The 72,089-nt window shown below is 45.3% G+C and overlaps 4 pseudogenes across 4 annotated transcripts; 2 read left to right on the top strand and 2 right to left on the bottom strand.

The window, feature by feature from the left end:
* The first annotated feature begins 16,640 nt into the window (after window positions 1-16,640).
* On the top strand, window positions 16,641-17,858 carry LOC310776332 (alpha-1,3-mannosyl-glycoprotein 2-beta-N-acetylglucosaminyltransferase pseudogene; annotated as a pseudogene). Its single transcript has one exon. The product of its transcript is annotated as an alpha-1,3-mannosyl-glycoprotein 2-beta-N-acetylglucosaminyltransferase pseudogene (transcript).
* Window positions 17,859-25,699: 7,841 nt separating this feature from the next.
* Window positions 25,700-27,952, bottom strand: LOC310776851 (mitofusin-2 pseudogene; annotated as a pseudogene). The gene has a single exon. The product of its transcript is annotated as a mitofusin-2 pseudogene (transcript).
* Window positions 27,953-38,111: 10,159 nt separating this feature from the next.
* LOC310776333 (Golgi-specific brefeldin A-resistance guanine nucleotide exchange factor 1 pseudogene) lies at window positions 38,112-43,623 on the bottom strand (annotated as a pseudogene). Its single transcript has one exon. The product of its transcript is annotated as a Golgi-specific brefeldin A-resistance guanine nucleotide exchange factor 1 pseudogene (transcript).
* A 7,036-nt stretch (window positions 43,624-50,659) lies between these two features.
* LOC310776334 (protein EFR3 homolog B pseudogene) lies at window positions 50,660-53,095 on the top strand (annotated as a pseudogene). Its single transcript has one exon. The product of its transcript is annotated as a protein EFR3 homolog B pseudogene (transcript).
* The last annotated feature ends 18,994 nt before the right edge of the window (window positions 53,096-72,089 follow it).

Here is a 72,089-nt window from a genome sequence, read left to right on the forward strand (position 1 = left end):
GTGTTGTCAATTTCGATGACATGATTTTGAGTAGAGTTGACTAAATGGTGCAACCTGTTTTTGATAAATGTCACTCAATTTTGTAGTACAAAGTGGAGTACAAAGATACTTTTGATATCACCAGAAAGCTTACATTTCCAATGCTGTATAAAACTCAAAATGTGTTCTTGGGTCAATGTGACTCATTTTGATGGAGCAGGTCACATTTGTTCATTAGAAAGTTTAGGGATGCACCGATATTAACTCATTCACCGCCAAAGACGTCTTTGACGTGTTATCAGCAATGGCCTTCCCCGCCAAGGACGTGTTTGACGTGTTTTTGTTTTTATTGGTGCAGCGCCTGCAGCAAACACTTGCCCAGCCTGTCACACAGACACAGGTCCCTGACTTCAAAGGGTAGCCGACAGCACGCGATCAAACACATACCGCAGCTGTTGTTTTGAAATTGAGCGAGAGGAAAAGCAGCAAAACGGGTAACGCTTCCTTGTGCAGACAGGAGAAACTACATTGAAACGCCCTCGGCGCGCTGCACGAGCTGGAGTCGCCTTCCTCTGTGCCAGCCATGAGAAAACGGGAGAAAGTAATCAAGAGATGTGTTTGATCATCGGAGGAATGAGGAAATGATCGATCAGTTTGCGAGGGCGGTGAGGACGTGTTGAATAGCCGAGGGGAAAACGGGAACGATCAAATAGCAGAGTTGATATGACAGGGACGAGGACGAGGACCAGAACAAATCAAAAATAAACACAGGAACAGCTAGGCAGCAGCGGGCAGAAGGCACTCACAGCAGCCCGCTGTCCTTCTCAAGAGCTCTTCAGTTGGTTCATGAAATCGCTGGGCTGCGTGCCCTCCAGTGTTGCTCCTGGCCAATCCCAGCGCCACAGGGCGTGGTTATTGCTTATCCTATGTTGGGTTAGAAATCTAAAAGGGGGATCGTGTGTGTGTGTGTGTGTGTGTGTGTGTGTGTGTGTGTGTGTGTGTGTGTCTGTCTGTCTGTCTGTCTGTCTGTCTGTCTGTCTGTCGGTGTGTCTGTCTGTCTGTCTGTCTGTCTGCACACTCACACCGAGTAAACTGTATTGTTGAATGTAAAAAAAAAGCACTTCATGTGTGTATATATATATATATATATTATTTTTTTTGTCATTTGTGTCCTAACGAATAATATTTACATGTCTGATGTCAATACAGTTCAAAATAAAATAATTGAGAGTGAGTTATGCCTGAGATTGTGCCCTTTTACAAAAATGCTTTTTTCTCCCTTTTCTCTTCCCAGACAGGCTTTTTTGGTGAACATGGGGTGTATAAAAAGGGTTATAAGTAGAGTACAGAACATGCTAAAAGCTAACTTTCTTTTTGGGGATGAAAGTAGAGACTTAGATCTTCATTTCGAGGTATTGGACATCACTGTAGTCCTAGTACAGAATTTACTGTGGGTCTTGAAAGATGACCAAACATTATGGAAATACTTGGCCTGTGCCAAAAATGCCAGTCAGATATTGGCAGTGAATGAGTTAACATTTTGGCAGATTATTTTGGCAATTAGAAATTTTGGCACTGTTATGCAATATTTACACGTCATTCAACCTTATGCCACCACACCTGCTGCCACCACCCTCATCCACCTGCACTCCCCCTACACACCCCATGAACCCTAACTCTCTACGACCTTCCTATCTCTAGAGTAACTCTATGACCTTCCTATCCCTAGAGTAACTCTCTATGACCTTCCTATCTCTAGAGTAACTCTCTATGACCTTCCTATCCCTAGAGTAACTCTCTATGACCTTCCTATCCCTAGAGTAACTCTCTATGACCTTCCTATCTCTAGAGTAACTCTCTGTGACCTTCCTATCTCTAGAGTAACTCTCTATGACCTTCCTATCCCTAGAGTAACTCTCTATGACCTTCCTATCTCTAGAGTAACTCTATGACCTTCCTATCCCCAGAGTAACTCTCTATGACCTTCCTATCTCTAGAGTAACTCTCTATGACCTTCCTATCTCTAGAGTAACTCTATGACCTTCCTATCTCTAGAGTAACTCTCTATGACCTTCCTATCTCTAGAGTAACTCTCTATGACCTTCCTATCTCTAGAGTAACTCTCTATGACCTTCCTATCTCTAGAGTAACTCTCTATGACCTTCCTATCTCTAGAGTAACTCTATGACCTTCCTATCTCTAGAGTAACTATCTATGACCTTCCTATCTCTAGAGTAACTCTCTATGACCTTCCTATCTCTAGAGTAACTCTCTATGACCTTCCTATCCCTAGAGTAACTCTCTATGACCTTCCTATCCCTAGAGTAACTCTCTATGACCTTCCTATCCCTAGAGTAACTCTCTATGACCTTCCTATCTCTAGAGTAACTCTATGACCTTCCTATCTCTAGAGTAACTCTCTATGACCTTCCTATCCCCAGAGTAACTCTCTATGACCTTCCTATCCCCAGAGTAACTCTCTATGACCTTCCTATCTCTAGAGTAACTCTCTATGACCTTCCTATCCCTAGAGTAACTCTCTATGACCTTCCTATCTCTAGAGTAACTCTCTATGACCTTCCTATCTCTAGAGTAACTCTCTATGACCTTCCTATCTCTAGAGTAACTCTCTATGACCTTCCTATCCCTAGAGTAACTCTCTATGACCTTCCTATCCCTAGAGTAACTCTCTATGACCTTCCTATCTCTAGAGTAACTCTCTATGACCTTCCTATCCCTAGAGTAACTCTCTATGACCTTCCTATCCCTAGCCACAGCCCCCTTTCCCTAGCCGCCGCCCACGCTCCCACCACCCACATCCACCTAGCCACTCCCCCTACCCTATGTAAACACTGTGAATTTGAAAAAGGAAAAATCTTTCTTTATAAAAAAAAAAATACCATAAATATTAGATTTAACAGTTTATTCTGAAAATGAAAAAATTGGCTGATATGATAACACATTGCTCATTGCTATTATTTGATTTGATTTGATTTGATTATTTAAATGACTGAGGGGCAAAAAACCAGCACTCAAAATAATTCCTTTTGGTTGTTTTATTTACCTTCAAGCAAGTTTGACAATGTACGTTTCGGCGTGGAGCCTTCCTCAGCATTGTGCTGACAGAAGACGGACATGACGCATAAATAGTGTCAAACCGGAAATACAATCAATTACATTATCAAGTACTAGGAAATATCTCACAACATAAAATAACAATGAATATAATATCAAAAACATCAGAGAATATCAAAAAAGAGATAAAGGTACAATTTTAAACAGTATACTTGTATATAAGTCTGTATATATTACACAGCAGGAATGCAATAATGTTTTGCAGACGAGAAGAATGAGGCTGGATGGCCACACTTGTGTTAAATAAGCACAGATGAAAAGTCAACATATTAGAATAACAAAAAATCAGTAAGAAAATATTTAAAATAGAATTAGAAAAATACATAATAAAATGCATATAAGTGCATGCATCGGATAGAGATACTGCAGGTCCACACATGACGCTCCCACACTGCCTTACAGTGCAAGAGCATCATGCGTGAACCCACAGCACATCCACCCGACGCACCCCCTAAAGAAAACAACCTAGCAAAAGTTCTTCATTCAAGCCTTTGGGGTGTTCTGTCTGTAAGGTATGTATCCAAAATGCCTCTCTTTGTAACAAGGCCTTGTCTCTGTCACCCCCCCTCTTCAGTGGACTGACCTGTTCTATACCCTGGAACCTGAGAGAACACACGTCGTGACCAAACTCATTAAAATGCCTGGCGACAGAGGATTTTATATCTCTGTTTCTAATGCTACTCTTGTGTTCTGAAATGCGAGTTTTCAACTCTCTGATAGTTTTTCCAATGTATACTAGCCCACATGGACACTTCAATAGATACACAACAAATTTAGTTTTACACGAGATCCTACTCTTAATTGAGTACTTTCTTCCAGAGTGAGGATGGAAGAATGTCTCTCCTCTGATCATAGCATTGCATTGAATACAGTTAAAGCAAGGAAAATTACCATTCTGTACATCAGACAAAAAATGGGAGGGGCCAGGGGGGCGTGTGTAGCAGTCAGCTCTAACGATCATATCTCGTACATTTCTTGCCCGTTTTTGAGCAAACAAGGGAGGCTCGCCAAATAAATGGCCCACTTGGGGGTCACTTTGTAAGATATTCCAGTGACTTAAAACACATTTTTTTATTTCCTGAGAAGCAGGTGAAAAAGTAGCAGCACACACTATTCTAGACCCTCGGGCAGGGGTGGACTTCGGGACCAACAGGTCCTCACGTTTCAACCCCCTAACTCTCTGTAGGCTGTTCTCAAGGATTGTGTTGTTAAAACCTTTTACCCTGAACCTTGTACATAGTTCAGCAGCCTGCTCTTCAAACATGTGGTCAGAACTACAAATCCTCCTAATCCTCAAAAGTTGACTGTATGGTAAACCTCTTTTGAGGCTGGGGGGATGATAGCTAGAGTAGTCCAAGAAACTATTCCTGTCTGTCTGTTTTCTATACACCTTTGTCAGTAGTTGTTCAGATTTGTTTACAGAAACATCAAGGAAGGAGACAGTGTCTTCACTGTATTCTAGAGAGAATTTAATAGATGGTAGTCTGGAATTAATATAAATATTGAACTCCTCTAGTTGAGAGTGTGTCCCAGAAAACAGAAAAAATACATCATCAATATATCTGAACCAACACTTCAAAAAAATGGAGAAGGGGTTGTTATTATATACAAAGTCTTCTTCAAACTTTCCCATAAAGAGGTTTGCATAATTAGGGGAACATGGGCTACCCATAGAAACTCCCTGGCATTGAAGATAGTAAGAATTCTCAAATTTAAAATAATTGCTATTAAGGATCAATCTTGACAAATCAACCAAAAAGTCAGTCGGGGGCTGAAGCGTCGATCTTCTATTCAAAAAATGTGTTAGAGCTTGTAAGCCCTCCACATGAGGAACATTAGTGTATAGACTGTTGACATCCATGGTACATAAGAATACATTCTCATCAGTGAGCTGTACAGCACCTAACCTATTCAAAAAGTCAGTGGTGTCTTTCAAATAAGAAGGAAGATCAGATACCAACACTTTAATGTGTCTGTCAAGATATTGAGAAATAGGCTCAGTAAGAGATTGTGTGCCAGCCACAATAGGCCTACCAGGCACTGGCTCAACACAGCTCTTATGGATTTTAGGTAAAGTATAGAACACAGGTCGCACAGGGTGCTTCTGTAACAAGAATTTGAATTCGTTTTGGCTGATAAGAGAATTAGCAAGGGCTGTACTAAGAAAATGCTCAACATTCTGAAAAAATTTAAGTGTGGGGTCACCCATTAGGGGAGTATAAAAATCTGTATTACCAAGTTGTCTCAAGATCTCTGTTGTGTACGCTTCTTTAGTCTGGATGACAACAGCGCCCCCTTTGTCGGCATGTTTTATAACAATAGTCGAATCAGTAGAAAGTGCACGTAATGCTTTCTTTTCTTGCAACTCTATATTAGAATAGAGTCTCATTTTATTTTTGTACAAGTGTACCTTTGTAGCTACATCCTCTTCAACCAGTCGGCAAAAGGTGGCCACGGAGGGGTTCAGGGCAGGCGGAACAAAAGTACTTTTAGCCCTCAGGCCTGGTTCAGACGTGGAAATAGGAACAGTCTGTGAAGGATTCAAACAAGGACGTGAGTGGGGGGCTCCCTTATCAAAGAAAGCACGTAGTTTAATGTTTCTCAAAAATTTAAACATTTCAATCCTAGTTCTAAAAGAATCAGCTTTAGCAGAGGGAATAAAGGATAAACCTTTTGAGAGGATGGATGCTTCTTGTGGAGACAGGGACCTGCTGGATAGGTTGATCACGTTTTCGCCCTCTGACGCCGATTCCCTCTCCCTCTGCCGGTGCTGGCGGTGTCGCTTGCCTCCTCTTCGGGTTGGGCGGCGTTTGAGGCCCATATTCTGGTCTGGTACCTGCGTTGTGGGGGTACGCCTAAAAAAGGCTGCCGTCTGGAGCCCCTCACTGGCCCGTCGCTCCCCGAATCCTCCGTGGACAGCCCGTTATAAGCTGTGTGTTCTTCTCGTCTGCGTCGGTATCTCTGATAAGAACCTGAGCCGTCTGATGACAACCAGGAATAGACACGTTTGTTCTTATAGTCAAGGGTGTCTCTGCGATATTTGTTAAGCTTCACTTCCATGACCTGCTTCTCATATGTGTCTTTCAAAGTCATACATGTTGTTTCAATCTCTTTGAGCTGTTGCACGTCGATCTTGTTGGTCATCTCTTTCTTCAGATCCATGATCTCTTTTCTAGTTGTGGACAGTTCAGCGTCAACATGCTTAATGACAAGGAGCATGAGGTCAAAGGAACATTTGTTGAGAATTTCACACCATTGTTGGCAAAACTCGCTGTTGTCTCTTCCAAGCGCTGGTTCTTTGTTCATGCGTAGCCCTCTCGGTATGCGTTTGTTACGCCAGTACTGCGAGAGTGTGGAGCCGTGGAGGCTGGAACGGGTCTCTTTCTTTAGTAGAAACTCGTAGCGTCTGGCTAGTGAGGCCACATTGTCAGAAGCAAGGACATCGGAAGACAGTGCAGTAGACACGATTGGAAATAAATTTAAAATACCATCGGAGTCGGAATCCGAGAAGGCCCGAGTAGCAGCTCTTTCATCTGTTAGGCCGTCTATTTCCTGGTACGACGCCATCTTAGTCCGTTTCTGGCAGGTAGAAGGTAGAGGTGCGTCACCCAAAAATAATTGTCCAAATAGTCAGTGACTAGAAGTCACGACTGGTGAGCACTCTCAAAAGTTTCAAAAAGTTACGGTGCACGGCTCAAAAAATAATAAGAGAGGGGCAAAAAACCAGCACTCAAAATAATTCCTTTTGGTTGTTTTATTTACCTTCAAGCAAGTTTGACAATGTACGTTTCGGCGTGGAGCCTTCCTCAGCATTGTGCTGACAGAAGACGGACATGACGCATAAATAGTGTCAAACCGGAAATACAATCAATTACATTATCAAGTACTAGGAAATATCTCACAACATAAAATAACAATGAATATAATATCAAAAACATCAGAGAATATCAAAAAAGAGATAAAGGTACAATTTTAAACAGTATACTTGTATATAAGTCTGTATATATTACACAGCAGGAATGCAATAATGTTTTGCAGACGAGAAGAATGAGGCTGGATGGCCACACTTGTGTTAAATAAGCACAGATGAAAAGTCAACATATTAGAATAACAAAAAATCAGTAAGAAAATATTTAAAATAGAATTAGAAAAATACATAATAAAATGCATATAAGTGCATGCATCGGATAGAGATACTGCAGGTCCACACATGACGCTCCCACACTGCCTTACAGTGCAAGAGCATCATGCGTGAACCCACAGCACATCCACCCGACGCACCCCCTAAAGAAAACAACCTAGCAAAAGTTCTTCATTCAAGCCTTTGGGGTGTTCTGTCTGTAAGGTATGTATCCAAAATGCCTCTCTTTGTAACAAGGCCTTGTCTCTGTCACCCCCCCTCTTCAGTGGACTGACCTGTTCTATACCCTGGAACCTGAGAGAACACACGTCGTGACCAAACTCATTAAAATGCCTGGCGACAGAGGATTTTATATCTCTGTTTCTAATGCTACTCTTGTGTTCTGAAATGCGAGTTTTCAACTCTCTGATAGTTTTTCCAATGTATACTAGCCCACATGGACACTTCAATAGATACACAACAAATTTAGTTTTACACGAGATCCTACTCTTAATTGAGTACTTTCTTCCAGAGTGAGGATGGAAGAATGTCTCTCCTCTGATCATAGCATTGCATTGAATACAGTTAAAGCAAGGAAAATTACCATTCTGTACATCAGACAAAAAATGGGAGGGGCCAGGGGGGCGTGTGTAGCAGTCAGCTCTAACGATCATATCTCGTACATTTCTTGCCCGTTTTTGAGCAAACAAGGGAGGCTCGCCAAATAAATGGCCCACTTGGGGGTCACTTTGTAAGATATTCCAGTGACTTAAAACACATTTTTTTATTTCCTGAGAAGCAGGTGAAAAAGTAGCAGCACACACTATTCTAGACCCTCGGGCAGGGGTGGACTTCGGGACCAACAGGTCCTCACGTTTCAACCCCCTAACTCTCTGTAGGCTGTTCTCAAGGATTGTGTTGTTAAAACCTTTTACCCTGAACCTTGTACATAGTTCAGCAGCCTGCTCTTCAAACATGTGGTCAGAACTACAAATCCTCCTAATCCTCAAAAGTTGACTGTATGGTAAACCTCTTTTGAGGCTGGGGGGATGATAGCTAGAGTAGTCCAAGAAACTATTCCTGTCTGTCTGTTTTCTATACACCTTTGTCAGTAGTTGTTCAGATTTGTTTACAGAAACATCAAGGAAGGAGACAGTGTCTTCACTGTATTCTAGAGAGAATTTAATAGATGGTAGTCTGGAATTAATATAAATATTGAACTCCTCTAGTTGAGAGTGTGTCCCAGAAAACAGAAAAAATACATCATCAATATATCTGAACCAACACTTCAAAAAAATGGAGAAGGGGTTGTTATTATATACAAAGTCTTCTTCAAACTTTCCCATAAAGAGGTTTGCATAATTAGGGGAACATGGGCTACCCATAGAAACTCCCTGGCATTGAAGATAGTAAGAATTCTCAAATTTAAAATAATTGCTATTAAGGATCAATCTTGACAAATCAACCAAAAAGTCAGTCGGGGGCTGAAGCGTCGATCTTCTATTCAAAAAATGTGTTAGAGCTTGTAAGCCCTCCACATGAGGAACATTAGTGTATAGACTGTTGACATCCATGGTACATAAGAATACATTCTCATCAGTGAGCTGTACAGCACCTAACCTATTCAAAAAGTCAGTGGTGTCTTTCAAATAAGAAGGAAGATCAGATACCAACACTTTAATGTGTCTGTCAAGATATTGAGAAATAGGCTCAGTAAGAGCTTTCTGGGACACACTCTCAACTAGAGGAGTTCAATATTTATATTAATTCCAGACTACCATCTATTAAATTCTCTCTAGAATACAGTGAAGACACTGTCTCCTTCCTTGATGTTTCTGTAAACAAATCTGAACAACTACTGACAAAGGTGTATAGAAAACAGACAGACAGGAATAGTTTCTTGGACTACTCTAGCTATCATCCCCCCAGCCTCAAAAGAGGTTTACCATACAGTCAACTTTTGAGGATTAGGAGGATTTGTAGTTCTGACCACATGTTTGAAGAGCAGGCTGCTGAACTATGTACAAGGTTCAGGGTAAAAGGTTTTAACAACACAATCCTTGAGAACAGCCTACAGAGAGTTAGGGGGTTGAAACGTGAGGACCTGTTGGTCCCGAAGTCCACCCCTGCCCGAGGGTCTAGAATAGTGTGTGCTGCTACTTTTTCACCTGCTTCTCAGGAAATAAAAAAATGTGTTTTAAGTCACTGGAATATCTTACAAAGTGACCCCCAAGTGGGCCATTTATTTGGCGAGCCTCCCTTGTTTGCTCAAAAACGGGCAAGAAATGTACGAGATATGATCGTTAGAGCTGACTGCTACACACGCCCCCCTGGCCCCTCCCATTTTTTGTCTGATGTACAGAATGGTAATTTTCCTTGCTTTAACTGTATTCAATGCAATGCTATGATCAGAGGAGAGACATTCTTCCATCCTCACTCTGGAAGAAAGTACTCAATTAAGAGTAGGATCTCGTGTAAAACTAAATTTGTTGTGTATCTATTGAAGTGTCCATGTGGGCTAGTATACATTGGAAAAACTATCAGAGAGTTGAAAACTCGCATTTCAGAACACAAGAGTAGCATTAGAAACAGAGATATAAAATCCTCTGTCGCCAGGCATTTTAATGAGTTTGGTCACGACGTGTGTTCTCTCAGGTTCCAGGGTATAGAACAGGTCAGTCCACTGAAGAGGGGGGGTGACAGAGACAAGGCCTTGTTACAAAGAGAGGCATTTTGGATACATACCTTACAGACAGAACACCCCAAAGGCTTGAATGAAGAACTTTTGCTAGGTTGTTTTCTTTAGGGGGTGCGTCGGGTGGATGTGCTGTGGGTTCACGCATGATGCTCTTGCACTGTAAGGCAGTGTGGGAGCGTCATGTGTGGACCTGCAGTATCTCTATCCGATGCATGCACTTATATGCATTTTATTATGTATTTTTCTAATTCTATTTTAAATATTTTCTTACTGATTTTTTGTTATTCTAATATGTTGACTTTTCATCTGTGCTTATTTAACACAAGTGTGGCCATCCAGCCTCATTCTTCTCGTCTGCAAAACATTATTGCATTCCTGCTGTGTAATATATACAGACTTATATACAAGTATACTGTTTAAAATTGTACCTTTATCTCTTTTTTGATATTCTCTGATGTTTTTGATATTATATTCATTGTTATTTTATGTTGTGAGATATTTCCTAGTACTTGATAATGTAATTGATTGTATTTCCGGTTTGACACTATTTATGCGTCATGTCCGTCTTCTGTCAGCACAATGCTGAGGAAGGCTCCACGCCGAAACGTACATTGTCAAACTTGCTTGAAGGTAAATAAAACAACCAAAAGGAATTATTTTGAGTGCTGGTTTTTTGCCCCTCTCTTATTATTTTTTGAGCCGTGCACCGTAACTTTTTGAAACTTTTGAGAGTGCTCACCAGTCGTGACTTCTAGTCACTGACTATTTGGACAATTATTTTTGGGTGACGCACCTCTACCTTCTACCTGCCAGAAACGGACTAAGATGGCGTCGTACCAGGAAATAGACGGCCTAACAGATGAAAGAGCTGCTACTCGGGCCTTCTCGGATTCCGACTCCGATGGTATTTTAAATTTATTTCCAATCGTGTCTACTGCACTGTCTTCCGATGTCCTTGCTTCTGACAATGTGGCCTCACTAGCCAGACGCTACGAGTTTCTACTAAAGAAAGAGACCCGTTCCAGCCTCCACGGCTCCACACTCTCGCAGTACTGGCGTAACAAACGCATACCGAGAGGGCTACGCATGAACAAAGAACCAGCGCTTGGAAGAGACAACAGCGAGTTTTGCCAACAATGGTGTGAAATTCTCAACAAATGTTCCTTTGACCTCATGCTCCTTGTCATTAAGCATGTTGACGCTGAACTGTCCACAACTAGAAAAGAGATCATGGATCTGAAGAAAGAGATGACCAACAAGATCGACGTGCAACAGCTCAAAGAGATTGAAACAACATGTATGACTTTGAAAGACACATATGAGAAGCAGGTCATGGAAGTGAAGCTTAACAAATATCGCAGAGACACCCTTGACTATAAGAACAAACGTGTCTATTCCTGGTTGTCATCAGACGGCTCAGGTTCTTATCAGAGATACCGACGCAGACGAGAAGAACACACAGCTTATAACGGGCTGTCCACGGAGGATTCGGGGAGCGACGGGCCAGTGAGGGGCTCCAGACGGCAGCCTTTTTTAGGCGTACCCCCACAACGCAGGTACCAGACCAGAATATGGGCCTCAAACGCCGCCCAACCCGAAGAGGAGGCAAGCGACACCGCCAGCACCGGCAGAGGGAGAGGGAATCGGCGTCAGAGGGCGAAAACGTGATCAACCTATCCAGCAGGTCCCTGTCTCCACAAGAAGCATCCATCCTCTCAAAAGGTTTATCCTTTATTCCCTCTGCTAAAGCTGATTCTTTTAGAACTAGGATTGAAATGTTTAAATTTTTGAGAAACATTAAACTACGTGCTTTCTTTGATAAGGGAGCCCCCCACTCACGTCCTTGTTTGAATCCTTCACAGACTGTTCCTATTTCCACGTCTGAACCAGGCCTGAGGGCTAAAAGTACTTTTGTTCCGCCTGCCCTGAACCCCTCCGTGGCCACCTTTTGCCGACTGGTTGAAGAGGATGTAGCTACAAAGGTACACTTGTACAAAAATAAAATGAGACTCTATTCTAATATAGAGTTGCAAGAAAAGAAAGCATTACGTGCACTTTCTACTGATTCGACTATTGTTATAAAACATGCCGACAAAGGGGGCGCTGTTGTCATCCAGACTAAAGAAGCGTACACAACAGAGATCTTGAGACAACTTGGTAATACAGATTTTTATACTCCCCTAATGGGTGACCCCACACTTAAATTTTTTCAGAATGTTGAGCATTTTCTTAGTACAGCCCTTGCTAATTCTCTTATCAGCCAAAACGAATTCAAATTCTTGTTACAGAAGCACCCTGTGCGACCTGTGTTCTATACTTTACCTAAAATCCATAAGAGCTGTGTTGAGCCAGTGCCTGGTAGGCCTATTGTGGCTGGCACACAATCTCTTACTGAGCCTATTTCTCAATATCTTGACAGACACATTAAAGTGTTGGTATCTGATCTTCCTTCTTATTTGAAAGACACCACTGACTTTTTGAATAGGTTAGGTGCTGTACAGCTCACTGATGAGAATGTATTCTTATGTACCATGGATGTCAACAGTCTATACACTAATGTTCCTCATGTGGAGGGCTTACAAGCTCTAACACATTTTTTGAATAGAAGATCGACGCTTCAGCCCCCGACTGACTTTTTGGTTGATTTGTCAAGATTGATCCTTAATAGCAATTATTTTAAATTTGAGAATTCTTACTATCTTCAATGCCAGGGAGTTTCTATGGGTAGCCCATGTTCCCCTAATTATGCAAACCTCTTTATGGGAAAGTTTGAAGAAGACTTTGTATATAATAACAACCCCTTCTCCATTTTTTTGAAGTGTTGGTTCAGATATATTGATGATGTATTTTTTCTGTTTTCTGGGACACACTCTCAACTAGAGGAGTTCAATATTTATATTAATTCCAGACTACCATCTATTAAATTCTCTCTAGAATACAGTGAAGACACTGTCTCCTTCCTTGATGTTTCTGTAAACAAATCTGAACAACTACTGACAAAGGTGTATAGAAAACAGACAGACAGGAATAGTTTCTTGGACTACTCTAGCTATCATCCCCCCAGCCTCAAAAGAGGTTTACCATACAGTCAACTTTTGAGGATTAGGAGGATTTGTAGTTCTGACCACATGTTTGAAGAGCAGGCTGCTGAACTATGTACAAGGTTCAGGGTAAAAGGTTTTAACAACACAATCCTTGAGAACAGCCTACAGAGAGTTAGGGGGTTGAAACGTGAGGACCTGTTGGTCCCGAAGTCCACCCCTGCCCGAGGGTCTAGAATAGTGTGTGCTGCTACTTTTTCACCTGCTTCTCAGGAAATAAAAAAATGTGTTTTAAGTCACTGGAATATCTTACAAAGTGACCCCCAAGTGGGCCATTTATTTGGCGAGCCTCCCTTGTTTGCTCAAAAACGGGCAAGAAATGTACGAGATATGATCGTTAGAGCTGACTGCTACACACGCCCCCCTGGCCCCTCCCATTTTTTGTCTGATGTACAGAATGGTAATTTTCCTTGCTTTAACTGTATTCAATGCAATGCTATGATCAGAGGAGAGACATTCTTCCATCCTCACTCTGGAAGAAAGTACTCAATTAAGAGTAGGATCTCGTGTAAAACTAAATTTGTTGTGTATCTATTGAAGTGTCCATGTGGGCTAGTATACATTGGAAAAACTATCAGAGAGTTGAAAACTCGCATTTCAGAACACAAGAGTAGCATTAGAAACAGAGATATAAAATCCTCTGTCGCCAGGCATTTTAATGAGTTTGGTCACGACGTGTGTTCTCTCAGGTTCCAGGGTATAGAACAGGTCAGTCCACTGAAGAGGGGGGGTGACAGAGACAAGGCCTTGTTACAAAGAGAGGCATTTTGGATACATACCTTACAGACAGAACACCCCAAAGGCTTGAATGAAGAACTTTTGCTAGGTTGTTTTCTTTAGGGGGTGCGTCGGGTGGATGTGCTGTGGGTTCACGCATGATGCTCTTGCACTGTAAGGCAGTGTGGGAGCGTCATGTGTGGACCTGCAGTATCTCTATCCGATGCATGCACTTATATGCATTTTATTATGTATTTTTCTAATTCTATTTTAAATATTTTCTTACTGATTTTTTGTTATTCTAATATGTTGACTTTTCATCTGTGCTTATTTAACACAAGTGTGGCCATCCAGCCTCATTCTTCTCGTCTGCAAAACATTATTGCATTCCTGCTGTGTAATATATACAGACTTATATACAAGTATACTGTTTAAAATTGTACCTTTATCTCTTTTTTGATATTCTCTGATGTTTTTGATATTATATTCATTGTTATTTTATGTTGTGAGATATTTCCTAGTACTTGATAATGTAATTGATTGTATTTCCGGTTTGACACTATTTATGCGTCATGTCCGTCTTCTGTCAGCACAATGCTGAGGAAGGCTCCACGCCGAAACGTACATTGTCAAACTTGCTTGAAGGTAAATAAAACAACCAAAAGGAATTATTTTGAGTGCTGGTTTTTTGCCCCTCTCTTATTATTTTTTGAGCCGTGCACCGTAACTTTTTGAAACTTTTGAGAGTGCTCACCAGTCGTGACTTCTAGTCACTGACTATTTGGACAATTATTTAAATGACTAACATCAGCAGATACCGATATCATTGCATCCCTATTTTTTTTATTTCATTTATTTATTTTTATTTGGACATGACATGATTTTGAGTTGTACAAATCGGTTTCGTTGTTCATTGTTCATCATTGTTTCATCGTTCCAACTGAAGATGCAGAGCAATAAGAAAGTAAGTAAACAAAGTAAAGGGTAGAAAATGGTAATGTACTGGCAAACCTGCTGCCAGTAGTCCGCTGTAAAATTAAGACAATACAGCAATGTACTGTAGTACTGTAGGAACATACTGTAAAGTCGATTACAGTAGGAGACCTGTAAAATTAATGGTAAAATGCTGGCACCCCTGCTGCCAGTACTCTACTGTCAAATCAAGAAAATACAGAAATGTACTGTAGTTCAGTATTGCAGTAACGTACTGTAAAGTAGATTACATTAGGACACATGTCAAATTAACAGTACAATGCCGGCACCTCTGCGGCCAGTATTTTATTCTTAATAAACATGACAATCGTTTACAGTAAACCGCCGGCAAGCTCTACAACTCACTCTCCCAAAGTAACAATTTTGTTGATGTCTTATTCACCTTATGTAGTAGCCCCGCCCACTTGACCCAGTTGTGTTATGACTTCCTGTTCAAAACACCGTCTGTTTTTACCTGCTCACTATAGTACTGTACTGTCACAGGAAGTGTCGACACAATAGGAAGTAACTGCCTTAACCCTGTGTTGGAACATAAGGTGAATAGAGTTTTAGTGCCATCATTGCAGTGCTGTCATACACACACCACTTCAAGCAGGTGCCATCAGCAAGTGCAGCCTCCTCGCCAGAGGGCCGCATCGTCACGGGAGGCAGGACTTCACATCACACTATAGCCAAAATCAAATCCTGCTTCCTGAAATGTCTTTATGGCAGTGCCAATCACATCTACAACATTGCCAAGTCCTCTACAGTATGTGTGTGTGTGTGTGTGTGTGTGTGTGTGTGTGTGTGTGTGTGTAGAAATGTCACCAACTGTTTGCCACCAAGGCCGAGCTTTTCTTTTAAGCATTGGTATGGTTACGGCCTTCTTTATAGCAGTGCCAACCGCTGGCGAGAATAGAGCCGGCATCTCTCTATCGTCTATCTCTTATCGCTGTCTGCCGTAGAGCCGAGCACAGAATAGTAGCATTGATGCTCTACAATAACAGCATTCATGGTTCTTTCAAAAGCCTGCACATCAGAGAGGAGAGGAGAGGAGAGAGAGGGAAAAGAGGAGGAAGGGAGAGTGGAAAAGAGAGGAGGGGGAGAGAGGGAGGAAGACATGGAAGGCACAAAAATCACTTTTTTTTTTTTTATACAACAAAACGTATATTGGTGTTAAAGTAATATATCACACTAAATAACGCCAAATAATACCCATTCATTCATATCAATATTAGCATTTGTTTTTGGGAGTCAGTGTGCGGCACCTTTCCCAAACGTGTCAACGTGGGATGCGAACAGGTTAGCTAGTTTAGTGAGCGTGACTGAGCATGGTGCCGCCTAAAAAGAGAAAAGTCGGTAACGCAGGGGACGGACAACCACATAATATTGAGCTATTTCGCTGCAGCAAGTCAGCGAGTTCATGTTCCCATTGGGTACCATATAAACCCTGGGAACATTGAGCTGACCCCCCTGCTGGGATGCGATTATGTTGCCAAGCGATGCCATTTTACGTGCGATCGGGCTGAAATTGGAATCGGGGCTGATGTATATGTTCCGGCCCAACACATTTTTCGTGGCCCCGGTTCAGGAGAACCTTCTTCGAGCAGTGACAGAGTCCCAAACCTACGAGTGCCAATCCCTCTACCACGCCGAGTCAGGTGTAAACGTTGTGAGTCAGGTGTAAACGTTGTGAGTCAGGTGTAAACGTTGCAGTTTGTGAACGGGGCTGATGACATCACTGATGACACAACTGATGGTATTATGACATCACAATTGCTCGAGTTGACACAACGACATCACTATAGAAGTGGCCAGGTCGCCACCCAACGCCTCATCACTGTGACATCGTCAGTGATTTATGACATCGGTGATATTGTGGCATCACTGTCCTCTTGAGTCTCAAGTTTTTTGGGCCATGCGCCGCAAGAGTGCCCGTGTAATTGTCTGCGGTACACTGGTGTTTGCCAGCTGTAATGCCATCGTGTGGCTTCTGCTGTGGGGGGGAGACGGCAGGGAGGAGAGGGGGCTGGCTGCTGATCTGCTGTTGGGGGGAGACAGCAGGGAGGCTGTCATTCCTATCTTGGTTATAGCCTGTGATAGGGTCACTGTGGAACGCTGCCTGGACAAACTTCTGGAGTCCCGCCCCTCAGCAGAGCTCTATCCAATAATAGTGAGTCAGGACTGCGGGCATGCTGAGACGGCTGAGGTGATTGGGTCGTATGGCAGTCAGGTGACTTACCTGAAGCACCCGGACTTGTCAGATATTGCTATGCCATCGGAACCTATTGGGGGTTACTACAAAATCTCCAGGCATTACCACTGGGCTCTCAACCAAGTGTTCAAGTCTCTGTCTCACTCCTCTGTGGTGATTGTAGAGGATGACCTGGAGGTGGCGCCAGACTTCTTCGAATACTTCCGAGCCTTGCACCCACTCTTGAAATCAGACCCCAGTCTGTGGTGTGTGTCGGCCTGGAACGACAACGGCAGACACGGCTACGTAGACCCCGGCAAGGCCGACCTGCTCTACCGGACGGACTTCTTCCCCGGCCTGGGCTGGATGCTCCTCAGGGAGCTGTGGGAGGAGCTGGAGCCCAGGTGGCCCGCTGGCTTCTGGGACGACTGGATGCGCGAGCCGGAGCAGCGCCGCGGCCGCGCCTGCATCCGTCCGGAGATATCCCGTACTTTAACCTTTAGCCGGAGCGGCGTGAGTGGGCGCGCTTTTTACGACAATTACCTGAGTGACATTCAACTGAATTCTGAATTTGTGCCTTTCACCAAGCGGGACCTGAGTTACCTGAGGGAAGAGACGTACAGAGAGACGTTTGAGAAGGAGGTTTACAGCGCTCCTGTGGTGACATATGAAGAGGTGAAGCAGGGTCAGCTGAGTGGAGCGGGGCCCTTTCGTCTGCACTACTCCAGTAAGGGCAGTTTTAGGGTCATGGCTAATAACCTGGGGCTCATGGACGACCTGAAGTCTGGAGTGCCAAGGACAGGATACAGGGGTGTGGTCAGTTTCATATCAAGTGGACGGAGAGTCTACTTGGCCCCGCCCCCAGGCTGGACCCACTATGACCCCATATACGTAGACCAAGACAATTCGGACCACCGGAAAAAAATGGCTGCCGTCAATTGAACTGGCTGGCTGGCTGGAATTACAGCTCGGAAATTCAGGGATCATCCAGAGCTCCGCTTTGTCCGAGTTGTCGTCATAGCCACATCAAAATGGCGACTTGTATCGTTAATGGTACTCTATACAGTACAGGAATATTATTCTCCGGGGTTTACTGTCGGACAGAGAAAACGGGCGTGAACAGGCGAGGTGAGAGAGAGAGAGGAGCAGAATTGTCTCCAGCACAGCGCTGTTGATGAGAGAGTGAAGATCCTCCGTGTTGACACAGCGCACGCTTCGCTGTATTGCTGGTTGCCCCACTGTCTGCTCCTCTCTCTCTCTCTCTCGCCCATTTTCTCTGTGCGACAGTAATCCCCGGAGAATAATATTCATGTATAGAGATGTTTCCACGTTGCCAGACACTATAATGACAGTTTGAGTCTCCCACCGGCAAAACAAGCAGTTTTAGCGAACGTGGAATGACGGTGCGCATATTGCCCGACTGGGTTACACTGGTAGTTCTTTGACGAGCTGTAAACAAGGCTATCTCTGTGAGCACTCAACCAATTTGAAAAAATGATGTCTCTTAGACACATACAGTGTGGGGAAATAGGGTCCAGGTTGAAAAAAACAAAACAAATGATCCTTTAAGATGGCCAGAGAGAAAAGACACAGGTTTGCTTCCCGCAAAATCCAATCCAGAGAGAGGGGGTCCACAGGCTATGCCGACCACCCGCAGTGCCGACAGCCCGCAATGCCAACGTTAGGATTAGGCGTGGGGGGGGGGGGGGGGAGAGGTTAGGTTTAGGGTCTGGGCGAGGTTAGGTTTAGGTGTGGGGGGTGGGAGAGGTTAGGATTAGGCGGGGGGTTGGGAGAGGTTAGGTTTAGGGTCTGGGCGAGGTTAGGTTTAGGCGTGGGGGGTGGGAGAGGTTAGGATTAGGTGTGGGGGGTGGGGTGGGAGAGGTTAGGTTTAGGGTTAGGGTCTGGGGGAGGTTAGGTTTAGGCGAGGGTGGTGGGAGAGGTTAGGTTTAGGGTTAGGGTCTGCGGGAGGTTAGGTTTAGGCTTGGGGGGTGGGAGAGGTTAGGTTTAGGCGTGGGGGCTGGGAGAGGTTAGCTCCAGCCGGGTCCCCGACACGCTGCACACCGCCTCGCTCAGCTGGTTCTGCTTGTGGGCTATCGGCATTCACCAGAGAGAGAGAGAGAGAGAGGGAGAGAGAGAGAGACAGGAGAGAGAGATAGAGAGAGTGATTGAGCATAAGGAGTCATCATTCATTGCGACATGTATCGGAGGAAGCATGGTGCTAGTCTACAATTCTCACCAGATCAGCAGAGGGTGTGGCGCAACGACCAGAACAGCAGGGGGAATTGGCCAAGTACAAGTGCGGAGAAATCTGTGGAAAACCCCCCAATAAAAAAAATAGACTCTCCTGCACGTCGCTGCATAATGCCTCCTCTATATTTCATGTGGAGATGGTCTGAAGTCTTTCTCCCTGTTGGTTCCCCCACGGGCTGCATTTCATGTGCCTGGGCTGCTCCCTCAGTGTCAGTGAAATAAATGAGAAACAAATGAACCTCTAAATTCAGCCTCAAACAGGCGTTCCACTGCGCCGCTGTCCCTGCTGTCCCTGGACCCCTTCTCCCAGGCTGGGTGGCATCCTTTGTTTAATGCAGCCAGTCATTTGCTTTCATCTCCCATAAACACGGCAATAAATCAGTGCTACGCTGCAGTGTACCCCGGGGTCCAAAACTTATATGTAATAAGTTTACAAATCAGCTCAGAGCTATGTTAAGGTGAGAGGAGGCTCAGCAACCAGGACACACAGTGTCTGTAGGTGGGTTTTTTAATTTCCATCCATCCATCCATCCATCTTCAACCGGTTCTCCGGGATCGGGTCGTGGAGGTCTAGCAGTTCCAGCAGGGAACCCTAAACTTCTCCTGGTCACATTAGCCAGCTCTGACTGGGGGGATCCCGAGGCGTTTCCAGGCCAGCGCGGAGATATCATCTCTCCACCTAGCTCCTCGGTCTGCCCCGTGGTCTCCTCCCAGCTAGAGGTGCCTGGAACATCTCCCTATAGGGAGGCGTCCAGGTGGCATCCTTACCAGATGCCCGAACCACCTCAACTGGCACCGTTCTTCCTGAAGGAGCAGAGCGACTCTACTCCAAGTCCCTTACGGATGGATGACTGAGCTTCTCACCTTGTCCCTAAGGGAGATGCATTTTCAATTTGCGCATAAAAAAAAACCCTGAGTGGAAACACTGCAAAAATAAAAATAAAACTCCAAATATCGCGGAATGCCACTTCCTGCTTCAGCTTCCTTATCAATATTACAGATTTGTAATATTGATAAGGATGTTCCGATGTCGATGTACCAATAAGATGCATAACAAGCATGGCCGACGTTTACTGACGATGATGATGGTGAGGCGATGATGATGATGACGATATGTAATGGAACACAACACAGCTCAAGAATTTCACACGTGTGTACTTGTACATCGAGTGACAATAAACATCTTGTATCTTGTATCCTCTTCACCGACTCCTAATATTACACATAACGTAGTGGATGGAAACTGACTTTCTGAAAATTCGGTTAGAAAAGTTGCAATTTATAAAATAAAAACCTAAATTGGTCTAAGCCTTTTCACCAGGGACTCTATATGATACCTAAAGGTAAGTATTTATACGTTCCTTTGTACTGTTGAAAGAAAGGGTTTGACCCTGTGTGTCTGAAACTGTTCAGAACAGACTCCCAGGACTGCAGCACTCCGCATTAGGGACACTCTGTCTAGACATTCTGACAAGTTATAACACACACACACACACACACACACACACACACACACACACACACACACACCAAAATGGGAGGAAAACTTGAGAAAAAGCAGATAGACACAAGGCACACATATATACACATACCTTTACACGCGCACACACTCAAACACACTCACCTGCCTGCCTCCCCAGCGGCCCAGTGACCATGAATAATTGTGTGAGTGATGTGAATGGTTTCCCAGCCAAGGAGACATACAAAGAATCCAAAGAATTTGAATATCAGGGAAAAGTTTTTTTTCCATAATTCCTTTCAAAAAGTGAAACTTTCATACATTATAGATTTCTAGCCTTTATTTGTTTCATTTTTCATAATTTTGGCCTACAGCTCCAGAAAACCCCCAAAACAGTATTTCAAGAAATTAGAATAGTGTGAAGAAAATCAGCAGTTACTTCTCAGTTATGACTGACTCCAGCCTCAGTCCACTCCCTCTGAATCTCTGCCCTTTGCTTGACAATCCGCTGAAGCCCACGGTCATCCATGGTATTTCCATGATATTCAAATTTTTTGGAAAGGATCTGTATTCATGGCAGTTTGATTGTTCTCTGTTCTCTGTGGTGACATCATCAGTGATGTCATAAATCACTGATGTCACTAGACATTGTGAAATCAATGGGGAGTAAGGGATCTATCTGTCCCGTCCCACTGATGATGTCATCAGTAATGTCATAAATTGTGACATCATCAGTGATGTCAGAGGCATTTTTTTTTTTTTTTACTCTGTAGCACTATGAGATTGATCTTAAATGAAAAGTGCAGGACAAATTCAATGTATTATTATTATTATTATTGTGACATCACACACACACACACACACGCACACGCACACACGCACACACACACACACAAGAGACAGACACACGCACACACACACACACACAGACACACAAAGTGGTGTGTGTGTGTGTGTGTGCGCGCGAATGCGTGACACAAGATAAATCCAGTTTTATGGGCTAAATACATTTGAAAGCCTATTGTGTGTGTGTGTGTGTGCGTGTGTGTGCGTGCACGTTTACTGCATTCAATTGCATGTGTGTGTGTGTAAGTTAATGTCTGCTTGTCTGAATGTGTCTCTTATTCATAACAATGACCTTCACAACCGCTGATAGGCACAATAATGTCAAAGTGTGTGTGTGTGTGTGTGTTTGTCTATCCCGGTGTGTTACTAATCATTGTAATGACTTTCCCCGCTCCTGATAAACAGAAAACACTGTCTTTGTATATCATTAAGTGTGTGTGTGTGTGTGTGTGTGTGTGTGTGTGTGTGTGTGTGTGCGTGCGCGTGCGTGCGTGTGCGCGCGCGCGCGTGTGTGTTCGTGCGTGCGTGCGTGCGTGTATTTGTGTGTCCCTGCTAGCAGAGATGCTTTTCACAGCCCTGATAAACAGAATAAACTGTCAGCTTACCCATAAATCCTGGCTGTGTTGTCCGGGCAGCTTACATGGAGAAACACACCGTAAATAACAGGAGCAGGAGCAGGTTTATTATCAAGCCTCTCCTTTTTGTCTCCTCATTCTCCTTCATCATAGTATTGTGCGTGTGTGTGTGTGTGTGTGGGGCGGGGGAGGGGTGGGGGGGGGGGCGTGGGGCTCAACTCATCCACCACCTCGGTGATGCACGGCAGCCAGTTTGCTCCAGAACGCTCACCGCACATCAGCTATCATGGTGGAGAGCTGAGAGACTGAATGTGCCAATTAAGTAACGAGGGACGATTAAAGGTACAGGATGTCTTTACTTGCCACAATGCAGCAATAATGCATGCCAGACACGCACATCCAAAAGCCTACTGGGTTGGGTGCTGGATCAAAAAAGACCTTAAGACAATGAAAAGAAGTACGATCTGCACACTGTAAAGGTGTGTGGCGGATTGTTCAAGAAGAAGACAGTGACATCATCAGAGATTTATGACATCAGTAATGATATCATTGCATCATCAGTGATGTCAGAAGTCCTTCCCTGCAGAGGCTATAAGTAGGACCGGGAGAGGTGTTAAGGCATCTCACTAAAAAGCGTACATCCTCATGGCTGATGAGCAAGCAAGTGAAACCACGTCCGTGGTTGAGGACGTGTCTGATAGGAAAGTTGTGATCAAAAATACGGACATGAATGAGGGCATGCAGAAGGAGGCTGTGGAGTGTGCCAAAGAAGCCATGAAGAAAGGCGCCATGGAGAAGGACATTGCACAACACATCAAGAAGGAGTTTGACACTAATCACAACCCTGCATGGCACTGCGTTGTCGGTAGCAGCTTCGGTAGCTACGTTACCGTCGAAACAGACTATTTAATTCACTTCTACCTCGGCCAAACGGCCATCTTGCTCTGGAGGTTTGGCATGGGTGATGATGAAGAGGAAAAGAAAACTTGATGGACAAGGCCTGATTGATGAGGAGTGACGATTGGTTGGGGTTAGAATATCAGGGTAAGCCAATCAGAGGCAGAGTAGGGCAGGTCTTAAGAGACGTGGGATACATGATAACGCACCGGTGACTGATGTCTCCCATACACAAAGAACGAACAACCGAAATCTCGTGTCTGTGTGTCCTTTGCAGGGTGGGAATTTTGTCATTTTAGGGGCAAGGCCATCGGGTCTTCGGCGTCGCAAAGTATTTTTAGGGCACAAGGCCACATGCCAGGCCACAAAGGCCAAATTGCTCAGTTGACATCGTGAAGAGCGATTTTTCTTAAATGTGTGTTAAAATGAGCCAATTACACCTTTGCATGTGGCAGTCTACATTAAACAGAGCACTGACGCTTTTAAAGCATCTGACAGTAGCAGGCTGGTAACGGCACTACCAAGGTGGCCCTAGGGATCTCGGCATGACAGCCAGAGGGAGAATTCCCACCCTGGTCCTTTGCGTATCTTGAGAACCGCCTGTCTGGTCGACTTTGAACCTGGCGGTGTGACGTTGGGGACCCGACAGTGCAGTGCCCAATTCCATGCAATTCGACAATCAGAAAGAACATGGCTTTGTGCCATTCACTGCCAGTATGTCACTTACTGATGACATCAACCACTGATGACATCACAATTGCTCGAGTGACATAACTGATGACATCATCACTGATCACATCACTCACTGAGTAACACTGTTGACATTGTGACTGATGCCACTGTACCCTTCTCCAGTCAAGTCAAACGTCAAACGCCTGTCATTCTGGACAGCACCCTTTCCTTTGCACCTCACAGAACTAACACCTGAACTGCTTTCTTCCACATTCTGTAACTATTCATTTTTTCTCACTCACGTTTCGAAAAATTCTTATCTAAGAAGTTTTAAGCCTGCAACCAAGCCAACTGGCGAGGTACACAATCGTGATCATAAAACATTTGATTCAGAGTTGGGGGAAAAACACGTCGAAAAACAGGACAAAGTACAAGGTACAAGAAATAAAAGATATTATGGCATAAACTGCTCTTAAGAGTGAAGTATCTCTTCATCCCATAATGCATCCCGATCCCGGCATTTCTGGCCAATCAGATTAGCGGATGATTGAGTGACAGAACGTTTCAGCCAATGGGAGAGCACTGAGCGGCAGTGGGCGGGACCAGCGGTCACGCAAAAAGAACGATGAGACTCTCTTCTATCATCAGCAAAAACAGGTTTATTGATATCATTTTCCATTCTTTAGTTATCAGCCGGAGAAGATAGCTTGATTTAACCAAAAACAGCCGTTTTTTTCTAGAAGCTGAGATAATGAGCCTTTTGTGAAATTAAACATTTCATGCACATCACTGACTGAAGCTAATATTTTCTGATGTAGTCACACCTCAAAAATAATTTCCTTCAATAGAAAGGCGAAAACCAAGGAATTTTGTTTGGCAAAACAATATTTTTTAGCTGGCCCCTGCGTGCGCTGCTGGTTGCAGCTTCTTGCTGGTTGCAGCTTCTTGCTGGTCTTGATTTACTGCTGGTGGGCATCAGATATTCTAGCTTGCGTTTGCCAATCCTGTCCTGCTGTCTGGGTCTGTCTGGGTCAGTGTTGTGTGCTGCTCTGCGTGCATCCCCCCCCCCTCAACTGCACACTCCTCCTCCGTTTGGGAGTGTCTCTGGGGCTTTCTGCTGCGTTTGCTCTGCACTGAAAAGTCCGCTACATCCAGCTTTTTTACAGCGTTCCGCGTGTATTTGTCACCGGCTCCCATGCTTCCAGTTGAGAATAATAACAACTAATAACAAAATCATGCGGATGGGCTATCGCAGCGGACACGGAGGTGCTCAATTGTGGCAGCAGAATGGCTGCTGCAGGCACAGCTAACGTTATGCTTCATGCATATCGATGCATACGGATGCGATGTGATTTCCGTTTCCTCATGACTTCTCTCTTTTCTCCTGGCCTTTCTGTAATCTGGAGAGCACTGTCGCCACCTAATGGGTCCCTAAAATAGCTTTTACACATTCAACAGCCACCATACTTTCACGGGAGATGGATCTGGCTTTGATGCACGTCCCACCGTCAAAAAACGCAATTGACGAACATACTCGTCCTTGGCACTCTACGTTACTAAACCAATTGACGAACATACTCGTCCATGGCACTCAATGAGTTAAGACAAATTCCTCGTATGTAATCTTGCATACTGTAGCAATAAAAGTGATTCTGATTCTTCTGATAGCTAGCGTTTCAGACCCTGAAAAGCGACTGGATTTTTCACCTAGCCCAAAACAGTAGTACTTGGAATACTGATTGTGCATCGCTCATTGGTTATCACCCTATTTAAACCTTTTCTTCCATTCCATCAGTTGGACTGCTTTTACTTCAGGGTGGCATTTGTCTGTGTTCAAATGAAATTACAAAAACAAATTAAGACAGTTAAGTTAAATGTGGCAGAGGGACATTTGGTATGAAATAAATCCCCTTTTTTATTGAGAAAACTCCACAGCTCTCATTCTCGTTAACTGAAGGAAGCAAAAACAAAGTCGACTGGAGAGGAAACTGTCATCTAGTTAACAGGAACTAGTTATATTTTGTGTTCATAAAACACAAGTGGTCTTTCCAATGGATCTCCGGTCTGGGTGGTGTTAGTTGGTTTTACCGGCCCTGGCGGAGGTACTGCTGTGTGAACACATAGAGCTCATTGTCCAGCCAACCCGCCTTATTCCGCAGCAGCTTGGCCTTGCTCTGCAGCGAGTCCAGCAGCTCGATCTTGCGGTTCATGATGGTGATCTCGTCCTCCAGGTTCTGCCGGGTGACATCAACCTGCTGGCAGAGCTGGGCGAAGGCACCCGCCAGCTCCTGTTGGACTTGGTGGCTGCAGTTGGATCCGGTGTAGCTGATGATGAGCTGCAGCTTCTCACTAGCATAGTCCACAAACTGCCTCTTGAAGGCCCTTTCCTTGGCCTTCGTGGTCCATGTGAGCCACTCGTAGACATACAGCAGCCCATAGAAACCCACCGACAGGGCAATCAGACGCCAGCCCACCGCTTTCCAGATCACGCCGGCAACCACAATTATGCCCATGGAGGTGCGGGACGTGAGGGCCACGAGGTTGGTCACCATGGAGACCATCAGCTCCTCCTGGGTCATGGTGCCCTGGGGGAACAGAGGCATGCTGGTGCTGTCTTGGGTCAGGGCCATGGACCGAGGGACCTGGTCATTGTAGCCCATGAGGGCCCGTCGGGTATTCTTGGGCCCCATGAAGTGTTTGACCAACATGGTCCAGCCCAGGGAGAAGTGGAAGCAGATGTCCTCCTGGAAGTCGCCACAGAGTTTGTCGCAGGCCAGGTCATAGCTGAGGCTGAAGTATGGGCAAGGAATCAACTTGTCTACGTGCTCTTTGACCACGCCGGGCAGCAGCGGCTTCAGGCCCTCGATCATGTCCACCCGGGTGGACTGCAGAGAGCTGGTGATGGCATTGGAGCATCTCTCTGACATGTTCCTGCCCAGACCCTCCTCTATGTGCCGGTGGAGCTCTTTCTTGTAGACCTTCAGCACCATCTGTGATGCGTGGAAGTCCATGTGGAAGTCATCCACCAGCACATGGAGCCTCCTGATCTCCTCTGCCATGGCGTTCGACACCTGTCTCTCCACCTCCTCTGTGATTTTCTTGATCTTGGCTTTACAGTCCATGGTCAACAGGTCCAGCTGCTTGTCTATGAACTCTATACGGTCATGACGGTCCTCCCTCATCTCCTTGCAGTGGATCCTCTGCTCCTGTGCAGCTATGTGTACAGAGTCCATAATAAGGCGCAGGGCTTCAGAGATCTGCTTGGCTCTCACAGTGTGCTGCTCGAACTTGGTCTTCACCGCTGACTGGGAGATGCACTCCTCAAATCGTCTCTCAAACTTCTGGAACTCAAACAGTCTCGCTTGAAATCCTTCTGCAAGGGCACCATCTCCTTCAAGGATGCCCTGGGCTTTCTGCACTCTGGCCTGTAGGACCTCCTTAGCAGAGATGAAGAAGATGTGGTCCCTGGCCTGGGCTTGGTCCACCACACCCAGCTCATCCACCAGGAAGCTGCTGCAGCGGTCCATATGCTGCTTGCGCACCTCCTCCATGTACTCGGGCTCTGTGGCTGAAGCATCCCAGCGGTTGTTTAGGATGAAGATATTGGGACTGGAGAGACGCTCCTTGACCTTGTGGAAGAACAACTTCTCCGTCTGCATCAGTGTTGACTCTGAGTTTGCCACCAGAACAAACACATCAGCATCCAGACAGAACTTGTCGATCCAGCTGTCCAGCTCTGTGGTCACATCAATCCCCGGGCTGTCCACAAGCACCAGGTCATCCCTGAGCAGGGCACACTTGGCTTTGGGCCACATGACACAGACCAGGCTGCCGGCATACAGGTCCTCATCCTGGTGAAGAGCGTGTGCAAGCTGGTTCACCGTCTTGATGCTCTTCCTCTCCTCGGAGCCCTCGGTGAGGAGGAAGGCCTCGTTGCCATCGGTTCCCTCCACCCTCAGGAAGCAGTTGGTGGTGTGTCCAATACCTGATGGCAGCACCTTGTCGCATAGCATGGCGTTGATCACAGAGCTCTTCCCGTTACTCGTCCTCCCGAAAAAGACGACCTTCATGTGCCTGCGGGCCAGCACCTCTCCAATCCCAGCCACCTTGGCAAGGTAGCCCCGCACCTCCTGGACCTGCTCCTCCGTGGTGACCAGGTCCAGCTCTTCATTCTTGTAAGTGTCTTCAAGAAAGGACAAGCTCTCCTTGATGTAGGCTCCCAGCTGTTCGAAGATACTGTTGACCTTCTTCTTGGCTGTAACAAAGTGCTTGAGTGGCGATGCGTTCACTTCCGCCATCAGTTTATCATTTTTGCCGTGGACTGCGTTGGTCTTGGGTCGTAAAGCCACAGACACGGCACGTGGATGGGGGGGTTGATTTCCAAACAGTTTCATCTTGGTCCTTTTGGAGTGATTCTCAAGTAATAATACTACGCCCCGAAATACCTATGATAAGTGAACGGGGTGTCACGACGATGACATCACTATCATCTATGACATCACTGATGACATCATGTCAATCAAACAATTGTGATGTACCCTGCACGTAGTGGGAGTTCTATAGAAGTCTATTGGACTACCCTGCACATAGTGGGAGTTCTATAGAAGTCTATTGGCCTACCCTGCACGTTGTGGTAGTTCTATAAAAGTCTATTTGACGACCCTGCACGTTGTGGGAGTTCTATAGAAGTCTATTGGACTACCCTGCACGTTGTGGGAGTTCTATAGAAGTCTATTGGACTACCCTGCACGTTGTGGGAGTTCTATAGAAGTCTAATGGACTACCCTGCACGTAGTGGGAGTTCTATAGAAGTCTAATGGACTACCCTGCACGTTGTGGGAGTTCTATAGAAGTCTAATGGACTACCCTGCATGTTGTGGGAGTTCTATATAAGTATATTGGACTACCCTGCACGTAGTGGGAGTTCTATAGAAGTATATTGGACTACCCTGCATGTAGTGGGAGTTCTATAGAAGTCTAATGGACTACCCTGCACGTTGTGGGAGTTCTATAGAAGTCTAATGGACTACCCTGCATGTTGTGGGAGTTCTGTAGAAGTCTAATGGACTACCCTGCATGTTGTGGGAGATCTATAGAAGTCTAATGGACTACCCTGCACGTAGTGGGAGTTCTATAGAAGTCTAATAGACTACCCTGCATGTTGTGGGAGTTCTATAGAAGTCTAATGGACTACCCTGCATGTTGTGGGAGATCTATAGAAGTCTAATGGACTACTCTGCATGTTGTGGGAGATCTATTGAAGTCTAATGGACTACCCTGCACGTAGTGGGAGTTCTATAGAAGTCTAATGGACTACCCTGCATGTTGTAGGAGTTCTATAGAAGTCTAATGGACTACCCTGCATGTTGTGGGAGATCTATCGAAGTCTAATGGACTACCCTGCATGTTGTGGGAGTTCTATAGAAGTCTAATGGACTACCCTGCATGTTGTGGGAGTTCTATAGAAGTCTAATGGACTACCCTGCATGTTGTGGGAGTTCTATAGAAGTCTAATGACTACCCTGCATGTTGTGGGAGTTCTATAGAAGTCTAATGGACTACCCTGCATGTTGTGGGAGATCTATCGAAGTCTAATGGACTACCCTGTATGTTGTGGGAGTTCTATAGAAGTCTAATGGACTACCCTGCATGTTGTGGGAGTTCTATAGAAGTCTAATGGACTACCCTGCATGTTGTGGGAGTTCTATAGAAGTCTAATGACTACCCTGCATGTTGTGGGAGTTCTATAGAAGTCTAATGGACTACCCTGCATGTTGTGGGAGTTCTATAGAAGTCTAATGGACTACCCTGCATGTTCAAAAATGATGAAAAAGTGCATTAAAAAGGCACCAATGGATCTTGACCAAACGTCAGTATTTGACGACTTTGAGAGTGAGAACGGGTTAGCCCCTCCCCCTTCCCCCCTGGTCTGAACACCAACAGCAGGTTTAGACAGCTGTGTGGAGATAGGCTCTGGTCTGAACACCAGCAGGTTTAGACAGCTGTGTGGAGATAGGCTCTGGTCTGAACACCAGCAGGTTTAGACAGCTGTGTGGAGATAGGCTCTGGTCTGAACACCAACAGGTTTAGACAGCTGTGTGGAGATGGGCTCTGGTCTGAACACCAGCAGGTTTAGACAGCTGTGTGGAGATAGGCTCTGGTCTGAACACCAACAGGTTTAGACAGCTGTGTGGAGATGGGCTCTGGTCTGAACACCAGCAGGTTTAGACAGCTGTGTGGAGATAGGCTCTGGTCTGAACACCAACAGGTTTAGACAGCTGTGTGGAGATAGGCTCTGGTCTGAACACCAACAGGTTTAGACAGCTGTGTGGAGATAGGCTCTGGTCTGAACACCAACAGGTTTAGACAGCTGTGTGGAGATAGGCTCCCTGCTTGACTTAATAGCTGACTGTCTTTTTTCCCCCTCTCCATCCTTGCGTAGCTCCAGACTTACAATAACTGTATAATCAGCGCTCATTCATCACGTTCTGGCCCTCCGAGGCTTCAGAGTGGAGGAGGGGCGACAGACAGGGACATGACATGTCTGCCTTGTAAAGACACCGAGAGCCATGCCATGTAACACTGTGTTACAGCGCGTGCCCGCTGATATTCACTACGTGTTAGAGGAGTGAGCTGAATGACACGGACGCCTGTGGTGTAATAGGAGACATTAAAGGCTTTTCAGACATAATTGGGTTTGTGCGGTTCTGCTGAATGGGCCCGGCAAAGCAAAAAAAGCTGTCGCTCCGCAGCGCTCCCTCATAAATCACTGGAATCACAATCTATATTTCTGTCCCTCTCTCTCCCCTGTTCCTTCTTTGTCTCATTTCCCCCTTTCTTCCATCGTTTCCTCCATCCTTCTCTCTTTCTCTCTCTCATCTGTAACTCTTTTTTTTACTTCCCCTCCTTTTCTGTCTCTTTTACTCTTCTTTTTCTTCTTTCCCTCCCTCTCTCTTTCCCTGTCGTTTCGTCCCCCTCTCTCCCGATTTCCCTCTCCATCTCCTGTCTTTCATCGTCTCTCTTTCGCCACTCTTTTCATATTCTTAGTCTATTTCTCCATGTGTCTTCGGGGGCGCCCCCGAGGGTTGGCCAGGTCCACCCTGATACAATTGCTCCCCCCCCTCCCCTTCCCTGGGCGTCCCTCCTCGCAGATTACCAGGTGAACTGCAGTCCGTGTTTGATGAGCTCTAGCGAGCTCAGTTTTTTAAGCTGATTCTGGTATTGGTGAAACTAGACATCCAGCCGAATGCGTAGGTACCATATACAACCATGGCATGCTAGCTAGCTGGTAGCCCCAATCATAATCATTGGGTTGTATTAATTACAAGTCTTCTGATGACATCAACAAATCAACTCTCAATAACTGTCAAACTAAAAGAATGTCTGCAAAACTACATTGTAGGATATATGTGATATCATGTGCCAAATAAATCAGTATAGCTTGTGTCCCTTTAAAGGAACACGCCAACATTTTGGGAGATTTGCCTATTTGGCATATTCCTGATAGTAAGATGAGAAGATAGATGCTCTTCTCTTCTCTGTGTGTACAGTAGAAAGTAGCGAGACACCCCCTCCTGCTAGTTAGCTTAGCACCCCCTCCTGCTAGTTAGCTTAGCACCCCCTCCTGCTAGTTAGCTTAGCACTACTCTTCTCTTCTCTGTGTGTACAGTAGAAAGTAGCGAGACACCCCCTCCTGCTAGTTAGCTTAGCACTACTCTTCTCTTCTCTGTGTGTACAGTAGAAAGTAGGCACCCCCTCCTGCTAGTTAGCTTAGCACTACTCTTCTCTTCTCTGTGTGTACAGTAGAAAGTAGGCACCCCCTCCTGCTAGTTAGCTTAGCACTACAATGGTAGTCAACCCCCGTTCAGTCACCAAAAATACACCTTCCAACAGTGGCAAAACGCTCACATGTACATTAGGGCTGTGAATCTTCACTGGCCTCACAATTCGATTCGATTACGATTCAGAGAGCTACGATTCGATTCGGTTATCGATGCATCTCGATGCATCTTAAATCGATGCATCACTTTTTTCCGCAATACATGATTTATTTTTTCTCACTTTCTTTTTTCTCACTGTGTGGCTACTTTTAAAATAAAAGTGCATTTGGAATTGCATTGTATTATGATCCATAATTAAAATAAACAACTGCATGTACTTCCATTATATTTTATTTGATTATAAAAAAAAAAGTGAACCGATGCAGAATCGTGCACGTCCGCATCGCGATGCATCTTATAATCGATTATTTTTGACACCCCTAATGTACATGTTGTGACTCGTGTACTCCATGTACTCCATGTACTTCCATGATTGGAAGTTGGAAACCCTCATTACTGTTTTGCTTGCACCCGTCTGTGTCTTCCCTGCCTTTTGGAAACAAAATGGCCCCCGTGAAAAGGGTCTATAATCCCAAATGTTATGACCCTGGCCTAGAGGAACGAAGAGCCACAACAAAAAAGACAAGTTTGTTTGCAGTGATCTTAAATGGCGTTTGCTTGTGGACGGGGGAGGCCAGAGAAAAAGCTCAAAAATAAAAATTTCAAAAATACCTGGGTAGTGGACATGTGGTATGTGGTATGTGGACAGGCCCTAACTCTGACCGAGTGAATAAAGTCTCTGCACACCCAAGTGTGTGACAGGTGCGTCGGAGGAAGATACAGCCAGTAGAACAGAAACACCGCACACCGTCCCCCTTCTCTGGACAATATATTTTTTATTTTTGGATGAACAAACGTTTCGGTCGGTAGACATTCATCAAGTGTATAACTCTGAGCCAACCATGAGGCTCTCTCAGTTTAAAGATGAGGAACTTAACTGCGGGTCCACCCATCCCCCTCACATCCTACTCACTTACTTGTCAGCAGCCAGTTTCAATGGGAACACGTCGTCCTGCACGTCATTTGAAAGTGGACGGCCGCGGTATTTGTACGCAGATTGAAACGTGACAACCCCGGGTTCAGAAATGTTGATATTCTACATTTCCCTGGATTTCAGGAACCTACAATGCTGACATCTCCTCTCCTCCTCTCCTCTCATCCTCTCCTCTCATCCTCTCACCCTCTCTCCTCCTCTCCTCTCATCCTCTCCTCTCATCCTCTCACCCTCTCTCCTCTCACCCTCTCCTCTCCTCTCCTCCTCTCCTCCTCTCCTCCTCTCCTCTCCTCCTCTCACCCTCTCTCCTCTCCTCTCCTCCTCTCCTCCTCTCACCCTCTCTCTTCTCCTCTCCTCCTCTCACCCTCTCTCCTCTCCACCCTCTCTCCTCTCACCCTCTCTCCTCTCCTCTCCTCCTCTCACCCTCTCTCTTCTCCTCTCCTCCTCTCACCCTCTCTCCTATCCACCCTCTCTCTCCTCTCACCCTGTCTCCTCTCCTCTCCTCCTCTCACCCTCTCTCTTCTCCTCTCCTCCTCTCACCCTCTCTCCTCTCCACCCTCTCTCCTCTCACCCTCTCTCCTCTCCTCTCCTCCTCTCCACCCTCTCTCCTCTCCTCCTCTCCACCCTCTCTCCTCCTCTCATCTCCTCTCCTCTCATCCTCTCTCCTCTCACCCTCTCTCCTCTCACCCTCTCTCCTCTCACCCTCTCTCCTCTCCTCCTCTCACCCTCTCTCCTCACCCTCTCATCTCCTCTCCTCTCATCCTCTCTCCTCTCACCCTCTCTCCTCTCCTCTCCTCCTCTCCTCCTCTCCACCCTCTCTCCTCTCCTCCTCTCCACCCTCTCTCCTCTCCTCTCCTCTCATCCTCTCTCCTCTCACCCTCTCTCCTCTCACCCTCTCTCCTCACCCTCTCATCTCCTCCTCTCATCCTCTCTCCTCTCCTCCTCTCCTCTCCTCCTCTCACCCTCTCTCCTCTCCTCCTCTCCTCCTCTCCTCCTCTCTCCTCTCCTCTCATCCTCTCCTCTCTCCTCTCCTCCTCTCACCCTCTGTCGTTACTTAACAGCTAAAAAACCCTTGGTGATGGAGTGAGCCGTCATTGGCTCTGACACACACTCACACTGACACACACACATACACACAAGCACATTCTCTCTCCTGCAGGCACGCGTGCACACACACACAGTATATCTCTCACTCACACACAGACACACACACACACACACACACTGGCTCTCACTCACACACACACACACACATACACACACACACACGCACATTCTCTCTCCTGCAGGCACGCGCGGACACACACACAGTCTATCTCTCACTCACACACAGACACACACACACACACACTGACTCTCACTCACACACACACACATACACACACACATACACACACACGCACACACACACACACACACACACACACACACACACACACACACACACACACAGGCTCTCTCTCTCTCACACACACACTTTCAGGGTGCGGTGATTGATTTTGGGCTGATTGATGGCGATGCCATAGTGACTGAAATGAGCATCTACAGCCTCAGCGCTGTTATGCACTAATGCTGTGTGTGTGTCCGTGTGTGTGTGTGTGAGTTAGAGAGAGACAGAGTGTGTGTGTGTGAGTTAGAGAGAGAGAGAGTGTGTGTGTGTGAGTTAGAGAGAGACAGAGTGTGTGTGCGTGTGTGTGTGTGTGTGTGAGTTAGAGAGAGACAGAGTGTGTGTGTGTGAGTTAGAGAGAGAGAGAGTGTGTGTGTGTGTGTGTGTGTGTGTGTGTGTGTGTGTGTGTTTTAACGGAAGAAGACTGCAAGAAGACATTGGAGTCACTGACACAGTAACTGCTCTGTGGATTATATGTATGCCGAATTGAAGAGTGGCGCCTGGTCATCCATTTGATTGTGTAGCTTTGTGGAAAAATTAAAAACAACTTGAATAGATGTTTTTCATAGCGCCTGGTCGTTGCCTGCAAGACAACAACACGTATCGCTTTTAATCAGACAGCACAACTGGCTGCGACCTCACCAGCTCCTAATATTCACCTAACAGTAGAGGATGGAAATGCACGTAATTTGCGCATAAAATGTGGCTTTTCTGAAAATTTGATTCAAATTTGTGAGACATTTGGATGGAAGGCCAACTGCAGTCAACATAATCTGACCAGCAGGAGAATCAGATGAGAAACAGCATCATTAGATCTGGAGCCAGATTACCCCTCTGGACTTCCCTACAGCTGTGCAACAGTCTCTGACACTGGGGACAACTGTTGCAAAAAAAAAAACTCATTCTGAATGAATGGAAGTCCCCCTCTTCACCATCATTTCAATTGTGGTTGACTGACATGATTTCTGTTATAAGGATGGAGAGACTCAGATCCCTGAGAACCAACTCGCTTCAAAGAGCCGTTTCTAGCCAACCTCGATGAGGTTAGGGGCAGCAGGTGATTTGTCCGGCTGGTTCCTCATGGAGCCCTTGCGTAACATCTCTGCACATACTGTAAGCACCCTATGCGGCTAGTAGCACCACATTATATTGAGTATCCATTAGGGCTGTGCGATTAATCGATTTTGAATCGTAATCGAATTAATTAGTTAGGACGATGTTAAAAAAATGAAAATCGAAAAATCGTTTTTTTTTTTTTTTTTTTTTTTTAATTAAAATTTTTTAATTTTAAATTTAATTTTCACTTTAACTAGGGTAAGTACGTTACGCGGGGCGGCTCTCTCTCATGTACGCATGCTGCTACTTGTCCATTCTCCCAGCTGTAAAGTCTCTCTAGAGGCTGTGATAGTGGCTACTAAAAACAGCAGTGCAATGGACTTATTTCAACACCTCCGACCAAAAAGCAGCTTGTTGCACTGCGGGCTGTAGCCTACAAGATAACGATTGCCACAACACACTCACGCGCGCACACGAACACAGACGTTATCACCGGACGATGAAACGTTGCCTTTACAGTTCACATAATAACAAAACAACACGTGAGGCCACCGAGTACTGATAGATTGGCTGTATTCATGGCTGTAAGTTAGCAGCCTCAGCTGACTCACCTGTCCCTGTGTGTCTGAATTTCCCCCTAACTGCTATCGCAGTTCCATGCATTCCTGTTGTGACTTTGTGTTATTCTAGTACAGATATAACTCCGAGCACGGGTGGTCGCTTAGACACTAATATAATTATCTCACGGAGGAACACGCAAATCCACCAGTGTCAAGTTAGCAAGCAACAGCCAGGAAGTTAAGCATAGCAGCGGCAAGCTAAAACAGGAAGTTGAGTTGTTCTACCTTCAGAGTAAAAGTGTAAATTGTCAATTATGGAAAAAAGGGGGGAAAAGAGCTCTGCAGGGCAACAAATGTTTAGAGAAGTATAATAGTATAATAAATCGAAATCGAAATCGAAAATCGAGTTTTGAGAGAAAAAATCGTCAATTTTAGTTTTAGGCAAAATCGCACAGCCCTAGTATCCATAATATATGTATGTTTTTCTTCCTTTTCCTTTCCTGTGTATTGTTCCACGTAAAATTGAAAATAAAATATATATACCGGTACATTTATTTTTTCCTACTGCAGTACTTTTTTTTTTTTTTTTGTATGGCATAATCATGTAAAAGGTTTTAGCAATGGCCAATATTTGGCTGTGTGGTGGCCACAAATGGACTGATAGCGACCTCTAGCCGACGACGGACACAAGTGCAGGTTGGACTGAGTCACGTCACTCACGTGACTCTCAGGGGATGCGGCAACTGGACAATACGCCACATTCCTGGTTTGCTCAGGCAGTCTAGATGTCTCCCCTCTGGGGATGACAGACCACAACACGCAGCTGCGCGCCATGCTAGCTAGCCAACAAGCTGTATTGTGTTATGTTAGAGATTATAGGAATATATAGCTCCAGCAACTTGCTGGGCCAACATGGGATCCTACTCTCTCTTTTCCTCTCATCTCTACAGCTGATTAACAATGCATACAGTCAACTTGAGATGTGGTACAGTTTAACAGCAAGAGCAGGTCTGAGCCACATTGCAGGTCTGGGCCACATTGCAGGTCTGGGCCACATTGCGCCTCAGCTCACCCCATCATTCAGCAGAACTTGGCACCTCCAACCTTAAACATCTCCTACTGTTAAATGGTTAAATGTATGTGGTGAATGTGTGTTATTGGAGTGGGTGACTGAGTGAAGGAGCAGCATGTTCTGGGCACAACTACATTAGAATAAGAAATTACAATTGGGGACAAAAGAGTTTCATGTATTTATGCTACACAAATGATCGGAGTTGAAATACATTGACAAAAGTGATTTACAAAATAGGTCAAAGCCATTTCATGTCTTTACAAAATGCTCCATAAATTATTTGAGTTGAAATACATTCAGGGAAGTGATTTACAATTAAGGACAGAAGCGTTTCATGTATTAAAAATGCAACATAAATTATCTGAGTTGAAATACATTTAGAAAAGTGATTTACAATTTAGCCCAGAGCCGCCATTCATAAGGCAAATGATACAGGAACAGCTTCGGCTATAAATGATAGGAATCTACAATTCAACCGCAAACCGTTATCAGTAGGATAAATAATTTGCGATGTGATTTGACTATAATTAATTCAGGATAAGTCAGCCACAGTTTGAATTAATTTAGTGATGGATAATAGAGATTGTTGAACGCTGGGTTAAGTAGCAGTTGGTGCAATAATCCCTGGATAGTTTCCATTCAAGTGGGTTCAAGTTACAGTGTATTTGGGTTTATGGTGAGCTACTACTGATGTTATTGAAACAGGGTGCGAGGGCGGAGTGTTACACAATGTATATTGTTACGCGCAAGCGGGTGCAAAACCTAGCTACGATCGTGATAATAGAACCATCGCTTTACTGGGGGCCTGGTGGTTTGAGGGTATGTTATGTTTTTTTTTACACGGTTTGATAATTATGGGCAACACATTAAAACTTACTAGGGGGGTGTGAAGCCACAAGAGAGTCAAAATCCGTCGTAGTGACTTTAACTTTGTGTGTGTGTGTGTGTGTGTGTCTGGGCGTGCGTGAGTCAGTCGATGCCTTGTCAGACATCTCCTTGCCTCCTGGCATCCCTCCGGAAGCCCTAGTCATAAAACTGAGATAATCCATTCCTCTGAATAATTTACAGCCTATCGGATGGCTCTTTGCCCTGCGTTGCCGGGCGGAGTTGGCTGGGTGACACCGGGATTGGCTGTATTTTATTTCCCAGTGCCAGAATTGACTTTTCGGGTGTTTTTTTTATTGGCCACACGCGCGCACACACGCGCGCGCGCGCACACACACACACACACACACATACACACTCACAGATATACAGTACTACTATATCTGTCAGTACTGTATTATCTGTGGATATACAGTATTGTAGTACGTATTGTAACACTGTTCCCAAGTTTCCTCATAGATTCATTGACTTGGTACCCTTCACTTTGTCACACATCTTACTCACATTAGTATAAATATCCAATCATTTCAACAAATCCCTATCAGGGCTGGGAGTCGACTTGTGTGTCGGTTCCAGCTGTTCGACAGGTTCTGTGCCTGAAATACTAGTAGGAGAGGCGGGGGGAAGTCGGGTCGACGGGGACAGAAGAGATGGAGTCGTCGTTATAAAGACGACAGACAAGGACAGACGTCAGATGGGCTGGTGGGCCGGGGCCCAGACAGCACTGGCACAGGGGAGATGGCCTGGATGAGCACAGGCATCAGGATGATGGCCTGGATGAGCACGGGGATCAGGATGATGGCCTGGAAGAGCACAGGGATCAGGATGATGGCCTGGAAGAGCACAGGGATCAGATTGATGGGCAGGGACATGGGCAGCGGGGAGGCAAATGGCTGCAGGTTGAGCGAGGACTGGCTCTGGGACAAGGAAGGCGCTGCCGGCGGCGGGGACATCTTGGCCGGGAGTGATAGCAGGACCAGGGATGAATGGTTGGTACCGTTGGCACTGGGTGGCGGTGGCTCCTTGCCTGCTGGGAGTCTTTGGGTCTGTGGGGTTGACTGGGCTCGGGGAGTTGGCCTGGGCAGGCTGAGGGGAGGGAGAACGGCCTGCGGGGGGCACCGGCGGCTCGTCAGGCTCTGGTATGACGGTGTGTTTGAAGAGCTCCTCCCTCAGATGAGGCAGGAAGTAGACGATTTTCTCCCAGGTGATTTCCCACAGGTCGGAGTATCCCGTCCTGGAGTTGGCACTGTGGAAGATCCCCGTAGTGTCCATCACCAGCACCATGTTCTTCAGAGACTCGGGGATCGCCTCCAGCAGGTCGCTGGAGCCAGCATGCATGTACTTGTCCATGAAATCCAGAATGGTGAGCCACAGTGCAGCAAACGTAGGCAGGGACTGCAGAGGGGAAAGGTGCTGCAAAAACACCTTTGACAGCAGGCTGCAGGCTCTCATCCTGGTCTCCTCCATGCTGCCCATGTCTGCTCGACTGACGTCAAGTAGTTTAGTCAGCAGGGGGAAAAGCACCTTGTTGAAGCAGGACTCCCACTCGGCGCCATCGAGTGTCTGCAGATCGTGGACCAGCAGCGCCCTCTGGAGGTAGGCGAGGGCCTGCATACGGACCTGCAACCTGGCGTCGCAGCACAGCCAAGCGATGCCTTGGAGCAGTGGGCACCAGCAGCTGGTCCATAAGGTCTGTGGGTCTGCCTCGATCTTCCTGACTGCTGCCTCATGGTGGCACCTCTCCTCTACCCAGGAGCTGTAGATGCTGGTGGCCTGAGTGTGTAATGTATACATCAGGTCTAACAGGTCCTGACTAACCTGTAATGGCACTGTCTGGTAACTGGCCGGGACACCTTCGTACTCCTCGTCATCACTTTGCAAGCACAAGGCCCGCTGGTGGGCCGCCTGGCCGCCGCGCCTCGCGCCTCCAGAGCCCTCCTTCTCCCGGCCGTCGGCCTTCCTCTGCACCCGTGGCTTGGAGTTGTACTTGTGGCTCTTGTCGTGGTTGTGGTAGCCTCCATTGAGACTGGCCTCCACAAAGACTCGGACAGCCTTGACGCACAGCTCAAAGTTGTCGGGCGTGACGTGGGCGCAGACAATGAAGGACAGCGTTTCCACACACTTGATGAGGGCCTTGGTGTCATGTTGGCCCAGGTCCTGGCCCAGCGTTAGGCTGTACTGGTCAACCAGCGGGTGATTCAGGGGAGCCTTGGAGCTCACTGGTGGAGTCTTACTGGTCTCCCGGTCATCTTTAGTAACCACCAGCCATCTGCTGCTTGCTATGCCTACGCCGGTTGTGGACTGAGGCATCCTGGACTTGCCGTACTCATTGTAGAGCCCTGAGTCAGACGTGTACTCCCGGTCTGAACTCGTATCACTGGGATTGTCGGATGGCAGCTCAGTATCTGACAGGGTGCCCGTGTCGTCAGTGTTGGTGGAGGTGAGCTGGAAGGAGGCAGGAGCCTTCACGCCAGCTCCGATGCACTCCAGCAGAGAGAAGAGGGTGTACCAGTGGTCAGTGCAATGGATGTTGGCAGCGTTGGTTTTCAGCAGCTCATGGAGGCCGTAGGCCACTTCCCGGCTTACCCGGGACAGGACCTGCGGCTTCATCGTCAGCAGGAGGTGCAGGGAGAAGAACACCTGTGAGCTGATGTCCTCTCGCTGCAGCAGGCGGCTGGCCAGCTGCAGGAGTCCCACAACAGCCCTCTCCAGCAGGAAGGAGCTTTCATTGGGGTGGACGCACAGATGGCAAAGGTGGTTGCACACCATCTGCCACGTGCACGACGCGCGATCTCTGTTCTCCAGAACAATGCGGAGCAGCATCTCCAGGCAGAAGGCGGCGTCTTCATTGTATGTATTCTCATCAGGCGTGACCGATATCAGAGCCTTTATTAGCTCCTGTAGAGACTCCAGCTGTAGAAATTTACTCTCTGTGATCAATTTCTCCGGGTCGCATTGCTTGATGCAGAGGATGGCAGCCTGCTTGGCCTCCTGGTTTTTCTGCTCTGCTCCGCTCAAGGTCAACCAGTTGACAAAACTCGACACTCGCCACTCACCGCGATTTGAAGGCGTTTCCTCTATTTGAAGGGAAATCTTGCCATTCGGCTCCATAAAGTCCTCCACCTCGACCATGGCCTTGGGTAGCAGCTTGGCTCTGAAAAGCTGCAGCATGGAGCCCATGATGTTCTTCCAGCCCTCCCTCAGGATGTTGCCATGGCGATGGGCGAGATGGAACACCGTCGTGGCCGCCACCTGTGCTTTGCCGTTGCTGCCGAACACTGTGGGAAGGTTTTTCACAGACTCGCTGCTCAGTGTGGTGAACTTGCACAGGGAGAAGATCAGGTTGTTGAACACGTCACTGAAGCCATGGTGAGCTGATATCATGGCACATTTCCTGAAGCCTGTGATGGCCTTCTGGATGGTGGCGTCATCGTTATCTAGGCTTTTGTCAAAGACGTAGGAAAGGGCGGCGATGGTGGGGCCCCAGGTCATGGTGAACAGGTCGTGGTCGTAGCTGCCAGGTGGTGCGTGGAGGAAGACACCCTCGGGTGTGGTGTTGCGACGCAGCAGCAACCTCCACACATAGTTATCCTTCACTAAGCCTGTCTGTTCATCGGGCATCACAATCTCCTCATTCTGGATAGCGTTGTAGATATCCTCCAACATGTCCTGGTCAAAGTCTTTGTTTCCATTTACTCCCTTCAGATTCTTCTTGAATTGTTCCACAGTCATGGGGCTATTCTGCATGCGGGCGTTGTGGTTGTGCTGGTCGGTGTTCAGCATGATGATGGCGTAGGCCAAGGTGAATCCCGCGTCGTTGTTCATGAAAGGAGAGCCGTTCACTTTATGCCAGTTGTTGGTGAAGGTGTCCAGGAGCCTCTGGATGACCGGATCCTCTCCCGACAGCCTGAAGGCCTCGAGGTAGAGACGCAGGGCCTCATCAATACGCAGCCCCTGGAAGGTGAACGTCTTGACGAAGCTGTCGAGGAGCTCCATGTTCTTGCGGTCGCTGATAAATTCGCCGATCATCTTCTTGTCCAGCCATGGGTTGTCGCGGAGCCACTGGGCCACCTGGTTGTTGTCAATGGGGTTGGTCAGGAGGCCTTTCTCCTGCAGGAACTGGATTCCCTTCTTGGGCTTCTGGTTGAACTGCTCTGTGCCTGTGATCATCAGCTTCTTCTTAGTTTTGATATCCATCAACTCTTGGGAATTCGGTAAATACGAGGAGAATCGTTGAGTTTTTTTTGGCGGTTTCTCCTCAGCAGTGACGGTCACTTCCTGATCCTGTCTGCCCAGTCTAATTTTCTCGGCCATCAGATGCCTGCTGCTCGGGGGGCACACTGGTGCATTCTCGGATTCCAGAAGATTCTGCCCATTGGTACTGTTCCCCAATCTATTAAAATCTGTTGTGTCTGTGCTGTTAGGGTTAGTGGAGCCCTCCCCATCTGTGTTGTTCCACTGGTCATGCTGAGCAGCGCTGCTGAGCACCTTGGCCTGGCAGTGGGCCTCGGTGCTGTTGATCACAGTCAGCAGAGCCTCTAGTGAGAGGAGGTGAGTGGTGTAGAGCTGCCCTGACACGGAGAAGGTATTCTTAGACAGCAGCTTGATGAGGTCTTCAAACAGATTGGAGCAGTAGAAATCACAGTCATAGTTGATGTAGAGCTCGGTGGCAAAGCTGGGGATCCTCAACAGTTGCACCAGAGCCTCCAGGGCCATCTCCTTCATCTCATAGGGCATCTTAATGTTCTCTGACGTGATGATGACCATCAGCCTCTTCAGGTACATCTCAAGCTGAAATTTGAGATGCATTCTCATGTTCTCGAACAGCAGGAAGCAAACTCGTATTGAAGCACCATATAGGTTCATACGGTCCACACTCAGCAACTGGAAGAGATGTCTGCAGAGCTCATCTTGGACTAGCCCAAGCAGTGACTGGTAGCTGCTGATGTGTGCCACCTCCAGCACCACAATCAGCAGCTGCAGGCTCATGTGCATGACGGCGTCGGTGTTCTGGCGGTCGTGGGGGTTCGTCAGCGAGACGAGGAAGCGGAACAGCTCCCATAGACAGGGAAGGCCGTAGGGGATGAGGGACACTCCATCTCCCTGTGTGGACTGTGTAAAGTGAACTCCTCTGGGGTTGATGTAGTCCATGTCATGCACAGAAGCACTGTCCGACTGCTCTGTGATGGAGGCTTTGTCCTCCAGAACCTCAGGGATGGACTCCAATGATGCCAACTGAGCCGTTTCAACTTTCCTTCCCTCATATGCGTCCAGCCTGCCAGGCTCAGTCCCCGCAGTGGTGGTGGTGGTGGTGTTGGGGGTGGTGGCGGTGGAGCTGCGCTGCTCCAGGTCGGTCAGGTCCCACCTCAAGGTGACCTTGGAGCAGGCGTCCAGGCCACTGTTGCTGATGGTGGGGGAGTGGGCCAGGTCCATGTGACCAGAGGAGCTCCTCACCATGTGGCGAGGCGGCTGCGGTGAGCACTTCTGCTTCTTCCATTTGGACAACTCACTCTTCCCGCCGGCGTGCATCTTCAGCTTCTTCATGTTGACGCCCACAAAGCTCTTGGCCTCCTCTTTGAACTGTGGTAGCCTGGAGAACAGTAACTGCACCATGTCAACCAGTGTGTGCTGGGCTGATTTCCTCAGGAGCTCGCTAAGGCGCATCTCGAAGCAGATCAGGAAGCAGGACTGCATGATCTCGCAGACAGAGGCGTTGGTCAGGTGAGCTCCGACCAGCGTAAGCAGCAGGGTCCTCAGAACCTGTAGGGTTTTCATAAGAACCACTTCATCACTGACAGGGCCCGTTCCCACGAATCTGGCATGTGTGATGGCATCAGCCATGTTCTCAATGGCCTCAGCAGCTGCCTCATGGTTAGCATCTATAAGGCCATAGGAAAGGAACTTGCTGACAGAGGTAAGGGAGAGGCCTGTGATTGGTCCGGTGGTGTTCTTGGAACGCACCACTTCCAGGAAGGGCCTCAGAAAAATATTGGGTTCGACATCAGACAGCTGTTTAATGCCATTGAGTATCTCCTTGAGGTGGCCGAAGCTGTTGAGTAAGGGGTCCCGTTCTTCATCCAATGGAGTGTGGGTATTCCATCTGTAGTTCCTCTTGATGGCACCAACAACAGTACTAATTTCACATTGGACAATGTAGATATTCTTGTCCACCATCCTGCTTCTGTCTATGGTTGCTATTTCCAAGATGGAGTCCTGCGGCAGCTAATGAATGCTAGGCTATCAGGCTAGCCCAGAGTGCGATGAAAAGTGGTTGAGGAGTCCAGGAATTCAGTTGAGTGCTCACAGTCAAGTAGTGTCATAACATGACACTGTGACATCATCCGTGATGTCATAAATCCCAAAGATGTCATACATCCCACTATGACATCATCAGTGATGTCATAAATCCCACTGTGACATCATCAGTGATGTCATAAATCCCACTGATGACATCATCAATGATGTCATAAATCTGACATAATCAGTGATGCTGGTCTCATTGGCCCGAGTTGCAGGCAAGGCCGCGCAGCGGCCAAGTTGCGAATGCGAGCTGTAGGGCCAGCTTGGCGAGCTGCAGGACGGGCGAGGCCGTACAGCGGCTGAGCTAGCGAGCCCGCATAGTGGCCGAGCCTAGGAATCGAGCACGCGTAGCGTGCAAGATCCCTAGTACACTATAGATTTGTCAATGTGGACTTTGACAATGTTTACATTTCTGTGCCAGCCACAGCTAGGCCGCTTTACGTGCGATCGGGCTGAAACTTTCAGGGGGTGTAAAGAGCACCCGTGCGGGTGACCTGACGGAGTGGGATTTTTTAATTAGGTGATTGCCCTAATTACCTAATGACACACATCAGTGCTTTATGACATCACTAATGATGTCACAATGTATATGACATTGTCATCAGTGAAGTCATCATCATCACTGATGATGTCATGTGACTCAAACAAATGATGTGCCTGCAGCTCAGGAGTCAAACTGCAGCTCTTGTAAAACGGGGATGCTACAGGTCACTCAATCCCACCCCCCTAATCCCTTAACTAATCCCTTAGGGCGTCTGCGATGTACTTCAACATTATAATTATGTTCTAAGTCTTTTTTTCCTTTCAGAATTCAGGGCTAATAGGTGGGCAGAGGGCTGGCAGGTGGGAATGAGGCCAGACAGATTTTCCATTTTAAGTGTGAATTCGCTATATGCCAGGCAGCATGTGTGTTACTGATGACATCACCTATGACGTCATCTGTGACGACCGAGCTGATTTAGGCTGGCAGCCAGCTGTCGCTTGAGTGATTGTGAAGTCACTTAAAGTGTAACTTACCCCCAAAACACTTTTTCTCAGCTTTTAACCAATATATATGGCTTTTTAGGTGGTATGTGAAGGATTTTGGTCAAAATCTCCACATTTGAGACCAATCTGTTACAATTTTACAAACCCCTATAATTTCATCATCATAAGTTCCCTCTATGGGTTCAAACCTGCTTTTTTTTGTGCCCTCAAATGAATGGGCGATTTGGTACATCGTGACGTCATGGTGGTATTTGCGCGTGCCCCACTCATGTGAAAAATAGTTTTTTTCCCCCATGTGATTATTACTGTAGTTCACGCGACGCGAGCCGTTTAAGAGCAATGCATTCAATCGCCTACTGTGGCTAATATTAGCCGCTAGTTAGTTATGTTACATGGCAGTAAAACGCCACTGAAAGACAAAATTGATATAACCTTTAACCATTTCGAGTAACACTGTTTCCATACGGATCACCAGCGTTAGTTTGTTGTTTATAACGTGGCTATATTTGTCATTTATCGTTCTCTATCTCTGATACACTGAAAATACTGGGAGGCGGGCCATAGCGTCTCTGTCGATGATTTGATTTGACAGTTCTGGGCACTGGCATTGGCGTTGCGTTGGCCAATCCTGGCGTGTTCCACCGCCAAATCGATTGTGTTCTGGCGCAAAGCGAGTGGGTTTCAGGACGAAACAGTCTCGAGCCACTTACGTTATCTTTAGAGCGGTGCAGTAAATACAATATTCCTGGAATGCCAGTTTAACTAAACAGTTACAGTTACTTCCGCATTGGCTTCACAAATGGACCTAGCCCACTCCTCTGAAGCAGCTACCTGCTGATCTTCTGTGAGTAAATATAGCAGGATGAGGTGCGCGTGCTGTCAGTCATTTTGATTACCATTTCATAACAGCCTCTCCTGAGAAAATGATTGACAGCATTTGATCTTGTTTTATTGGATTATTTTTTATGGGGTTATGTCAGCTACTGTAGCTGACATAGCTGATGTGGGCTGGAGGATGAATAAACTTAATGAATCCCTCACTAGCCCTGCTTGGAAAACTGAGCGTTGATTAAAGGAGAATTTCAGTATTTTTCAACCTGGACCCTACTTTTTTTTTAATGTATAACTAAGTACTGTTAACATACATCTTTGAAATTGATACAGTATTGACCAAGATCGCTTCAGTGGGCAGCCTTTTCTGCACTAAACAAGCTTGCAAAAACAAGCTGCAAAACTGACTGCACTAAGCAAGCTTGTTTTTACCACTGACAGACCAGACCCTAACCCTAACCTCTCCCACCCCCCACGCCTAAACCTAACCTCTCCCAGACCTTAAAGGTCCTTGCACATAGAGTCCGTTTTTTCGTCCGAAATTGACGCACGAAAAAAATAAAAATACGACCTCATTTGTGTCAATCATCATTGACACACCGAGTCCGACAATTACGTCCGTCATTTAAGTTTTCGGACGAGGTTCGATTTTCTGCGTTTTTCCGCATCCATGAAATCGTTTTGACAGGTGTTTGACCACCCAGAGCTGCCGTAGTGTTGCTATTCACAATGAAAAATGCCGTCTGAGAAGTTAATTCAGTTCGTCTCCCAGCACAAAGCATTTTATGGCAAAGCAGGAATACAGAGATTCGGAATTAAAAGACAGAATGTGCCGGGTGATTGCAGACCAGCTTGGAATGCGGGATGCGGTGTGTGTGTGTGTGTGTGTGTGTGTGTGTGTATGGGGAAGGGGGGGGGGAGGAGAGAGACAGAGAGCCACACAGACACACTGCCAGTTGTGGATCAATAGGATCGCGGTAGTTTCTTTTCGTTGCAAATCTTCGCAACGAATATTGGATAATTAACGCATCGGACTCAGTGGGCAAGGTATCTGTGCGTGACGTTTTTTTCCCGGATGACGGATTAAAAAAACGCAGCGAACAATTCGGACTCTGTGTGCAAGGACCTTAACCCTAAACCTAACCTCTCCCACCCCCCACACCTAACCTCTCCCACCCCCCATGCCTAAACCTAACCTCTCCCAGACCCTAACCCTAAACCTAACCTCTCCCGCCCCCCACACCTAAACCTAACCTCTCCCAGACCCTAACCCTAAACCTAACCTCTCCCGCCCCGCCCCCACACCTAAACCTTACCTAACCTCTCCCACCCCCCATGCCTAAACCTAACCTCTCCCAGACCCTAACCCTAAATCTAACCTCTCCCGCCCCTCACACCTAAACCTAACCTCCCCCAGACCCTAACCTCTCCCACCCCTCACGCCTAAACCTAACCTCTCCCACCCCCCACGCCTAAACCTAACCTCTCCCAGACTTCTACGCCTAAACCCAACCTCTCCCACCCCCACACCTAAACCTAACCTCCCCCAGACCCTAACCCTAAACCTAACATCTCATACCCCCCACGCCTAAACCTAACGTCGGACGCTTGACGAGTTGAGAGTGAGAAATGTGTTGGGCTGTTCGGCACTGCGGGTGGTCGGCATAGCGGGTGGACCCCCTCAGTTTGTCCCTTGCAGCCTGGACACTGAGTGAGGTGCAACCCAATCGCCAAATTCCTAACATGTTGAAAACATACCTTGGCAAATAAAATAATTCTTGATTGTGATTCTGATGTGGCCGTGACAGTAACGTTGTTCGTGCTCTTCACATATCTGATTAGGTTGATGGATTTTGTTATTAAAGTGTATTTTGTAAAACCAGAATGAGATTTGTAGTCAAATGAGCTCTGGCTCCACATCAATAATTTATGGAAGCATCTGAAGATCAAACAGCTATTTGAGCATTGGTAATTCTAACCTCCACTCCTCCCTTCCTCCCTCCCTCCTTCCCTCAGCCTTAAGACCACTTATTTCCTTCTCACAAGATGAAAAATAACAGCGGCAATATTTTCTCCAAGGCTGCATGTGATGGAGCAGCAGCCGTGGTGTTTTCCTGTTGCGCTCAGGCTTACCGTTAAGTGTGTCTCCATGTTCCTTCCGCTCGCTAGTTATAAGTCCATTAGCTGGTGTCGGGGGGCGGCGGAGTTCGCAGTGTTCAGACATCGCTGATGATGGATCTGGAGCCCATCTACACTCACCCACAGATGCTTTGATTACTAGGAACGGAAGGAGAATTGAGAGAAGAAGAAGACAAAAAGAAAAGAACGATTGTTTTCGCAAAAGTAATGTTTACATTTAGGAGGCTGCCGATGTGTCTGGGAAGTTAAATCAGTAAACCATAAGTGGTCCAAATATCCAAGCCAACTGCCTTCTCCTCACATAACCTCTCATGGGCAGTGTGGCCTAAAGGGTAGAGAAGCGAGACCGGCAGGATAAAACTGGGTGGGGTAAGTGAACAAGCAGCGCTTGCCCCTCCCTCATTACCACCACTGAGGTGCCCTTGAGCAAGGCCCTTAACCCCAACTGCTCCAGTGGAGCTGCTCAGTGGCCAATCTGACGACTAATGAGACCCTGGGACAGACGGACAATATTTCGGGGTGTCCGGCGTTGAGCACATATACGCCCCAAGACTTCTGCTTCCATGATTGTTTACAGTCCGACGATGTCTCATATGCAGCTATAGTATTCTATATTATATTCTATATTATATTATATATTATTATAGTATTATTAGCCCAATTTCCATCTGGACCTAAATCACCTACAATCGATCTCCAACTCTGTTCTAGCGTGGGGGTGGGGTGGGGTCAGAGACACGTTTGCTCATATAACAACAAACAGGAATAGCAATGTACAGTACATGCAACCCTAACCCATTTGTGGCAATCTGCATTTTGACCATAAATCCATGACATTTCATCCTACACACATTTAGTGTACTGTCTGCGCTCAGGCGTATGCCTGGCGTAGTGGTTTTTTTTGCGCTAAGACCAGCTATTTGGTGGCGTTAAAATTGAGAGCACCCAAGGCCATTTTTTCTAACACATTGCGCTGGAATGCCTATTTTGGCACGGTCAACGCCCAAACCTCTCTTTGCATCTTCCCCAGAGCACAAAATGACACTTGCGGGAGGGAGATGATAGGCTAGAGGCCCACGGACACGCCTGGCCCACACCTACACCCGTGTCTGCGCTTAGATCCCAGCGCAAAACTGGACGGTGGAGGCAGACCATAGCTTAAGACGCAGGGAAGATAGCAATAAAAGGCGCGCAAACGGCAGCGCCGTACGAAGATAGGGCCCTTAGTGTGTGTACTGGGATGGATTTTAAGGTTAAAGTTTTAAATGTAAGCCATCAAAATCAAGATGCATGCTGATGTCAGGTGTTATAATACATTATGTTACACATGGTGCCTCACATATTCTACATGATAAACGAATAACATAACTTTATTACCTTATTGATTACAGCTGGTCGTTACACTATTACTGGTAAAAGGACCTTTTTACTTATATTACTCATAGTAATAGTCATTGTACAGCTATAACAATATCTATTTTATTCATTTAGATATCACTTATTTCCAGCTATTACTGCAAAATGAATGGCTTGTCATTTAACTTATTCCCCGCCGGGGTTTCTGACCATTTTCAGTGATTTTCCGGGAGCCACATAATATTTTCTTCTATGATGTAAACGCCGAATATCCCAAAAGGCAGAACAAAGCCTCTACTTTCATGAGGAAAAAAAGTTTCTTTCTGCCTTCTACCGTTCTTTAGTTATCGACACTTGAATGTAATTCGTTTTCACCGAAAACTCACCAGGAAGCTGAGAAAACGGCCCTTTTGTGCAGCGGAGCAAGCGAGAGATTCACCCCACCAGAGAGCGGGCGGGGCGGGTCACACTCATCTCGCCCGTGGGGCGGGGTGCTTCCTGGTGCTCGATGTGTGGAGGTCTGGTGCTTCCTGGTACTCAATGTGTGGAGGTCTGGTGCTTCCTGGTGCTCGATGTGTGGAGGTCTGGTGCTTCCTGGTGCTCGATGTGTGGAGGTCTGGTGCTTCCTGGTGCTCAATGTGTGGAGGTCTGGTGCTTCCTGGTGCTTGATGTGTGGAGGTCTGGTGCTTCCTGGTGCTCGATGTGTGGAGGTCTGGTGCTTCCTGGTGCTCGATGTGTGGAGGTCTGGTGCTTCCTGGTGCTCGATGTGTGGAGGTCTGAGGGCATATTTGACGGCTGAAATGTACACTATGTGTGAGGGTTCACAAAGCCGATTACTAATGTAACTGACAGCAGAAGTGATCGTTATGGTTTAGGGTTGAGTGACTGTCACAAGCCCGTGTGACAGCACGTGGAGCTCGGGGGGAAGCGGTTGGTTGCACCACTTTCTGGTTTAGGAGCTTCCTTGATGAAGGGAGCTTGCTGGTTCTGTATGAAAATAACTGGGCGATTATAGGAGTATAATAGTAGCACTTCATAAGGTGGCCAAGAGCGCCATCTATCGCATGGCAGTGAAAAGACGGGTTGACATGAAAACAAGTGAATGGCGGGGAATGAGTTAAAGGGGTTAACGTTTATTTCTCCTAGAAAGTTTGTGCACTTCACATGCTCGTTTCTAGTGTGTGTGTGCATGCGTCTGGTTGTGGTGAGTGCAGTGTGCACTTATGACATCACTGGTGATGGTGACGTAACATCATCAGCATCAACGATGACCACAATTGCTCGAGTGACATCACTGATGGCATCACTCACTGATGACATCACAATTGTTTGAGTGATCACTGATGCCATCATCACAGGTGACATCACTCAGTGATGACATTGCAATTACTCAAGTATTATGTCAATCTATAGAAAGGCCTGTATACCACATATTTCTGGGATTTGAATTATGTTCACTTTAATGTCCAAAGATAATCCAGTGGTTTTGCTGATTTTCAAAGCCCCGTGAAAAGACTCAGTTTTGGCCTGTAGTGCCCACATCTCCTCGCCCCTTTGAACCTGGAAGAGCACTGCCGCCTTGTGACAAGAATTCAACATGACATGGATGTGTGGTTGTTGCGTGGCCCTGAGGACTCGGTACAAGAGGCTGGTAGACAACATCTTCCCATACGATCCAGAGGATGGGCTGGTGATGGCCAACATGGAGAAACTGATCTTCTACGCCCTATCAGCTCCAGAGAAGCTGGACCGTATCGGAGCCTACCTGTCTGAGAGAATGTCAAGGGACGTGGACCACCACAGACATGCGTATGTGTGCATAGCCATAGAGGCCCTGGACCAGCTGCTGATGGCCTGCAACTGCCAGAGCATCAACCTGTTTGTGGAGAGCTTCCTCAAGATGGTGCGCAAGCTGCTGGAGTCAGACAAGCCCAACATGCAGATCCTGGGAACCAACTCGTTTGTGAAATTTGCCAACAGACAAGAGGATACGCCGTCCTACCACCGCAGCTATGACTTCTTTGTGTCACGCTTCAGTGTGATGTGCCACTCCAGCTACGAGGACCCTGACGTCCGCACCGACATCCGCATGGCAGGAATCAAGGGCCTGCAGGGCGTGGTGAGGAAGACGGCCAACGACGAGCTGCAGCCCAACATCTGGGAGCCCAAGCACATGGACAAGATCGTGCCCTCACTGCTCTTCAACCTGCAGACTGGAGAGGGTACAGAGAGCTGCTGCTCCCCTTCTCCTCTGCAGGTGTCGGAGAAGGAAAGCCTGGTGGAGCTGACGGAGCACTGCTTCAGGGAGCTGCTGGGATGTGGCGCCTATGGCAAAATCAAGAACGCCATCATGCCTGTGCTAATGCACTTAGATAACCACTCTCTATGGGAGGGGAAGACCTTTGCAGTGCGTTGCTTCAAGATCGTGATGTACTCCATCCAGGCGCAGCACTCTCCCTTGGTGATTCAGCAGCTCCTCGGTCATCTGGACGCCAACAGCAAGAACTCAGCCACAGTGCGAGCTGGCATCGTGGAGGTCCTGCTGGAGGCAGCTGCCATCGCAGTCAGTGGTTCTGTAGGCCCCACAGTGCTGGAGGTGTTCAGCACCCTGTTGCGGCAGCTCTGTCTGAGTGTGGACTATGAGCTGACCAGCTCCTATGATGCTGCCGGCGGCAACATCAGCGCCAAGATCAAAACTCACGAGGAGAGGCAGCTGCAGGAGGCTGTCATCAGGACCATTGGATCGTTTGCCAAAACTCTGCCAACTTACCAGAGGTCAGAGGTCATGCTCTTCATCATGGGCAAGATCCCTGTCCCCCGGGTTCACCCTGCCCTAGCCTCCACGGCCTCTGGGCCCGAGGGTACCACGATGATTCAGGTCATGCTGCTGAAGTCCTTGGTCCAGGTGACAGCGGGCCAGGCCGCCAACATGCTGACGGCGCTGCCCAGCACCTTCCTGGAGCTGCTGCTCTCCTTCTCTCTGACCGAGGATCCAGAGGTTCGTCTGCTGGTGCTCACCATCCTCCTCAGCCTCATCGACCGACACAACAATATGCCCAAGTTCCCCACCATAAGCATTATCTCCGACATCTCCGTGCTCAAACTCAAACTTGACAAGTGCTCCAGAGAGGACAACCAATTCATGAAGACGCATGGTCAGCAGCTGTACCGGCACATTTACCTAGGCTGTAAGGAGCGGAGCAGCAGTCGGCAGCACTACGATACCCTCTTCACCCTGTTGGCTCTCCTCAGCATGGAGCTGGCCAACGAGGAGGTGGTGGTGGACCTCATCCGCCTGGCTCTGGCCATGCAGGACCTGGGGCTGAGAACGGATGAGTCTCTCCCCGTTTATAACCGCTGTGCTGTCCATGCCCTCACCGCCGCCTACCTCAACCTCATCTGCCAGCTCACCACTGTCCCAGCCTTCTGCCAGCACATACACGACGTAATTGAGGTGAGACAGAAAGAGAGTCCCTACCTTTTGCCTGAGGACGTATTCATAGAGACCCCAAAGCTGCCTTACTCGCTGGAGAAGGTAGAAGGGGCGGTGTTGTTTCTGCAGTCGAAGATCACTGAGGTTCTCGGAGGCAGTGGCTATAACACAGACAGACTTGCCACACCGTACGTCCCCCAGTACACTGAGGACCATATATCCAGGAGAAAGAGCATCAATACAAGCATCTCACTCAAGGTGACTGTGGAGTCCTTGAACAGTCCGGAGAAAGAGGAGGGGACACAAGCAGAGGAGATTACATTTGAAACCCTGAAAAATGCCATCATGGACAGTGTGGGTATGGAGGAGCAGGAGAGGGAGCGCAGGAGGCAAGTGGTAGAGAAGTTCCAGAAGGCCCCCATGGAGGAGATAGCTGCCCACTGTGGTGCCAGGGCCACATTACTGCAGAGCAAACTGAATCAGATCTTTGAGATTACAATCAGACAGCCGCCCAGCCCGTCTGGAACCATCTCGTCGGGTTGCGGCCAAAGTCAGAGTCCATCTCTGCCTGTCTACGAGATGAAGTTCCCTGACTTCTAAACCTTTCAGTTTGAACGAGCGTACATGTACCACAGAAATCCGGTAGGAAAGATTTGGTGTTACACTCGTTCAAATTGAACAAAAAAGAGAATGTTTTTTTTTCAGAATTTGCTTTGTTCACATCATTTATGTGTTAGAAGTACAGCATATATACAGTGTTGAGCAGTAATGCGTTACTTAGTAACGCGTTACTGTAATTAGTTACTTTTTAGTAACTAAGTAATATAAGTCGTTACTATTTCCAAAACAGTAATTAGATTACAGTTACTAATCCAAGTAACGCATGCGTTACTGCGTTACATCATTGCCTGCCAGAATGCAGTGTTTTCTATGTAAAAGAAGAAAAGAAAACATTTTATCCTCACGGACTCAGGTGGACCTGTCACGCACACATATACGTCATAGTGTGTGTGCGCGATACAGCGTCAGAGCGTGCACGCCGGCTTTCAAAACAAACCGAGTCAGAAGAAGGAGACGAGCAAGAGAAACCTGGCTACCTCGAGAGAGAATATGCGGGGATGGAGGCTAAATTGAAGGCGACGCTGGGTGAGGTAGACTTGGGTGTGTTCACTGGATTAACAGATACACTTTGGGTAAGTGTTGTACACTTTGTTACTTCCTAACCTTCTCGTCAAAGCCTTTCTCACCGTAGTCAGACGGCCCAGGGAATGTTGACAGATCAATATTGCTTGAAACGTTTGCATTGAGGCTGTTGTTGTATTACCACTCCGACAGTAACAGCATCTTTCACTCACGTTATCTGTCCGACTGTCTGACTTTCATTTCGTGTGAAGCTAGCCAGTCTTAACACCACCTCCTGTTCTTTCTAACCGAATTTCAAAGTAAAATGCCTTTGGCTTTTCGTTTAACATAGCTATGTTAATACCAAAGCGAAAATAATTAATACAGTGACATGCTAGACATGTAACAACTTAAGTGTAAGGTATTTGGGGTAAAGATAAAAATAAAAGTAACTAGTAATGTAACTAGTAACGTACCTAGTTACTTTTTGAAAAAGTAATCAGTAAAGTAACTTTTATTACTTTTTTAAGGAGTAATCAGTAATCAGTAACTAATTACTTTTCCAGAGTAACTTGCCCAACACTGCATATATATATATATATATATATATATATATATATATATATATATATATATATATATATATATATATAAACAAACTTTACTTTATTTACTTTATTTGTTTATTTGGGAGGGACAAAGCATAATTAATGAACACGTTGAAACATAAAATGATACAAGTGTAAAAAATGCCAGATTTAGCACGAGGCTAGTTTCCATCCGTAGTCCCCAACAAAGCTGTAGAACAACTCTCTCCCATCAGAACATGTGCTGGCCTGTTTCGACAAAGTCCCCAAAGTTGCGGTTATCTGAAATAAAACTCCTTGTATCTTTTGGTTGATGTGGGGGGGAGTGGGGGCTTTCCAACAGCTCTCCCGTTCCTCTGTAACCTGTCCTCTCCTGTTTCTCCATGATTCCCTGAGTCCCCGCAGCCCTGCACTGAAACACAAACCCAAGTTCCCTCGCTATCTCTGCCACTTTCTCACCACGCTGCTGCTAGTGTGCTATTGTGCTATTCACAGATCTAGCTGTATGCTATATATATATTAGGGATGGGCATTTCTAGCAAAAACACTATTCGAAATTCGCTGGCCAAATTCGAATTTAATTCGAAATTCGAAAATAAAAATAAAAATGTAAAAAAAATTAAAAATGTTTTTATTTTTATTTTTATTTTTATTTTTTTTATTTTTTTTGTGAGTGAAATGTTGCATTGTCTCCCCTGATTCTAAGTCTACGGCTTTATTAATTAATATAAAAAGCTTCTGCTGTGGATTTTTAGCTCAAACAAGCATTGCACCACTGAAGTAAAGAACATGTTACATGACATTGACATTTTCGAAAATAAAAAACAGTTTTGACAATCATGAGTGGTTCATTAAATATTTAGTAGGCTCAGGTCTGAGTGCCAAAGGGGTGCCAAAGTCACCCCCTCTCCCTCTTCATGGGATTTCATCCGCCATTCATTTTTCCATAAACCTTGCTTAAAATGCTTATAAAAATTGTTTTACTTGCTCAAACCAAGCGATTTGACTATACTTAGAATCAGGGGAGACAATGCAACATTTCACTCAAATTTTTTTTTTTTTTTTTTTTTTTTTTTCGAATTTCGAATTTCAATAATAAAAGTCGACCTTGATAATAACAACGATTATTCGAAAATTCGAAATTCGATGCCCATCCCTAATATATATATATATATATATATATATATATATATATATATATATATATATATATATATATATATTCATTCATTCATTAATTAACAGAGCATGTGAAATTGGCCATACGGAAAATTAACAATCCATCCACAGTTTAAATTGAGGCAAAATACCCAAAAGCCAGATTCCCAACATTTCTGCTCATCAGAAGTATATTTGTGTGGACAGGGGTTAAAGTGGGATTTGATTTTGAAAATAAACTGCACAAGCTTTTCACTTCCTGCACAGTCCAAACTTTTCTTAATTGCTTTTTCTTTGCTTTTAGCTAGATTGAATTCAAATTAGCCTGACCTGGTTTGAAAGCTGGCAGGCTTAATATGTAATATATAATATTAATATATATATAATATAATATATGTATAATCACGCTAGTAATGTGTGTTACAGTAGCGTCAGCTCTAATGCCAACATGAAACAACGCCATGTTCCAGGATGTATAGTCAAATCAAAACACTGATGTGGCTGCTCTAACCTAGTTTGTTTGTGTATTAATCAAGCTTTCTAGTCAAGTACGATCCATTTGGTAGTTTGTATTCATCCCAAAAAAGATTTTTTTATTTTTTATTTTTGCCGCTCGCAACCTGCAGTACCTCCATGGCCCACCAGTACACACTTTGGGGATCACTGCCATAATGCTGCACTGTAGCTGCTGTCACTGCAGCCACTGTGCTACCTCCACCCCCACCACCAGGGGCAGGCTCCAGAGGAACTCTGCAGGGAGTGAAACCACTGAAATGCACTCCTTAGAAAGTACCCAAATAAAAATAATACCACATATACTGTAAATAATACAAAATACTCTTTGTTTTCATTTATTGTTTCATATTACATAATGCCCAAAGGAATGATAAAGCAATAGAGCAGGCCAGTGAATATACAGAGGATAAGTCTTGAGAACCAGGTGAGAAAAATCGGGGAATCAGGGATTGCAGAAAGTCCTCAGCAACATGACGAATAGCCTACTTTAATTTTATTATTATTTCACTATTAATATTTGGAGAAAAAAAGGTCTATTGAGGAAAAAGAGTCACGCTCCTTCAGCATGCTGGCTACAGCTCTGCTGTTGATCCTGATTCTTGATCCTTCTATGTTCATTAACCGGTCGCTCCAGGATTTTTTTTATTGAGAGAAAAATAAATGCTCGACTCCAGCAGCTTTTCTCAAAAATGACAATGCAATTTGCTACAGTTTATGTGATTTTTGCTGTAAAATTGCATGATCTGGCAAACATTGCAAGTTGAGGAACTATTTTGCTGTTTTTGAGGATAAATCATGGGAATCTTGAAAAATTGCAAGCACTCGCAAATATTGTGGAGATTGGTTGAATTTGCATTGATTATTGCAATCACAAAAATCACTATTGCCTGGAGCGACTGATTAACATCAATCTCATTGATTGGGTTAAAACTCAGGGGGAGGAGCCAAAGAACAATAGTTTTTCTGGCTAAGTAACGTCAGACTGAACAAACTCAATCTAGTCATCATGAAGGAAGGCAAAAAATAAGTCATTGCCATTTGTATACTTTGTATACTGTTACATTTTGGTCAGAGCTCCATTGCCGTTCTAAATTAGTTTGCCAGTTACATGTAGTTACAAACTGCTCTTCAACCAGACCCCAAAGCCCGCACAAATAAGGACTTTTTCACTCCCCACCCCCCATGCCCCCTGAGCACAGCCAGGCCGGGGTCCCCCCCCACTGACATAATCATACCCAACTACACACACCCTCATTATATGTCACTTTAAAGGACTTTATATTTTGCACTTTATAATTTGTGATTGTTTTGCTGTATCGCCTTGTCTTTTACTGTTGATGTGACCTCTGCGTTGCATACTTGCACTAAGTCAAATTACTCGCTTGTAATCTGATTACTTACTGTGGCTATTAAAGTGAATCTAGTTGGGAGGTTTTCTCGACCCCATTACCACCCCACCCCACCCCTTGTACTATTTTGTGTCACCACAAAATAGTACAAGGGATGGTTAGGCTACATCAGATTCACTTCATTGGTAATTTTGTTAGCAGTCCCCCAGCAAAAACCATGTTCGGTGAGCAATTGCATATGTGTGCCACCGACACTTGGACTCCAATTGGGAGGATGGCGGAGTACATGCACGTGTGACCACGTCTGGAGCACAGACGTGTCGGCTGGTCGGTCGCCATGAAGAGGAAGCTGCTGCTGGAACCCGTGGTGGGGCCGTGGCTGGCGTAGAATTTGTACCACCCAGAAACGGGTGTGGTGTAATTGCCAGGCCATTGTACAGTCCCCGCGATATACATCGTGAACGGGACCGGGTTGACGTAGCCGCAGGTCTCCCCTGGCTGTTCTACCATGACGAAATAGTGGAAAACATGGCCTGAAGAGGAGAGAAGCAGAAGAGATGTTTGAATGATTTTCTTTTCTTTGTGTGAGATTAAAATCACAAAAGCACACACAGATTGATATGATGCCCCCGCCCAGTGATGATCAGTGGAGTACCACAGGGATACGCCAACTTTTGGGGAGTTTCGTCCATTTTCCATATTGCCCATACCAAGATACACAATGGCCCCTATCTTCCCGCTGGCCTTAGGCCCTAATCTGGCGTTAAACGCAAAAAAAAACACGCTTTGCGCCTGCCTCGGGAAGATAGCATGATGTTTTTAGGCCTCGAAATGCGCTTTACGCCAAAGAGGCGTGGCGCAGTGCCAGAATAGGCCAGAATGGGCGTTTCGGCCTTAAATACCGGCCTAACACTATCTTCCCCCCTGGCGTTCATTTTGCGTTTAGCGCTTTTCAAAACCAGGCCTTATTCAGTGCGCCGGGGATATTATTGTGCGTAATTGCGCGCAGCTCTCCTCTGCCATCTCACTCTCTCTCCCCCTCTCTCTCACTCCCTCTCTCTCGCGCATCAGACAGGCACAATGGCACACCAAAAAAGTTGTTATACGGTAGTTTTGAGCCCCTGTCATTCAGAGGCTGTTGCATCATCCTACCTGTGCACTGGGCGAGAAGAAAAGGTAGCGAGAGAAAACGATATCATTCTGCCCAAACCTTCACCAATCTAATCTCATCATGACATCCAGGGATAGGCTATATTTTTTTAGCCGATGCGTAACATTCTTTTCACGTTGATCTTGCTATAGTGTAGCGTATTTACATGCTTGCTATATTTAAACTGCAGTGAGATTGCTTTGAGAAGCATGATAATATGGAATAATATATATGGAGACAGACGGGGATAAAAGAGGGAGGGGGGAGCTCAGAGCGCTTTGGTCGGGCTTTTCTGAGCGGATTGGATCGCTCCGTGGAATGGAACATGAAAGGGACATTGTGATTCGTTTACTGCACTTCTCCAATGAGCACGTTGTGAATAATTCTACGCTTAAAAGGTGTGGTTATAATGCTTAAATCCGCGTGTAGCGCCGACACGAAAATATCAACTGCGCCGGTCCATGCCCACTAATATGGGCTGCGCCTGGCGCTAAGTGCTAATTTAAGGCCAGTGGGACGATAGAGCCTAAAGCCTTTAACATCACTCTCCGTACAGTATACAGTCAGCTACAGTTGTCAAGTTAGTTAGTATCGCCAATGAATTGGACGAAACGGTACAGTCGTTCAAAGCCGCCAAAAACACACATTTCTAACAGCGCCAAAAAGCTCTATGTACATGTTGTGACTCAGGTACTCACCACGAGATGAAATATTAATGCAAAATGCCAAGAAACGCAATTTATTTTTAGGTAAATAAATAGCCGGAACTATGGCCGCCGGGTGTACAGCGCAAACAAGGAAGTAACTCGATGTGGAGATTTACTACGAAAATGACGTTTCACGTAACTATGGATTATTATTTCATGTCGTGGTGAGTACCCGTGATTTTACAACAGACCGTTAAGGGGTGGCGCCTAAAACCCCCATAGCCACGGCCTTGTGGGACTTATTGCTTTTGTAAAACGGTTGCCCTACCTGGCATGAGGTTTCATAAAATAACACAGCAACGACAACAACAACAACAAAAATGCAATATTGATTACAAATAATCATTCTTCCACCAGTCAATGTAGTCCTTCAGCCACATTTAGCAGAATGGTTGCCAAGCAACATACAGAAGCAGCAACACAGTTTGGCGCAGTAATACTGTGATGCAGTCACAGGTGTGTTTATTCACCTTATTCTTTGCCCACACATGGACGCTTCCGCATTATGTCATTTCGTAATAGTATTTCCGTTTTGACTTGCCAAAAACCCCGCAGGCAAAATGGCCGCGCACACTCCGCTCCTAAAGTGGCAAAATTACTCCCCCATAAAGTAACATATCTTGGCCAATACGTATGTAACATACAAAATAAAACAACCCGTAATATCTTAATTTTATGTAGAATGCAGAGGACATGTAACTGTTTAGTTAAAGGCACTGTGTGTAAGATTCTGCACTATTAAATATCCCCAAACCAATAACTTGTATATATAGAGGAGGTATAGTGATTTATTTCTGTGTTTACAACTAAGCCACGCCCCCTCCCTGTGTTGTGATGGCCCTCTGTCCTTCCCCTCTAACATCCCGAATCAGTTTACATAGAAACCCCTCCCCCGAGAAGCCGACCTAGTGAGCCCCTCCCAGCCCACAGCCCAAAACAGAATTTTGTAGACCAAGATGGCGGAACCCTGATGCGGGCATTCCTGACTTTTACATTCCGTGATCCACCTTATATATGCGGTTTCATACTTTAGCCAAATCGCCGCCGAAAAGAAATATCTCAGACCAGAGTCAACCTTGCCGGTCTGGCTTTCACTAGATGGAGAGCCCTACGAGCAGCTATATCTGGCCTGCAAAGTGACTCGGAGCTGCCGTGTTCTCCTGTACACAGTGGTAAGTAACGTTATCGCGTTTGCATGTCCCATTTCAGTAACGTTACGCATGATAGCGAAATGTACAAGTTGTTATCGATATTGTGAATTTGTTCTGTGAATGTTGTAATCACTTGGCTAACTGTTGCTTTTCACGGCTATTCAAATGACTTTACACTGCTAGTGTAGTGTGTACGAACGACAAGCTAATCAAATCCTGCAGGATTTGATTAGCTTGTCGTCCGTGTATAACTTATACACAGACATTCTGGTGACAAGCTGACATGAATGACATAACGTTACTTCCCATTACAAATTTCGCATGCATTTTCTGTTTATAATTACGTCCAGTTGCTGTCACTATGACGCAGAACGGTATAGTAATGTGTAAACACTTAGAAAGGCCATGGAGAAAAGCTAGCTTCGCTAATGTTAGCAGTTTGTTGTTATCTCACTAAGCAACGTTACATTAGAAAATAGCTGTAACACCGTCCAAACAAATCAAGGTTTGGTAAAAGTATCTAATTCATGACAATGTGGAGGAACCCTGCCTTGATATCTACCAGCTACAAAATAGATGATTCAAATTAATACTAAACACGTTTCCATTTGTCTGATTTTCAAGGTGCCAGTCATCCAGTCATCCAGAAGATGACAAGATAGAAAACAAGTGGACCCACCATTATGATATTTGAGATGGAGAAATTGTGCTTTTATAGCAAACCTGTATAATACATGTTCTATCATCTTTGATGTTTAGATGTTTGCTGTCTGCAATCTTCTGTACACCAATAAAGTTGATATGACTTCATCCATGTCTCTTGGCCACTATTCTCCATTGTAACATTAGATTTGCCTAAAGCTGAGTGTGTCTAGCTACAGTAGCCTAGTGCCTACCAGTATTTGTGTTTCTGTGTATATATAGCCTACTTTATATAATAGACAGTGTATGTGATGTTTCTCAGTACATTGATTTCACAACTTCGTTTATCAGAAAAAATACTTTATTTGCAAAACTAAAATATGGGCTACACCAGGATGACGTGACCAGTTCCATCAGCTATGCGGTTCTTCAGGATGTCGACAAGATCTGCTATCGTCCTACAGCCGACCTTCCTCTCTGCGACCCTGTCTCCTCTTTGTCCCACTGGTGCTAGCCTGGGCTTCAGGCATACAGCTTGGTTTGCCTGCCTATAAAATACAGCAGTGATTCAAGCGTTTGAAATTAGTTTGAACAACTCTAACAATGAGAAAATACTAGCGTTGCACTATGAATACATTTTGGCCATGTCTTGGTATTAGCAGACGAACAAAAACACAGGCTAAGCTACTCACTGTTGACAGACAGCTGTGGTTAGCTAGCGATGTCCCCAACATTGAATTGAAATCATCCTAATTTAGCTATGTCAACCTGGTTTTAGACAACGTTTTGCCTAACTGTACTTAGCAATAGGGCAGGCTATGCAAAAGGTTAGGTTACAATGTAACCTTTTCAAAATCCATGTAACCATTACATGGATTTTGATCGGTTAGCAGATTATACAAATAAGTCTTACCAAGCGGACTATTGTCAATATCCTAAAGGTTTATGACTATCATGTGAAATTTGTCATTACTCAAGCCAAATACATAGCCGAGATGCATTCGTGCTTGTTTTATGTACTTACGTCTGCAGTAGGTAGGCTATGCACAAAATAGTTGTTTATATCTCCGTTGCTTGGGAGGGAGGGAGGGAGGGAGGGAGGTGGGGGAACCAGGAAGTGCTGTGCGCTGGTGGGTGGGATCGAGATTGTTTGGGTAAACAAGTTTTGTTATGGTTTGAAATGGCGACATCTAGTGGACAAAAAAATCACACACAGTGCCTTTAAACTTGCATTCCAGGAATATTGTGCTCTAAAGATGACGTTAGTGGAGTCGAGGCTGTTGCGTCCTGAAACCCACATAGGTTGCGTGCAATTCGAGGCGTAACCTATGTGCGTTTAACCTATGTGTGGTTTGGCGTAACCTATGTGCGATTCGAAATAACGCATCCGAGATAGAAACGTTATGAATATAGCCACGTTATAAACAACAAACTAACGCTGGTGATCCGTATGGAAACAGTGTTACTCGAAATGGTTAAAAGTTATATCAATTTGGTCATTCAGTGGCATTTTACTGCCATATAACATAACTAACTAGCGGCTAATATTAGCCACAGAAGGCAACTAGCGCTGAACCCAGGGCCGCCGCACCCTATACGCAGAGTACGCAGACTGCGTAGGGCATCATGCTCTCAGTCAGGCCACTCACTGAACAGCAGGCCAGGCGCCGCCTACTGGTTTACTAGTGGTTTTATTACTTTATTCAGGGTTAAAGTGGGTGCATCTCATTGTAAAATTGGACTTGGCCCAAATTGGGCTTCAACCGGCCCAAATCTGGCTTCAACCGGCCCAAATCTGGCTTCAAACGACCCAAATTGGGCTTCAAATGGCCCAAATCTGGCTTCAAACAGCCCAAATCTGGCTTCAAATGGCCCAAATTGGGCTTCAAACGGCCCAAATTGGGCTTCAAACAGCCCAAAACAGGGGGGGGGGGGGTCGGGGCACCACAAAACAATTACGCTTAGGGCACCCAAATGGCCAGCAGCGGCCCTGGCTGAACCGGAAGAACAAATACGTTTGCGTTGAACGCGGAAGAGAGAAAAAGTGGGCGTGGTGAATGAAGTGAATAGAGGATTTGACAACGCTTTGAACGTGGCTCATCCAATCATAATCAAGGACCGGAACTATCTGTTTTAGAACTTTCCTCCTACCTGTCTTGAGGAAAGAATATAGAAATAACAGTAACACACACACACGCCGTAATACTCACCTGGATTCTGCTGAAAGGATTCTGATGAAACCTGAAAAGACAGTTTGTTAGTTTACTGTTAATGTTTTATGTCCTGAAACATTTTCTCATATCAAACTCCTGCTGCTGGAAAGGTGACATCACCTCATCTATGAATTAACAAATTTACCACTCGAGGTCGGGGGTTGTTGGCACATTTACCACTGGTACAGGGTTGTGGCACGAGGCGAAGTCGAGTGCTATAAACCCTGTACCAGTGGTAAATGTGCCAACAACCCCCGACCTCGAGTGGTAAATTTGTTTTCTACAACAGCTACCAAATAATATAAAAAATACACAATTGTAACATCCAATTCATTTATTTACAATCATTACTGGTTTCAGAATACATTTATCCTTCCGCCACAGAATATAGTTCCATACACAAGATCAATGATTGCACTAAACATTTAGTTGCCTTTGAGCCAAAAAACAACTAACCTATTCCTTAATGGGATTCACAGTTATTGATACATTGCCTGTAAAAGTACAGTTATTTAAACAGTTATCTAAAGCAGCCCGTTATGGTGGTGGTGTGTTGATATCTGGTGACGGCAGAGGGCGTTTGTTTGTTTGACAGTCCCAGGTTCGGGGTCCGGGCGCTAGTCCGACCTCCCGTTAGTCCGACATCCCGCTAGTCCGAACTCGTGACAACTCAAGCTCAACCAGTTCTCTCTCCCCAATTTCACCATGTCGTTCTTTGTTCACTTCACCTTCATCTTCATCTAACCACTGCTCAAAACTCAATCCACCCAGTAAATCAAACGTTACTACGAAATCGGACATTTCCTTGTGTTAGAGATAGGCCATTTCCTTGTTGAAGATTTGCAGACTGCAGGCTAACAGTGGGCGGAGTCAGCACAGGGAACGGAGTCAGCATCAGGGAGCGGAGTGATATTGCGGTTGGAGCCGAACTGTGGGTTGTTGGCGTATTTACCACTGTTGCTAGCCAATCAGAATCCAGTATTCACTCATGCTGTTGTAGAATGGCTGTTTATCCATGATATTTCTGACTGAGTATGAGGAAAAACAAAACAGCCTTTTTACCCTGTTCGCATGTAGTGTCTCGCCTTAAACAGCAGGACATTGAATCAGGATAAGCAAAATGTGTTTTTATGTGTTCAGAAAGGTTCACTCACAACAGTGTTGTCTGGAGCTGGAGTTGACATGCTCAACAGAGACAGCATCATCACCAAGACAAACACAGGAGCCATCAGCACACTGTAAAAAGACAGTGTCAATACCGAGGGGCCAACCAGGCGTGTCTCCATGGAGCAACATTGGAGAATTGTCTGTTAGTTCTTGACGTTAGCCCTAGTCTCTACTCCAAAACCAGTGGCATGGATTTTTCAAGGGGGATTTAACCGTTTTTGACCACTCGAGAATTGGAATCGAACTTGCGTTGAAGGCAAATGCTTATGCCCTCCGCCACCCACCACATCGCCCTTACTTTCAATAGCAGTTATTTACACGATCGTGTAGCGGCAGATATACACGTATCTACAAATGTTGATATGCAACGTATTTTTGCTTCACAAACATTAATATTGAACATATCTGTGGTTTGGAGAAACGTAAAATTATTTCTTCTTCTTCTTCTTCTTCTTCCTCTTCCTCCTCCCCCTCCCCCATGTAGAGTGCTAAGAGCATCGGGCCACAACCACACTACACCAATATGTTGGATCATGTTTTTGTGGTTTCTGTAGCAAGTGGGTTTGGTGGTAATAATAATAAGTGGTAAATAATTCAAACAAAAATCCCTCCAAAATACCGGATGAAGACACCAAGACCTTGAGGAACACCATAGAGAAATCCATGCTGTGGTTTGGTATCAAAACCCTCTGCCCATGAAGGTGGAGAACAGTTGGAGTTATTATGCATTCTGCGTGGACAACACGTAGGCCTATATTTGCACAAAAATGCTAAATGTGACTTTGGAAACGCTGGGAATCGAACTCGGGTTGAAGGCAAATGCTTATGCCCTCCGCCACCCACCACATCACCCTTACTTTCAATAGCAGTTATTTACACGACCCATACATGTCTTTGATGGTGGGAGGATACAGGGAGAATGCAACCTCCACACAGAACGGACCCGGGATGGACTGGGGTTCGAACCCACAACCTTAACTATGCCATCAACTATGCCCAATGGTAAAGATAAAATGCCAACATTTTCTTCTGGCAGCTGAACTGCCCCCCCCACGCCCCTTTAATTGTAAAGCACTTTGTTTTAAAGTGCTCAATAATGTTTAATAAATTATTATTATGCTGTCGGCATGTGACCAAATTAAAATTGACTATTGATTACCAAATTAAACACAAGAGAAACATAATTTATAATCAAACTAAAACACCAACACTTGAGGTATTGCTGCAGCTAAATACTATACTATACTATACGATACCATACCATGCCATGCCATGCCATGCTATGCTATGCTATGCTATACTATACTATACTGTGCTATACTCAACCCATTGATGAACTTCAAGGAAGCATTATTGTCAAAATTGATACACAGTGTTTCTGAATAGAAGTCTTCAAAAGTCTTTCTGTTCTAAAAACATGAAATGAAATCAAAAATCCTGGTCCTGTTGGATCAAAGGAATACTGTCAATTCAATTTGAACCTACCGCATTACTTTTCCTTCTGATGAAGAGTGTGAAGAGTTCATGTGAAAATGAACAACCAGCTTGGTGTAGTTCTGCTTTATATGAAATTATTACACACGCGCGCGCACGTACGCACGCACGCACACACACACACACACACACACACACACACACACACACACACACACACACACTTTATTGTGGGTAAGTGTAGCCACAGCGAGATAAACAAAACCATGTGCTGGTTTGGTTGAGGGTCATGTTGCCTCTATTCAGGTGTGTTTGTGCCTCCACTGCCCTGCTTCACACTTTGTACAATATCTTTAAAGCACAGTTTACACAAGAATGCTCCCTGCAAACGTTGTTGTGTTTGGGCCTTCTGTTTCTATGACAACAGCAATACTGCGGCCTGAAAATGCAAAAAAAAGAAAGAAAAAAAAAGTGGAACCAGGTTCCAGAGTGGAATTCTCTGATAACCCTTAGCATCACCGTCTAACGTGGCAAAACACAATTCTCGTGATGACCATGATGACGACACGGACGACACGGGGCACGATGAAGCCAGGACTTCATCCGGTGAAGCCGTGCTTCACCCGAGACGCTACCCTCCACTCAGAGTCTCTTCCCCTCGGGTTCCAACACCCCGTTCAACTTCACATTCACTTACAATAAACAACCTTTCTTTATACTTGGTGTGGTCTTTGTTAGTGAACTGGGCTATTAATCAGTTACAAATGAGTGGATTGAACATGAAGCTGTGTGATGTATGTAGGCTGGCACCACACCGCCACCTTGAGGCAAGGCAAAGAAATGGAGTGGCAGAACTTGGGCTGTTATCGGGCATCCAAGTGCATTGTGGAAACAACACTCATGTCCAGCGAGCCGATTGGCCCACTTTGCACTGATGTCCCTTAGAACAACATTGATGCCGTTGACTTGAATAGTCTAACTTGCCGATTCCGATTTTCTTTCTAAGAACAATAATTGACATGCAGCTTACACAAACATTTTTATAACTTTGCTTTAATAGAAAATTAAGATTCATGTCACATTTCTTATCATTTGCATGAGGTAGGACCATCTCACTCAAACACGTCTCAAAATAAGTGTTCCAGGTTACTGGACAGAGCTTTTCTTTATTTGTGCAAATACAATGAATATAAAAATAATAATTCCAGTATATCCCACAGCTATCATGCATTTACTTTTCCAAAAGAACACAGGTGCAACAAAACGTCAAAATGTGATCCATGGACAGCGAGTTTATAGCCTGGCTCCAGACCTTTGAAGCCACGCCCACTCCACAGTTGTGGATTTGGATGTTCTAGGTTGTTCTTGAGTAGATGAGGAAATGAGTTGATGAGTTGATGCTTCAGTCTGAATATCAGAGTTTACACACAGAGTCCCACATTTCATATGCTTTTTTTTAATCTGCCATCCCGAAAAACCTTGAACACTGAGTCCGAGGCGTTTTATTATTATCTCCTGACTGACAATCAACCAGCAATTTGTTCTGTCTGTGTGTGTGTGTGTGTGTGTGTGTACCTTGCATGTGAAAATGTGTGCGTGTGTGCATGGGTGTGTATTCTCAGTGTGTCAATATTACTTTGTGTGTGTTTGCATGTGACAAAATGCAGCGTGTGTGTGTGTGTGTGTGTGTGTGTGTGCGCGCGCGCGCGCGTGCGTGCGTGCGTGCACGCGCGTCAATTGTAAACAAAGCTATTTGGATGGCCAACAACTTCCAGTAACATTCCATAATGAGTTTTCTCTTCCATGCCAGAAAGCAGCTTGTGATGTTTCAAACGGTGGAATCTCTCACTTTGGACAAAACCTTCTCAGTGTAAAGCTCCTCCATCCTGAATCCATCCAGATGCTAATTAGCTCCCGAGAACAAAGTGTAGAGACACAAATGAGCTGCTTTGGCAGCGTTTCCTCCCCTCCCGTCACACTCACAGTACAAAGACACATGATGTCCTCACGGGTCACGCGTCCCTCCCGTCACACTCACAGTACAAAGACACATGATGTCCTCACGGGTCACGCGTGGCTCTCCCGTCACGCTCACAGTACAAAGACATGATGTCCTCACGGGTCACGCGTGGCTCTCCCGTCACGCTCACAGTACAAAGACATGATGTCCTCACGGGTCACGCGTCCCTCCCGTCACACTCACAGTACAAAGACATGATGTCCTCACGGGTCACGCGTGGCTCTCCCGTCACGCTCACAGTACAAAGACATGATGTCCTCACGGGTCACGCGTGGCTCTCCCGTCACGCTCACAGTACAAAGACATGATGTCCTCACGGGTGTGGTGAGATATTTCGTTTTAACCTTTAAATAAGTCCATTTACTAGAGAGTAAATTGTAACATAGTTTATTTACAAAACAAAAGTCCACACACGGATCCGGATCACTGCCTGCTCTCACTACTTCCTTAAGATGGCAAATGACCCCGAACAAAGGAGGTCTTACTTCTTTATAACCTTTGGTCTAGGCTCCGCCCAGACACTGTGTCTGCAGTTCACAGCGCCCTCTATCTTCCTGGAGTAGTAATGAACAGGATTATTTATCTACAGTTCCCTCCTTTTTTTCCTTATAAGGAAAAACTTAACTGAGGGATTTATTATAAAGTTGCTTTTTGGTTTTGCAACTTTTGTCTATCAGCATACATCATCAGCATTTTGACATCTCACCCCATCCAGAGATGCGCACAAGCAGGTCCACAACGCAGCCTTTCCCAGATCACATAATCCACAAAGTCCAAACCACTTCTATGAATCAAATGACCCGGGAACCATGCTATGAACCACCCTGCACACAACTCTGCACTGAGTGCGGTGACTTTTAACAGCTTATTCACATGCAGAGGTAAACCTACTTTTTCCATTTGCTTTCCTTCGAAGTAGGGAAAGGCCTCTGCGAGCTTCTACTGTTATAGAACCACTCACTTAAAAAGCCTGTGCATAACCCAGTCTACCAGCGATACCAAAAGTCTATGATGATGCTTATTATATAATGATAATGTTTATACTATATTATAATAGGCCTTTTATACAATACTTCTAGAATTAATTAGTTACATACTCTAGTACTAGACACAACATACATTCAATTCAATCATTTACAGTACATATTATTACACTTAACAGCTTTCAAGGTTTATAGTTCACTATCAATTATTTGGCATATGTTTCTGAATTCAATTAGGGAGTGCAGGATTCTTGTGGCAGTTTTATTTCTTCTTCGTCCTCGCGTTGGGTCGTCTTCATTGGCTCCACCTACTTGCTATTCACACACACTCCATCCATTCCACTTCATTCATTAAATCAATATCCTTTCTCACTGCTAAACTGTCTGTTTTATTGAAATGTTCCTTTGTCTTTAACTCGCCCACATGGAAAGAATCTATATGTACCCTATATGTTTTAATATAGGGCCACATATAGTTTTCCCATATATGGTGCATACATAAAATTGGCCGTTTTCCTATATTATATGTACATATATGTACCTATATGTATAGGTACATATATGTACCTATATGTACATATAATATAGGAAATCGGCCAATTTTATGTATGCACCATATATGGGAAACCTATATGTACATATATGTACCTATATGTAGGATTAAAAAAAAAAAAAAATAGCAGCGCACACGGGATTCGAACCCCGTTCTCCAAGGTTCAAGCCGTGCGCTCTAGTGCTGAGCTATACATTTTCTTATACTAACCAGAGAGCCGGGCACATTATATACTCTCTCGCACACAACGTAGACCACAATTGTCAGCGATCGGGAAGTTATTTTATGTGATGCATACGATCATAACAGACTAAAATGATGTTGTGTGTGTGTGTGCATCTATAGTCTGTAGGCTGTACGGCTTCAGAGGTTAACTTCATTTAACACCAGAGACTCAGGAGGTAGGCCTACACAGAGCCTCGTATAGTCTGTTACAATAACATAGTGTGCCCAGAGCACCTCGTTCCGCACTTGGTGCAGACCGGTGCAGACTTGCTTTGGTCTAGTCAGTCACAGCTAGTACTTGCGCATGCTCGTTGCTGCAGGAACTGAATACATTATTTTATAGTATTGCGCTAAACTATTAACCATAGTTGTGTCCTGGAAGCTTTTTGCTGGCACCACATAGCCTATAGTCCCATATTTATGATATTTCATGTGACATAAAATGCGTTGAAATGTAGTTTTCGTGTAGATCAGATTTCAACTCTCAGTTACACAATAAAAGACAATAAAATGCCAATTCACACACTATCAATATTGTCTCTATTCCAAACTACAACAAATGTTTTAACAATATGATGAACCAAATTGTGTTTTTTTACACGTTTACGTTGTAACCGCATTTTAGCCGGTTGAAAAGAGGGTGAAATTAGGTCTTAGACGTTCAAACCCAATATCACCCAGATTTAAACTAAAAATCAACGTTGAAAAAACGTTTTGTGCTCGCTGGGTATATATGGATTATGACACAGTGTATACAAACAGATTTGTAAATGACCTATATAGGAGGCATATACCTTGTATTGTGTACATATATGGCCTATATGTGGATATAAAGAAGTGAGACCTATATGACCTGTATTATGAACATATAGGGCCTTTATGTGTATATAAAGAAGCTATATAGGAGACATATATGCCCTGTATGTGCACATATAGTACCTATATGTGGATATAAAGAAGCTATAGGAGACCTATATGCCCGGTATATGCACTTATATGCACCTGAATCTGGCCTATATGCAACCTATATGCGGCATAAATGTGGCCTATATGCGCATATATGCACCTAAATCTGGCCTATATGCAACCTATATGCGGCATATATATGGCCTATATGCTCCTATATGCGCATATATGCACCTAAATCTGGCCTATATGCAACCTATATGCGGCATATATATGGCCTATATGCTCCTATATGCGCATATATGCACCTAAATCTGGCCTATATGCAACCTATATGCGGCATATATATGGCCTATATGCTCCTATATGCGCATATATGCACCTAAATCTGGCCTATATGCAACCTATATGCGGCATATATATGGCCTATATGCTCATATATGCTGCATATAGGTTGCATATAGGTTGCATATAGTTGCATATATGTTCATATAGATTCTTTCCATGTGGGCGATGTCTCCCTCGATGTTCCTGGTTTTCCTGAAACAGAAAATCTAATCTTAGTTCTCCTTTTACATACATCAGTTTATCTCAACAGTCCTGCTATTGTTTAATTTTGATTGCATTTTTCATCCAGATAAACTCAATAATCGTATTGTATGTTCTATGCATGGTTTCCTTCTTATATTTATTTTATTATTTGCTATAATTCTAATTATCTTCTATTCCGAATTAACTGCTCCCTCCTCTGTTGATCTAACCCTAGGGGATAAGAGTGTTAATCATATTCATTATAACCAGCGTTCATGCAGACATTACAAAATGAAATTCAAGGATTTTCCAGTACTTTCCATAACACTATGTTCATTGTCAAGGATTTCACATAACCAAGACTTCATGGCAGCTGTAAGTTTGGCTCAAAAGCCATCAATTTTACAATTTATTTTATTGGGTATTTGATAATTTATTGGTCTAACAACACAAAAGCTTAACTTCTGTGTGATCAGATCAAACCCCCTCTTTCCTCACGTTCCACATTATTTGTTTCTGTTTTGCATACGCTGTTTCTACTTGGCTTAGACAACCTGTATGATGATAGGGTTAGCATTAGGTGAGGGAAAATTGCAAAGTAAACTGGCTTATTAATCAATGGGAGGCCATATTTAATATATTTTGAGAGACAAACCAAGGACCACTCAAAATCTGTCCACAAACCTCATTCGGCCTCAGGCCCGTGCCTTAGAAACCTGTATTGAATTTTCAACTTGCCAATTCATCTCAAAATACTGCACAATCCAGATTGCACATTTACGCTTAAAATCACACAGTATCTCAGCATTAAACTAAAACAATAACACTACTACAATTGCAAATAGCTGAAGATTATTCAACAAGAAACATTATACAAATATAACTCTGAGCATCTCATCTGCTCACAATGCACACTACATTGAAATGATCACTTAAATTGCTATTCTAACAACTTATTTACATGGCAACACACAAACACAGGTTCTCATTTCAGTTCAATTGTCATTAACAGCATAATTTGTATTAAGAATGATTCATCTCACCTCTTAAATTGATTCCTCTTCAATATTACCTGCCATGGATTCGATCCCCTCCACGACTATTTGTCCAATAACTTTGGTTATAACAATCAACTTTTCATAGTTAGTTATGAATTAGTTAGTTTGGTTAGTGTATTAAT

This window comes from Poromitra crassiceps, assembly GCF_964638095.1.
Source record: "Poromitra crassiceps genome assembly, chromosome: 5".
NCBI classification, from domain to species: Eukaryota; Metazoa; Chordata; class Actinopteri; order Beryciformes; family Melamphaidae; genus Poromitra; species Poromitra crassiceps.